This window comes from Sander vitreus, chromosome 14 (assembly GCF_031162955.1).
Source record: "Sander vitreus isolate 19-12246 chromosome 14, sanVit1, whole genome shotgun sequence".
NCBI classification, from domain to species: domain Eukaryota; kingdom Metazoa; phylum Chordata; class Actinopteri; order Perciformes; family Percidae; genus Sander; species Sander vitreus.
Window position 1 is genome coordinate 6498450 of NC_135868.1, and position 72089 is coordinate 6570538.

The 72089-nt window shown below is 40.4% G+C and overlaps 1 protein-coding gene across 1 annotated transcript; it reads left to right on the forward strand.

Annotated features, from left to right (window-relative positions):
* Nucleotides 1-20337: 20337 nt before the first annotated feature.
* Nucleotides 20338-53503, forward strand: atp1a3a (ATPase Na+/K+ transporting subunit alpha 3a). Its single transcript, XM_078267985.1, has 23 exons — nt 20338-20583; nt 32879-32995; nt 33722-33781; nt 34110-34313; nt 36059-36172; nt 37393-37527; nt 38167-38284; nt 38897-38985; nt 39470-39649; nt 41553-41751; nt 42282-42526; nt 43140-43332; nt 44701-44876; nt 45579-45715; nt 45891-46041; nt 46224-46392; nt 47391-47545; nt 48529-48652; nt 49290-49435; nt 50180-50310; nt 50825-50926; nt 51554-51645; nt 52186-53503. The coding sequence occupies exons 1-23, from the start codon at nt 20578-20580 to the stop codon at nt 52212-52214; spliced, it is 3072 nt and encodes a 1023-aa protein (XP_078124111.1). The 5' UTR covers nt 20338-20577; the 3' UTR covers nt 52215-53503.
* Nucleotides 53504-72089: the final 18586 nt, after the last annotated feature.

Below are 72089 nucleotides of genomic sequence, written 5' to 3' on the forward strand. Positions count from 1 at the left end.
AGTGGAAAAAAGTGATAGTGGTCACCATGGAAACAGCCCAGCAACAGGCTGGGTCCTAGAAACCAATCAAAGCGTGCGCTGGCTCTGCGTCTTATCCAATGGGAGAGGCAGGAGAGGGGGGTGTACAGGGGGTTTGTGGTTTGTGTGCCCATCAAGCCGTCAAGGTGAATGCTCTGAGAGGCGTGATCAGGAGCACTTACTTCCTGGTTGGACTGAGAACGTCAGCATTTGTACAGCATGTGTAGAAGAGAGACACTTTTCTTAATGAAAACTAATTAAAACAAGTGGACTTTTTCTTTGGTCGTTTGGAAGTTTAAAAAATACATTTAAATTCAAAACAAATTTTTGAATAGTGACTTTACTAATGAGAGAGTAGTAACACCACCTGGCAGTTAACAAGATGGACGATACACATTAGAGCTTCTGATTTTATTTCTGTCAGACTCATTGAATCTGTCTGGGACTCGTATCAAGTAATGGGGAAGCCTTCTGCAAAGGACAAGGGAAATGTAGCAACTAGGGGTGTCACAATACCAAAAATTCAGTAGTCGGTGCCAATACCAGTAAAATAATATGATTCTCGATGCCGATTTTGATACCACGGTAAAAAAAAAGAGGATTTTCTAAGATTCCATGTACTTTAACTTAAAACATGAACTTCTTTATTAAAATATTTGGAAAATATCAAAATGTCATAACAAGACATACCAAACATGTGCAATAGAGCATAGAACAACATAATAAAGTGCAATTAATGGTGATAGTGCAACAACTAGTGTCCCCAGACACATTCCAGACTTCCAGGCATCTTTTCAAAAGGTACTGTGCAAAAACAACAACAGTGTTTCTAACAGTTGCGTGACCAGAGATGTTGGCTAATTTCCTGCTGAACAGGTAGCTAGCTAAGCATTAGCTTCAGGCTAATTTATCACGGCTACAACAGAGAGTTATTAAAAGCCTAAAGAGGGGGGCTGTAAATCAGGAAGAGAGGACCGTGAGTTTGCAGTGAACATGCAGTTTTTTAGGTCGGGTAGAGTTGACTCTCGGCCACTTCTTCGTGACCTCCTTCTTCTGAATGTATCGACTGGAACACTCTGAAGCGTATACTGCCCCCATCGGTTCCAGAAAAGGCGCAGCACAGATTCTGCTAACACTGGCATCGTCACTAACTGTGCCTATGGTGCTTCAAAAAATGGGCATCATTGGGGCAGCCTCTAGCTCACCCAGTAAGACTGTTCGCCCCGTGATGGCTTAGTCCTGCAGCGGCGCAGTGTTTGAAGCTGACATGCTGCCCTTTGCTGCGTGTCATCCTCCATCTCTCTCCCCCTTTTATGTCTATCCACTTTCAAATAAAGGGAAAAGCCCTCAAAAAATAAAAAATAATAATACAAAATGGGCATCGTCGGTGTTTTGTCAATTTAGAACCGGAAGGTGTCGGTAGTATCGTTTCTCGTGACATCCCTAGTAGCAACCACTGAACCATCATTGCATGCGGCTCAAATGTAGCATTGCACTCATGTGCATGTGTGTTGAAAGCAGGCCCCCAGGAAGTGTGCCGGGCTTTAAAGCAAATTGAACATAATGGCAGTGGAATTGAAACTCCGGGCCCGTCACATGATGCACTCTAGCCCAAACAGACTTGTTCCTATAGACTTACGTGGTGAAAGAGACGTTTGTAAATCATAATTTTTTTCGAGCGCGAGTGGTTTGCTCCATAACCATTAATGCAACAATATTCTGTAATTTGTGATCAATGTTACAGTATTTGGCTGTTTACTAACTTTTCTTTTTTAATGAGTCCTTTCATCATTGTCTTGTTGTCTAGGCACTTTTTACAAATGCCCAAAAATGACATATGTTGACGTCAAATGCCCCACAGTATATAGCGGCTGTTGTAATTATGACTCTTGTCTGTAGAAAGAAAAGGAGGAAATGGTGTGACAACCTAACCAAACCTTAACTTTAACAGTGTAAGATCTGAAGATTTGGAGAGAATAGATCAATAGTGTATTTTGTTGTTTCATTTGGTGGACTCGTTCTTTGAGTTGCATTATATTGCTCACACAAAACTTGTTGTATGTCAAGCATTTGCAAGTTATGCAGACAGTCATTTTAGACAGTGAAACTCTAGGATCGAAGGACAGCGAGGCTAAAAGGCAGTCAACTACGGAAATGGCATTGAAAAGCTGACATCTAATTAACATGAACCTTTGTCCAGAGTTTAACTAGCTGTCAATTATTCCACTGCAACTGTTGGATGAAATTGATTAAACATCTAATTTACTCTTGGGACACAATTGATATAGATGATCAATCAGAATAACCAATTGGGATGCAAGAAGTGGCAAATTACAGCACTGTATATAAGACCATCCACTACCTTACCACAATTGGTTCAAATTTAAAAGACAATCTTGTGTCCACAAGAAAAAGAGTGGAGTTACCCAAGGCCCAATTCTGGGGCATCTTTTGTTCACAACAAATAACAAATAATCTTAGAACAACCACACAGGCAACACTTTCATCAAATAGCTATAATCCTAAAATTTTTTGCATCACCAAATTGAAATTATTAATCTGTGCCAATTTTCTACAACTAAGTATACAGATGCAATATTTAAACAAGATAAAGCTGATACTTAGTGTGCAGTTCAACCAAGAAGACAGCCATAAATGGTGTCATTTTGGATCCAGATTCAAATTTTCAACAGATTATTACAATAATATCCACGCTAGTAAAATGTCCCAATTTCTAACTCGTCATCAACAATTCCAAAGTACCCTCTTCCACTCAGGTCAAGAGCCCACCTTTAAAACCTCCCTCAAAACCCACCTATTCCGAAAGGCATACCCCACATGACCCCACTCTCCATCAGAATCATGGATGGATTGCTTTCTTTTAATTTTCTATCTCAATCTTTTAAATGTGTTTGTTTTAATTTAATTATATTTGCCTTTTTAACTGTAAGGTGTTCTTGAGTGCTATGAAAGGCGCCCATAAATAAAATTTATTATTATTAATATAAAAAGCAAAAGCCAACCATTACAAGTATTGGTGCTCAATCATGACATCAAAAACCTATTAATGCCTTTATTTTAAGTCTCGAGACTGAAAAAAGATGAATACATTTGCAGTGTAATAGTTTTTCTTGAGTCTTGCCGGAGAGACTTTTAGACAAACAGCTCATACATAACACTCCTACCACAGCTTCCTTAAGGACTAATAACTTTTGAACACATTACCTGAGATCTCTGCACTCATTTTAAACTGCTACAGCTCATTTAAGTCGTTCAATGGTTTAAAGGCAAAACACTGAACATCTCTGATTTGTTTTTACAATATTAAACACCCTCCAGACTTCCCTGGAGCTATCTTGTTAAATGTTTCTGGATTCAGCACACAACACAGTGAATCAGCATTTACTCATTGAGCCACACATTGGTTAAAACAAAGTGCCATAACATTCGTGGCTTGCTATGTACCTATCTCTAAATCTAGCCTAGAAGCTTTTATGTTCACTGCATGCTAAACGTTTTTACCCATGCTTTCTTCTACCTATTTTATGCGTTTTATTTTATTTTCACTTATTTTCTAAATTAATCTTTGCCTTTGTGAGCACTTTAAAACAAATCTCTGTGTATGAAATGTTCAGTATACAGTAATATTACATCAAAAGATTGAAAACTCTCCTGAATCTGAAACCATCTTTTCATCAGTGTAACTCTGCAAATAAGACATAGATTATGAAATGTGTGGCACATTTGAGGCAGTCCCAAGACTTTTCTCCGTCAGTATTGTGTCTTTCTGCTGCTGTGTTTTACTAACCATGTTTCTTCAAAGATTATTTTTGGGGTCCTTTTCCCTTTATTTAGACAGTGACAGTGAATAGAGAGAGATGGGGGATGGAAAGGGCAGCAGGTCGGATTTGAACCCGCGCCGCTGCAGGATGCTGGGTGAGCTAGAGGCCGCCCCACTAACCATGTCCCTTAAAACAAATTGTTTCCATACAGCTAAACTGCTTTCTAAATTACGTTTTGTATGTGTGGGTGCGATTGTGTGACTACCACAATCCGTGCCAGTCATCCCATGATCACATGACCTGCCATGTCAGGATATGGTTGCTAAGCAACACACTTTCATCCTCCCTCGCTCCCTCCGTCCTGTCTTTTATAGTCCTTCAAATAGTTATTATGTGGGTGGGGGGGTGAGAGAGAGAGAGTTAATTTATAGAAACCTCGTCAAAAGAGGGGGAATTACCGTCGAGACTAAAAATAAACTTGCCATCTCTCTCTCTCTCTCTCTCTCTCTCTCTCTCTCTCTGTTTTTTTTCTTTGCTCACTTGCTTTCTGTGGCAGATTCATTCATAGATGCAGTGAGGAGAAGGGTGAGATAAGATGACAAGGATGCATGAGAAGTGTGGGAGTGAGAAGCAAGAAGATCCAGTTGTGAGATATTATCCAATCCTACTGATTGATGAGAATGATTCATTCATCCAAATATGAACAATTATATTTCATCCAGATACAGCTACATGTTTACACATTAATAAAGAATTTTTCATATAAAAGCAGTGAACATTAATCAGAATCAGAATCTGTTTTATTGGCCAAGTATACTTACATACACAAAGAATTTGACTTCGGTAGGTGTTAACTCTCTATACATACAACAATAGAATAGACACATACTGTACAATAGAGACAACAATATACATATAGGCACATATCAACGTAATATACAAATAAGACATAATATCAAGACAAGTACACATGGAGTGGGATGTAAAGTGCAAAAAGTAATAGTGCAAAGCATTGTGCAAGATGCATATATTAACATGCTATTTTACAACTTGTACCTTCATATTGACAAGTTGCACAGCAGCAAAGACAAAGTTTTCAAAACACAAACCTTAAAGTACTAAATTATACTCTTTCCCCATTAACGTTGCTGTCATAGAAACCATCAATCTGTAACCACTGCTGTCCCTGTAATGGTTGGATGGCATGACAGGATGACAGGGTGACAGTGACAAGGTTGTAGGATGGAGTAGAAGATGTGTGGAAACTGAGTGACTAAAAGGTGTGTAGAAAAATAGGATGGAGAGAGATATTCAGATTGAAAGATACAGGCAGATATGCAAAGACAACAGGAGTTGTAAATTAGCATTTTCTCCATTCAACCATTCATTTATATAATGAATGGTAACATAATGTATCCTAAAAGGAGACTTGCATTTTTTCTTGTTAGATTCCTTAGCAGCTAATTATCTAACAGCTTATCAACACCAAAATGTCGTTTGTCGTCACTGATTGTATTGATTTACAGTTGTGTTCCTTCCAGACTGATTAGAGAAGCTTTTCAACGGGTCAGAGCTCTCATTCTCATTTTGAAAATGACTTTTGGCAGCAGCATTAACATTAACAACACCACACAGTTTGATTGTGTCTCTAATGCTCTCTTTTCTTGCTGTCCACCGAAGTGAGAACCATTCAACCATTGTGCAATATACAAGGTGTTCAGCACAACATTTATCACAGCCATTACTTTGTGATGTTGTTGCACTGGATGACATTTAATTGCAAGTTGTTACTGTGTCCTCTCCCTGTATAACAAGCCCAAATAGGGCTAAACTAAGGCTAACTCATTCCTCTTGTCTCCCGCTGCACAGCTGCAAGAAACACTACTGCTGAAATCTAAATCATACACTTTCCCCATTAACGTTGCTGTCATAGCCGCCTTGACCTAAGGTTAAATCACCCTGCAGCTTCCATGAAGGGGAACCATTTTAGACAGTGCTGTGCAGGAGCGGGTGTTAAAATGCAAAGACAACGGGAACTGTTTCTTGGCAGGCCACAGTGAAGTCTTGGGACAACCAACAGTGGAGACTCCAGAAAAGAATGTAAATAGGCCCAATAGTTCCTGAAAAATGTGGAAATATTCCTTTTAATTTTATCATCTTGAACATAGTCTAATTAATGTACATATACAAAAGTAAATCATTACTAAAATGTCTAAAAAAGATAAAGCTTGAATGTGTAAAATGAACTAAAGTGTAAAGAGGTTCTGTCATGGTTCATTTTCAGTGACTGAAGGTTGTTGTTTTCTTCACAGGTTGGTGTTGAGTAATATTTGTCCTCACTGTTTGTATTAATTCACAGTTGAGTTCATTCCAGGCTAAATAGAGAAGCTTTTCAATGGGTCAGAGCACTCATTCTCATTTTGAAAATGACTTTTAGCAGCAGCAGCAGCAACACCACCACCACACAGTTTGATTGTGTCTCTAAAGTCTTTTTACAGTCGCCGCAGCCGACCTGTCGCGCGCCAATGTGACGTCAAAATGACGTAGATCTCGCGGGCGCACCAGGATTTTGAGTGTGCGACCAGAGGTCGTGCACCACTCTATTTTATTCATCGGCGCACGACAAAGCAGAAACAGGAAGCACAGACGAGTTTGAGGGGAACCGGATGCCAGGACTCTCAGAGTGACTGCAAGTCTCTCTTGTAAACTTACTGGGTTAAGATGAGTTCTTTTACGGTGAATGAAAGGCTTGATCCGACGAAGTAGGTCATTGAATCAAATTGAAACATTGACGTCAATGCTGCTGCCAGTTCTACCATTGTTTACCTTTTTCTTCTTCTTCTAGTCCGTAGACATAGCAAAGTCGGTAGCCTTTCCTCATTAGCGCCACCTTTGTTCAGGAGAAGACTGCAACTAGTGTCGGGACCACCACGCGCGAGTATAAACAGTTATGGCGCTCCCATGACGTCACATTTTCACACGACAGGTTGGCTGCCACGAGTATACCTGACAAACTCTCTCTTTTCTTTCTGTCCACCAAAGTGAGGACAACGGTGCAGTATACAAGGTGTTCAGCACAACAATTATCACAGCCAATACTTATATATATATATATATATATAATACTGTTGTTGCACTGGATGACATGTATCTTGACTGTATTTGTGTGCAGAATTCCCGCACACCTATATCTAATATCTGACCAGTAAAAGATCACTTTTTTTTAAGTAGATGAATTCGAAGTATTTCAAACAATGATTTCTGCCAGTGTCTTTTAATTTTTTTAAATAAACCTAAAACGCTGCATAGTTTTCATACTAGTTAATATAAAAAAACACAATTAAAATGCTAGTAGTTTATCCTGTATAAGCACAGCTCTATAAAAGCTCAGTGATATTCAATAATAAATGGCATGCAGTCCTTGGCTCGGTCACATGTAAAGCCATTACAAAATGCTGATGAATGCACAAAACTGACTGCAGAACTGTTAACATAAATTCTTAACAGCCTCACAGAAAACCACCACTCATGCCATTACTATTAAACATGCGTGGACCAATATTATTGCACTAGTTGTCATTGCTCATAGACTCTAGAACGGCAGTTTTAAGCATATATTTACACGGCAATGTAATTGCACCATTGTACAATTGTACAAGACACTTGCGGACCATGCAATCAACGGATTTCTGCCATATAGTAGGTGTTCATATTATTGTGTCCACCAATGTATCTGTTCAAAATGGACAGCTGTTTAACTTCCCCTTCTGCCATCTAAATGTTACATTATGTAGTTTTTGGTTGCTATTGTGCTACTGTACATCAGATGGCAACAGTGAAAAGCAAAATGCACATAACCCTGACGTGACAAAAGGTATAATATGTAACATTTCTGCATTAACATATCTATTAAAAACTAGACCTATGTAATATATTGTTCCAGTGCTGTCGGAAGTCCGCCCGGATGTCCGTTACCGTCCGCTTTCTTTGTGTTGTAATTTTAAACTCCGGTGGATTTCTGAGGACTATGGTTAACTGCTCCTCAGATCTCTGCAGGGTAAATCCAGACAGCTAGCTAGACTATCTGTCCAATCTGAGTGTTCTGTTGCACGACTACAACAACTATACATCCACCAAAATAAGTTCCTTCCCGAGGCTATTTTCCAGCTGCACAGTGGCTCTGCTCAGCGCTTAGCACCGCTCAAGACGATTGTGATTGGTTTAAAGAAATGCCAATAAACCAGAGCACGTTTTTCTCCCATCCCGGAATGGTGTGTGGACTAGCCAGACCCTCCTCGGCAGCGCTGTGGAGGAAGGTCTGGCAATGCGAGACTAGATTATAGATTTAGTGTGGCATTGTGATGCACGTTGTATCGTCAGTCATTCTCCCTGCTGTCTCTCTCACCTTTCCTCGTCCATCCATCCCTCCCTCCATCTTGTCCTCACTTCCCCACACTAGGAATTATGCAACATTCTGCAGGGCTGTTAGGAGAGAGGAATGAATGGAGAACTGTGTGTGTGTGTGTGTGTGTGTGTGTGTGTGTGTGTGTGTGTGTGTGTGTGTGTAAATATATATATAATAAGTGTGCGTGTCTGATCGGGACGTAGATGGATGGACAAAGAGAGCGATGAGAGTACAGCGCAGAAGAGAGTGGCAGGGAGAGACGTTTCCCCGTTTACAAAACCTCTCCCGCCGTTTTCCTCCATTCATCCCTCCCATCCTCTCTCACACATCTTTCGTTCTTTCACTTCTCTTTCATCAAGGTCGTCGACAAGGACGGTCTAGACACATTTTCTGGCCTGTGATTGGCTGTCGCAGCAAAGTAAGACCTTAAAGAGACAGCCGTTTAGCTTTTTTTTATTTTTTAACAAGTTTTGGCCCAGACAGCAGCCATCTCTGCCACACCAAAGCACCAGCTTGGAGAGGCGTGACTGTGTTTGACAACTCCCACCTGACACTGGTGGAGTTTGCAAAAATGCCTAATTATCCCCCCTCCTGAAATATTTATTTATTATTATTTGTGTTTAAAGTTAGCAGCGGATGCCGTTTGCCTGTTCGTTCTGTTCGGATCTGTAATAAGAGAGTATGGTCAGAGTGACATCCTGCCCTTTAGTAGTTATTGATCACTTGTGTTCAACCACAATGTATTTATAGATACAACACTTTAACACACAACTCTGTAGCCCCACATCGTCTGATACAAGTGAAATCACGGTCCTCTAATACGAAGGCTGGCAGTTGTAGTGTTTTTAAATTCGGTATTTGAGTGCAGAGCAGCTGAGAGAGTGCATTTGAAATTACATCCTAAACTCTTTATGGAGATTTGTATTGGGTTTTCAAACTGTGTCAGTGTCTATGATTAAGAAGGGACATAAAAGAGAGAAGAACATGCCACAGTTTTATTAAGGTGCACACTTTCTTTTAAACACAGAGCATCTGAAATAGTGAAGCAGAAATTATACCTGACAACTTTTATGGAGTCAATTTATTCTGCAGACCAAACACCATGAGTGCTAGAAACAAGCACTAGAAAATCCATCAGAGAAAAACAAACAAATCTTTTTTTCTTAAATCAACTCTAGAATGATATATACTCACCAAAGAATATACAGCATCCCCTACAAGCATCCATAGATAGTGGAGACTTAGACATAGATCAATGCAAGAAATTGTTGAATATGCTAAAACCTCTATTATAGTTTTAAATTGTTTAAAACTGTCTCAGGACAGGTAGATATTAGTGATGGAAAGACATTTTACGTACAATGACTTCGATGAGCAGCAGATTTGGCATTCTTCAGCAGGGAGTTAAAATGCAATTATAAGGGTATTATCTGCTGTAATAGCTCAGGCGTTCTCATTCACTGTTTGTACTAACATGTATACAGGGTGCGATATGTGGGGAAAAAAATGGGGGGGGGTTGATCATGCATAACCAAACAAAACATGCAAGAATTAAATCCCCCTTTCAATACCATGGATATAGTGCCACTCGACCAGCCATGCCAAAACACGTATTTATGAGATTATAATGGAAAATAATCTCAAAATGAAATGGCACAACGTGCTATCAACATATACCACGTTGTGGTTATTTCTATGTGTTTATATACCTGTCTTTATGTTATCTGTTGATGTATTTGTCCGTGTATATTGCCATGCGCATGAAACAGACCGTGAAAACAAATCTCCCTCATGGGACAAATATCTATATATCTATGTATGATCTATCTTTAAAACTTTCAAGCCGGGGAGCGAGATTCACTTTGTTCATTCCTCGGGAGTGTTTTAACTAGAGATGGCCCGATACCATATTTTGCTTCTCGATACTGATTCTGATACCTGAACTTGCGTGTCGGCCGATACCAAGTACCGATCTGATACCAGTGTGTCATATATTTTATTATGTTTTAACGACTTTATACTACTATCCCTGTATGGATGTGACATGATTTCTATCTTTGTTGTCGGTCTGGCTCAGGTTAAACTCTTTGTGAAACATGAATGCCACAGAACGTTCTTTTATTCTGCAGTTTGACAGTCAGTTATAACAGAAAAAGAACATAAATAAACTACTTTAACGTAGATTTTCTTTAGGGCTTTATTACGTGGTATCGGATCGGTGCATAAACTCCAGTACTTACCGATACCAGCGTTTTAGGCAGTATCGGTATCGAAACATCTCCAGTTTTAACCACGATCTTTTTCCTAAACTTAACAAGTCGTTTTGGTGCCTAAACTTAACTGTCATTGCCCCATGATGCTTACTTTTTCTGGCTAAACTCGACTACAGCCCCTGAAAGGACCATCATCTGGCGGTGTCTGTAGCCGGCTCGCAGTCACCTATTGGCCGCTGGTAGCCGGCGTCCCAGAGCTCTGTAGCGGCTAAATATAACCAGCAACTGCCGCTCGGTGGCACTAGGTGTTCACGTTACAGCTCTTAGTTTAAAATACTTCTATTTTAGGTATATAAGATATGGTCTATTGGTGAAGTAGCATTGATCACGTTGAGGGGGGGATACATTTTGTCCTCACCGGGGATAAAAATAATTCAGCAGAGGCAGGGATATGTAGACTAGAAAGGGGGAAATCCCACGCATCCAGACCCCCCGCCGGCAAATCGCACCCTGCATGTATACCTACAGAAAGTAATGCACTATGTACAAAATTAGTGTACAACCCACATAACCGTGAGCCAAGAGGAGCAGGGCTGGAGGAAGTCAGGCGAAGGAAGAGTGTATAAATAGCGACAAAGTCTGCAGCCTTTGGACAGGACTTTCACCCAGGAGACCGCTGCAAAAGGGACTTGCACAAGCGCACCGATCACTCGTGTTGCTAGACATTCGTATGAAAACGCACAAACAATTGTGCATAACTTTTCATAAGCTTTCATTTGGATTTGTTGAATAGCTAATGATCATAATGGTCATGTGGCTACTCAATCCTTTAGCTTGACATTTTTGGCTATATTGTTTCTGATGTATGTGTCTGTGTTGGTCTTTTTTACCACATATTTTTGCATTTAAATTATACGTCAACAGAAAAAAACATTGATTGAGAGAATTCTTTGGAAAATGCTAATTACAGTATATGGCATGAACCTGGTTAGTTGTATGTCTTTTCTTGATTGTCTTAACTGAAATGTTCTCCCTACATATTTGCCAGATCAGAAATCTGAATGGAGCAGAAAGTGCACTAGGTGTATGTGGAGAGAGGCACACACACACACACACACACACACACACACCCAAAGGCCCCCATGTCCTTGGAACCCATCTTTCCCCTCGCTGCTGACCTACACACATAGCACTCCTCTCTCTCTCACTCACTCACTCTCTCACTCACTCACTCTCTCACTCACTCACTCACTCACTCACTGACTCGCACGCACGCGCGCATACAAATACTCAAATAGAAACCTTCATACGTGTGAATTATTTATTCAGTAGTGTAGCATTTCTCAAAAGTGTTATACCCAATACTCCATCAGGGGAAGTGTGTTTTGTGGCTGGATTAAAAAACAAGGAGAAAAGAGAGGATGAATTGCAAAGGAAGTTGCAGCACATTTCTCTAAGGGGGGAATAATAACTTTGATCATCTTTTTTATTTGGCGTTATCATGAGGTCAGAATGTTAATTTGTCGAATCCTTTTTTTACTTGGTTTATAAAACTAATAACATTCCCAAAAGCCTCATTTGTACTTTGTGTTCAGTGCTAATTAGCAAATGTATATTCAGGATAATAATGAAGTAGAATTTTGAATACTCTGTCACTCCATTATGCTTGTAGTTTGAGTTTTATCCATTTGGATCTGATTTCAAACTTTCTGTACAAAGCACATTTGACTAAACAAATCCAGAGTTTTTATTCTTCTTATTTGTTTTATTTTAGGTGATCATCATCAGATGGGGATTTACAATTACATCACTGACTGTACCAACAGAGTGAGAGCTGGCGTGGCAGTCACTTGCTCTGTTGTCTAATCTGTGTCTGATATCTTTGAGTGTTTGTGTCTCTGTCATAATTATCGCCAGCCACTTCAAGCTTCAGGGGACCAGAAGAGCCTCTTACCCTCACACGGCAAGAGACTTATGTAACACACAACTGAGGATCTGTGAGCAGGTAAGAGTGTGTTTGCCAGAACCAGTATGTCACGGGCTGTGCAATCATTACACCTGAACCACACCTGTCATACTTAGTCCACCAATGTTTGTCCATAGTACCTGTGAGACACCAGATATCAAAAAACACCAGAGGGGGTAAGTGTGTGTGTGTGTGTGTGTGTGTGTGTGTGTGTGTGTGTGTGTGTGTGTGTGTGTGTGTGTGTGTGTTTATATCTGCAGGACATGTCTGTGTCCGGTGATGCAGTCATAATGTCCATCAGAGCACACATGGCATCCTGCCCATTTCAAGGTACTGTCTCTCTTGCTCTCTCACACACACACACACACACACACACACACTGCATTTTCTACAGTGCATGTCATTGTACAAGTGATGTATAATGATGTTTTTGCATGTTATTTGTATAGATTTCTATTTTTACATAATCTCCAAGTATATTGTTCTTTTTGTAGCCCCATTTTGAGTCAAACTCTTACTTTGATTTTATTCAATTTAAAGCCATGTATTGTATGTCTTCAAAACGATGTCAGACGAGGTCAGTTTAAGATAGAGCTGGGTGATGAGGAGAAAATCAAATATCACAATATTTTTGAGCAAATACCTCGATATCAATATTTCGGCGCTATTGTAAGGTTGACAATTGGTGCTTTCACAAAATATTTACACAATGAGATTTTAGATAAATAATCATCATTAATGTGAATTGAATGACTAAGTGGGTAAAGGCAAATAAAAGAACAGCTAGAACAGTATGCAGAACAAATCAGGAAAAGACAACACATATCATTGTCATATCACGATATTACGATATCTAAAATGCAAGACTATATCTAGCCTCTTATACCAATATTGATATAATATTGATATATTGCCCAGCCCTAATTTTAGATCTCCGGAACATTTCAGTTTACATTTTTATTGTTAATAGTTATTGGCAGCTGGGTTGAAAAGCTTGTTAAAAGGTTTTGCTTTTCTCTTGGTAAATGACTTCTTATAGCACAATTATACTAAACTTTACTAACTGGTGTTCCAACACTTATAAGCAGGACATTCACACTGTGGCATTTTACACTCTGTGAGCTAAAGGTTAGAGCTTGTGACCCGAATCCCCGACAGACTGGGAAAGTCTTGGCAGGGGAAATGAGCAAATAACCCCCTCCACTGCAACAGTGAATACCACAGAGATCCCCTGAGCCAATCACTTAACCCCACAGCTGCTCCAGTAGAGCTGCTCAGAGGGCTGTGGTTATATTGGGAAGCACCCGCATCTGAATGCTTATGGCTGAACGTGAAACAACTTTGTCGTGCTGTGAATGAGCCTCCACAGCTTTAAATGATATTGATAACAAATTGTGATATCAGAATTTGTAATAAAAAAGGCACAGTAGTGGCGTGGCTCAAATAATGGCAATGTTGGTCCAGCCACCAGACTGAAATACTTCAATAACTATTGAATGGAATGCTGTAACATTTTGTACTGATATTAGTGGTCCCATATGGATGAAACCTAATGACAAAGTGGTTATTGACAAAATGATTCCCTGGCTTATCTAAACTGTTAATAGCCACAAAATGAGACTCAAAATAAAAGTAACACTAATAGAATTTTTGTTCACTTTAGATGATGAGATCTGTCCTCATCACTTCTATTGCCCACACTATTCTTTCCTTTCTAAGTGTGTGTGTGTGGTGTGTGGTGTGTGGTGTGTGGTGTGTGGTGTGTGTGTGTGTGTGTGTGTGTGTGTGTGTGTGTGTGTGTGTGTGTGACTGCGGTTGTCTCCTGCTGTGTGACAGACTGGACTCAGGTCTGCTAGGAAATTAATCCTCAGATCGTCTGTGATTACACCTAAAAGGCAGCTCCCATTTGTCTCCAATAGGAACAGTGACAAAGCAGTTTTCCATCACATCTTTTCACATCCTTTAGTCTGATGATTCATTCTATTGCAGATAATTAACCGATAATTGGGTTCTACAAAAATACAAAATGACATGACTACTTTCATTTTATACATCTTTTCCCTTTGGGTCTGCTTTCATCTCCCTCTACCCTTTTATCCTGTTTACAATTTCCTCGATTTTGTTTTGTGTCCGCTACGTGATTAGGAAGCCACGGGTTACCTGACAGCTGTTGCTATGGTAACCAGGTCTCTGAAATGTATTTTTTCAGCTCTTTCCAGTCGCCCTTTTATGTCTGCTTTTCACACCAACCTAAAAATACACCCTTTGTGGGCGGCTGGATAGCTCAGTTGGTGGAGTGGGCGCCCATATATAGAGGTTTACTTCTGGACGCAGCGGTCGCGGGTTTGACTCCGACCTGCGGCCCTTTGCTGCATGTCATTCCCCTCTCTCTCTCCCTTTTCATGTATTCAGCTGTCAAATAAAGGTCTAAAAATGCCCAGAAAATAATCTTAAAAAAAAGAAAATACACTCTTTGTTGTTTAACCTTTATGAGAAGATGTACTCAGCATGTCAGCTTGTTCTATTTTTTTTTTTCCAACAGCACACTGCTTAAACTTTGCTGCACACACCTGGGTGCTTCCCACAACAACCAACTAAGGAGGAGAAAAGAAGACCCAGAAAAGGTGGAAAGGTGGGTGGTGGTGTGCAAAAAAAATAATTGTTTTAATATAATATAATAATAATATTCTGTCTATTCTGAGGTACTAGTACTTACTTACTTACTAGTGTCTTCTTTTTATGTTACTTTCTACTTCTACTCCACTATATTTCAGAGGGAAATATTACACTTTTTACTCCACATTGATCTGACAGCTTTAGTTATTTTACAAATAAAGGTTTTTGCACACAAAACACATGTACTTTATAAAATGTGATGTTTGTTATAAATTATTCAACAATATATGTTATAAACTATCCAACTATACTGTATAGGCCTACAAGTACGGTTGAAATGATTAGAAGATTAAACACTTAGTTGTTTGACCTGTTTTGATTGTTTCCAGTTTCTAAAATGTCAGGATTTTTCTGCATTGAGTACTTTTACTTTTATTACTTTTAAGTACATTTTCCTATCCCTTTGCCTGTCTCCCACGCATTCCTGACGCAGGATGTGTGAGTATTGACACATTTTTCCACAGCTCAGTTTTAGAATTTGCTTGATTGATGGTACACGCTGGAGGGATGACAAAGCAGTGCAGAAACCAGGCCATGCTTTAATTATGATAGAGGGGAATATTGATCCTGTCTGAACACAAAGCAGAGGCAAACAATCATGCACTCTTACAGACGAGCCTGCACATAATCGTCTCATGGACATTCACAGACAAACATTTCCATAGCATCACACACGTTAATCAGATATTTACACACTTGATCACTGTCTCATTTGCTCGCGTGTGTTATGCAGTATCGTCTGCTTTCCCCTTTGTTCACTTGCTCACTGTACACAGTTGAATCACCTCAGGGTGCACATGTGTGTGTGCATATGGCAGCTGCACAATATTCATAGCCTCCTGCTCCATTTGAAGCCTCTAAAATACGCAGTATAATTGTCTAATCTTCCACAGCAGGTGGTGCATACAGAAATAAAGCAAGTGAAGCTGCAGCCTTAGCTCTGACTATGAACATCGCATTGTTTCCATGTGTTTTCTGTTAATGCTGCTTTTTCTGTGGGCTTTGGCCAGTGTTCATTCCCAAAATCAGCACTGTGTAAATCATCTTTATTCTAGTGCACCTGCCCCCTTGATCCTATCCCTTCTCACCTTCTCCAGTCTATTGCTCCTGACCTTCCTTTCCTCACCCATCCTATCAACATCTCCTTGTCAACTGGCTGTTTCCCCAACGCCCTTAAAGAGGCAAGAGTGACCCCACTACTCAAAAAACCAGCACTCGACTCAATTTTATAATCAACTCTCTACTTATCTCTACCAGAACAACCTTCTTGATCCCCACCAGTCTGGTTTCAAGGCTGGCCACTCAACAGAAACTGCCCTCCTTGCTGTCAGTGAGCCGCTTCACATTGCATCGCATCTCTTCTGTCGTCATCCTTCTGGACCTTTCTGCTGCCTTTGACACAGTGAACCACCAGATCCTCATTTTGACACTCCAGGATCTGGGTGTCTCAGACTCTGCGCTCTCTTTGCTCACATCTTACCTGGCAGACCAAACCTACCGAGTAACTTGGAGAGGAGCTATCTCAGAACCTTGCCCACTCAAAACTGGGGTTTCTCAGGGATCAGTCCTGGGTCCCCTCCTCTTTTCTCTGTACACCAACTCTCTCGGGTCTGTCATTCACTCGCACAGCTTTTTTTATCACAGCTATGCAGATGACACCCAACTAATTCTCTCTTTTCCGGAGTTTGAAACGCAAGTAGCAGCACGTATCTCGGCCTGTCTGACTGACATTTCTTCTTGGATGTCCACACACCATCTGCAACTCAACCTTGACAAGACTGAGCTCCTTTTCCTCCCAGGGAAGGGCTCTCCTACCCAGGACCTGACTATAACAATTGACAACTCTGTGGTAGCCATCTGGCCCCTGCAGTTCATTCAGAACGCAGCAGCTCGACTTGTCTTCAACCTCCCCAAGTTCTCTCACACTACACCGCTCCTCCGCTCTCTTCACTGATTGCAAATTGCTGCCCACATCCACTTCAAGATACTAGTACAGCGAGGGCAACTAATCACTCAAAGAAATCCCGACTGTTTGCTGTCCTGGCTAAATGGTGAAATGAGCTCCCTATTGACATCAGGACGGCCGAAAGCCTACGCATCTTCCGCTGCAGCTTTAAGAATATATATATATATATATATATATATATATATATATATATATATATATATATATATCAAAACAGATGTGAGCAGCAGTGCAGTGCACAAAACATTGGATTGTTTTTGAGGTCGTGCTGACAATTAAGAGTAGAAAAGAGAGAAGAGCAGGGCTGAAGGTGCAAACTCCAGACAACAAGTAGTAAGTGCAAGTACATTAGCTTTAAATAAGCAAAAATACAAAGAGCCATATGAAAGTGCAGCTATATATATATATATATATATATATATATATATATATATATATATATATATATTCTTAAAGCTGCACTATATATATATATATATATATATATATATATATATATATATATATATATATATATATATATATATTCTTAAAGCTTTAAATAAGCAAAAAATACAAAGAGCTCATATGAAAGTGCAGCTATATATATATATATATATATATATATATATATATATATATATATATATATATATATATATATATTCTTAAAGCTGCACTTTCATATGGCTCTTTGTATTTTTGCTTATTTAAAGCTAATGTACTTGCACTTACTACTTGTTGTCTGGAGTTTGCACCTTCAGCCCTGCTCTTCTCTCTTTTCTACTCTTAATTGTCAGCATGACCTCAAAAACAATCCAATGTTTTGTGCACTGCACTGCTGCTCACATCTGTTTGACAAATACTGCCATATTAATGCAGGCTATATCCTTCGTTTGGAGAATAGTCTGTATGCAGCAGTCATTTCCCCTGATGCTGTTCATAATGCAGATGTGCACAGAAAAGATGCTGTCGGAACAGCTGCTGCCAACTAAACAAAAATCCAGAAAGGAGATGCTTAGGTTCATCTGATTTGAAGAGTAATGATTTCCACAATTCTAATGTGATAACATTGTTTACAATTATACAGCTTCATTAGAAATATGACACATCTCTAGGCTAAGACAAAGTAACTTTTAACCTTAGAATTGGCATAATACCTTCCAAGCTTACGTCAGTTATATCTGTCTCATATGTATACATGCATCTTTTGGCACATTTTGTGACCGTCAGGCTGGATTATCAACTGAGTAGTCTATATCCACGATGTTCCACTTCCGGGATTGCTCTGGTGCCGCTGGATATTCCGCCGGATGCATGTCTTTTCGGCCGATGTCCGTTTCCTTCTGCTTTCTTTGTGTTAGAATTTTAAACTCTGGTCAACTTATGAGGACTATGGTTAACTGCTCTTCAGATCTCTGCAGGGTAAATCCAGACAGCTAGCTAGACTGTCTGTCCAATCTGAGATTTCTCTAGCATGACTAAAACAACTTTTGAAAGCACACGTTACACCAAAACAAGTTCCTTCACAAGACTATTTTGCAGCAGCACCAGGGCTCCGTGCGGAGCTTAGCGCTGCCCATGACAGACATATAGACAGTCCCTCCAGGATTTCACGGCCTTTTTTTGAGATTGTTGCGGCCCAAAATGCCTGATTTCGCGCGAGCTTTTGTAAAAAAAATTGCGATAAAAGTTACGATGTCTTTTGTATGTTTGTTGCAATGAAGTTGCGGGAGAAAGTGAAAGTTGCAAAAAAGTTGTGATTTTCTTTTTATAGTTCTTTCAAAATAAAAAGGAAACTTGTTTTGGGGAGAATAAAACTACTCTGGGCGGAGTTTTCCTAGTAACCTTACCAAAAAGGCTCAGGATTCTGCAAATGTTGGTATAATGTGAAAATGGCTGGTGGATTTAAGACAAAAAATAATCATTTATTGAATGAATCAAATCTGAACATATGTTTCAGTGGCTTGTTGATCTTTACATTGTTAGTCAATTTCCTATCCTGGCCTGGGACACACATTCATACGGTTTGATAAAGTACTGACTTTAACTTATCATTGCACTTACAATAACGAGCGTAGCTGTCCTCAATTTAGGTCATTGTGTCGTCTCATCTCCTTTTTCTCCTGCATCCACCGCATTTGTGTGTGTGTCCGTGTGTGTGTTTGTGTGTGTGCAAGCGTCAGTCGCGGGGGGGAACGCTGCAGAGAGCCGACAGCCAGGATGGAAACGGCAGCAACTTCAGCGACTTTTAAATCGTTAAAGTCTACATTGATGTTAAAATGTATTGGACGGTCTGAAATGTTTTGCACGGTCTTTCGCTGTACGTTTTGTTGGTAAATGAGTCATACACACGTCTCGTCTTCATATCAAAAACAAGGAAATGATCAACCCGTTGGTCATTGGCTCTCAGAGTGCACGTGGGACTGCTGTGATTGGTTGAAGTCGCGGGAAACTTCAGGTTATTGGTCAAATGTACGGAAAAGTTGCGGTGATTGGTCAAAATTGCGAGTCGCACCAAATTCGTGGTGATTGGTTGAATTTGCGTGAATTGGCGCCATTGTGAAATTCTGGAGGGACTGGATAGATAGATAGATAGATAGATAGATAGATAGATAGATACTTTATTGATCCCGAAGGGGAAATTCAAGATTTTTGTGATTGGTTTAAAGAAATGCCAATAAACCAGAGCACGTTTTTCTCCCATCACGGGAATGCTGCGTGGACAAGCCAGACTCTCCTCCGCAGCGCTGTGAAGGAAGGTCTGGCAAAGCGAGACTATCAACTATCAACAAGAGCTTTATTTTTTAGTTTATACTGTTAGTTTATTATTTGCCCTTTAGATCAGTGATTCAGCTTAACAAAGGCCTTTACTTATACTCATGTTTCTCTCTCTTGCATTAATATGTCGGATGAAATCATTAAAAAAAATGATTTGATTTCCTTGTTTCCAAACAGTATTTACTATATTGCCTAAAAGCTGGGATGATGGGTTATAAGCTTATTTAAACGCAGCAACAGTCTCTTTGAACCATATACGCCGTATATGGTTACGGTATATAACAGCTTTGAACCATAGACTGACACATCCGCGGAGTGACAACTAGGGAACCCTGCGTGCTGCGGCAGCCTAGGCACAGCCGCGGAGGGAGACATCATCCGAAAAAGAAACCTGCTGTGCGGATCTACTTTCCGCTGGCATCATTTGCGCCTTACAGAGAGAAGGCTGGTGAAGTCTCACCAACGGCTGCATATGATTTTAACATTGTATGCCGAAAAAAAACAACCCTTTTGATTTTCATCTGAACTGGGTGCAGCTTTGCCGAAACTTTGCCTTGCCACGTTACCATATGCCCGTTTCTCTATAAAAATTGTGTTTTAGGATAGTATGTCAGCTAGTTAATTGATTTGTGTCAGTAGAGCAGTAAGTTAGCTATCAACTAAAGGGAGACAATTATTTCTTATCAGTCGACTGTTCCTTTCACGTCCACCCTCCTTAAAGCCAGCTGTCCTTGTTGAATCAAGACTAAAAGCGACTCTTCTTCTGAGGGGACCCGACTAATTGCGCCGAAATGGGGGTAAGAGCTAGCTACATCTCTTGTGATTTATTTACCTACTACGTTGTAAAATGTCGGTTCTGTTAAAAGCTGTACAGTCTGGTAACGGTCACTGAGTGTGTCGGTTAAAGAAAGGGTTAAAGTGTATGAAGGCACGGGCATGATGTAAGAACGACATTGGTGGGATATTCTGTTTGTTAACGTTATGTGGCAAACTGCTTAGCTAGACCTTATTGCTGCATGAATGATCGTTCTGTCAAACGGGTCTAAGGTTAATTGCTCTCGGGATGTCGTTGCAGTGTCTGCCATTAACGTCATTTAACTTACCGAATCTATGCTTTGCAATTCATGCTAACGACTAAGATTGTCTTGTAATAGAGGGGAAGTTTGTTGCCCGAACACGGCGTCTTTATTCTAAAGAATATGCATCAGATTTGTGAGTCAATTCGCCGCAAAAGAGTCCAGTCTGTGCGACAGAACCGGTGCAGGGTCGTTACGCGTTACAGTAACGGATCTCAGTCATCTTTTTACAGCTCAAACCCAAATAACAAATATGTCACTGTTTCTACCATCCATGGGGAACATCACAATGAAGATCAATCAAATAGCAATGCCCACCTGTAAAATCCGATTCATGTTCCTCAGTAGATGAGAAGTGCACTTGTTTGGTTTCCTGATCAATTTCACCAAATCAGAGAATGGACCCAATGTGCCGACCGACGTCATGTTTTTTATTTATTTTTTTTAAATCCCTTATTAGAAATAAGGGATTTTAAGTTTTCTAACAAACATGTAGTGGCGCAAAGATGTGCTGCTCCATGCACCGGTTCCAAAAATCGAGATTACACCGACCGAACATCTGGCAACAGGAGCTGGACCCGCTGGGTCGAGGAAATTCACAGCTCCTAAATACACGATTAGTCCGACTGCATGATGACACAGGCAAGTCCAGCCAGACTTTAAATCGTGTGTGAATAATATATATGAAACGCGCAATTACGCACAGGAATATGTAACCAACTGATTGTGAAAACTGCAGCCCCGACTGCAGAATATCATGCCATTTCTCTTCTTTTTAACTTACATGTGTGTTGTTATTTATTCCTAATAAAGAAGAGCTAATAGAAAGTCCTGAATTTGTAATATTATTTGGAAATAATGAAGTGGAAGTAGGTGGGGGCTGGGAATCAAAACCATGAATTGTCTATGGCTATGATTTTTTTTTTTTGTATGCATTTCCATTCAAACATTACATAATGGTCTATTGTGAGGGATGGGTGGGTCCCAAAGGAAGGTGCTCTCCACAAGGGTAGACACAGCCAACCCTTCCACTATCTCGTCTTTCTCGTCTTCCCGTGCACAACTCTGACATGAATGTGTCAAAGAAATGAGGACAGGGTGCCTGTATGCGTGCGTGCGTGCGCGTGCATGGATGGGAGGAGTGGAAACTCCCATGTTCAGGCTGTTATTTGCCCTTCGGGAGGGGGAGAATGAGGGGATATTTGGATAAATGGTGATGGGCGGTTTGATCCGTGCCAGTGAATTGACATGAGCTGTTGCTGCAGCAGGGAACGATTGGGTTGGTGAGTGAAAGAATGGATGAAACGAAGGTCAGCCACCTGTATGCCTTACTGGGAGGTCCTGTTTAGAGTGATTGACACTAAATGATGGAGGTAGAGAGAGGAAGAGACAGAAAGGGATGCCTTTGTGGTGAGTCACCTTGAGAAGGGTGAATACTGGGAAAGATGGAGAAGGGGAGGAATGCCACAAAGAGATGCTGGCATGTTGTTTAGGTTTGCTGCAGTGATGACATTCAGGAGAAAAATGGATAGCTTTAACACTGAAATACAGAAGGAGAACAGGAGATTTACAAGGATGAATGCATCTGTCGGTATCCCACAATGCACTTGGTGCGGAAGCTTCAGGAGTGTGTGTGTGTGTGTGTGTGTGTGTGTGTGTGTGTGTGTGTGTAATCAATACATGATAAAGCTGAATCTTCATACAGTATCTCTCAACATTATGAGATCTTCATTTAAGTCCTGAATGATAATAATTGTCTGTACTATAGCTTATTAAAATCAGTGCACAGATTCATATACCAGAATATGTGACTATCTTTGTGCACTAGAAATAAGTCTCAATATTAAACAACTAATACAGTAAAACTGCTGTGGCCATCTACAGAAAACCAACATTTCTGGATTGCATTATGTTGTATTAATGTAAGCCAGTTGTAGTTTTATTGGGCTGTTGTTTTAGGCCGTGCAAATGAATGAGCATCACTGTTGGGATGAGTCAACTTTCACTTTTTCCAGTGCCTATTGCATATATAATGTGCAGTTCCTAATAATGACTCTTTTTTTAAAATATTTTTTATATTTATCGTAGGTTGGTTGTAAAATCTTTTTATTTTACCAAACATGTTGAATTTTAAATGTAATCCCACTACTGAATCAGTTGAGATTTAACTGGAGTTTAACCATGGTAACAAATATTAAATCAATGACTTTTTGCGCTGATTGAAGCAGCCAGATTGGGGCGACCTCTAGCTCACCCAGTAGAGCGTGCTCCCCATGTAGGCTGAGTCCTTGGCAGCGGCCCCGGTTTGAATCCGACCCGCGGCCCTTTGCTGAATGTTGTCCCTCCTCTCTTTCCCTCTTTCCTGTCTTCAAGCTATCCTGTCAATTAAAGGCCATACAAAGCCCAAAAAATTATCTTAAAGCAGCCAGATCAATTTTGATTTCCAGACCAGTTTTGTGTTGCACTACAGGCAAGTCCGTACATTATGATTGGCCAGTTAATTTTGTTACTAAACTGTAAACGTCTGAATACTTGTGCTGCGGGTTCTCCTACTGCCCACTGACTTTACAACTTGATTAGAGAGTAAAACGCCTTCTGGCTCTAGTCTTTGGAATAGTTAAGATTTAAAAAAAAAAAAACAGATTCACTGGGGCTTTATGTAAATGGTGCCGTTAATGCTCTGTCGTTAATAGCTCTATTTTTGGATTGTAAAGCACTTCTCAAGTAGAAAGACAATTCAAAATGCATCATGTAAGAATGCATTAAAATAGCACATTTAAATGCATGCATACAGGCAGAAAGCAGATACACACATGGTAATTGTATTGCTATGTGACTAAAGTGATGGGACTGGTTTTCATAGGTTAAAGCGGAGTTCCAGAGACTGGAATGATGGCCTATTAAACTTGTGGTGTCACAGAGTGTAGTCCACTCAGCCACGCTCAGATATTATGTTAGCTATCACTACATAGTGTCATTGTAGTTGTAAGGTACTGCAATGCACAGCTCTTTATTACGTATGTGATTGTGCTTACACTATATACTGCATGTTGTTTTGGCCATGGACTCTGGACTCTGTTGTATAATTGTTTCAGTTTGTCAATACTTCATCAATACTTACTGACTCTCAACCTACTTTCTGTGTGTCTGTGTGTGTGTGTGTGTGTGTGTGTGTGTGTGTGTGTGTGTGTGTGTGTGTGTGTGTGTGGATCCATACCACTGCAAATCACTGATCAGGGTTTTCCAATGCCACTGATGCCTTCTGTTTGTGGTTCAGTGCATTGTGCATTTTTCTTGAAATGCACTGTGAGGTCACTTTGACATCACTTCCGGTTTGCGGAGTAACTTAAGTGCCAAGGGTAACTAGTAGTTTTCCGGACAGAAATGACAGGGAGGATAAGCGAGTGGGAATACACAGCACACTGAACAGTTGCTCTGCATGAACATTACAGCAATATTACATAACATACCTTCATAATTAACTACATCACGAAATTATTCAATTCCCCCCACACACACACACACACACACACACACACACACACACACCTCCCACTGTTGATTTCAGTTATTTAGATAGGCCCAGCAGATTGGATGTTGCCTGGAAACCTCACATCCCCCATCTATCAACCCATTGGAAGTAGACGCTGGTAACCTGATTCTGTCAACAACTGGCCATTTTCTATCGCACTCTCAGACATCCCGCACTACAGGAGGTGACACACTGCTGTATGGTTGGGAACAGCACCAAATCTGTGGTGTGTTTCTTCAGAAATCTACTCTCACAGCCATCCAATCTTCCACTGTTCAAATATTTTACAGAATCAAATAAAAAACAAATCAAACCGATGGCTTATCCCACCTTGGATGTGATCTGCATTTGTCACTGGAAACACATGTACGGAGTTAAATCACAGTGTCATCATCATGAGTGTGCCTCAGAGACGGTCTCCTCATGATTCTACCTTGGTGCAGATGAGTAGAAGAGAGCAGAGAAACAGATGGGCAGCTGGGAGGGAGGAGAATATAAACAAAGTGGGAGGGCCAAGGGAGGGATAGATGATGGAAGACCACTGTGTGTGTGTGTGTGTGTGTGTGTGTGTGTGTGTGTGTGCTGAGCGCTTAGCGCTTGTCAGTCCATCAGTATTTTCTAGGTCAGCCAGTCCACTGATCTGTGTATTAATCCATTTCTTTGTGTGTGTGATTAAGATGATCCACTTTGGCACCACCGGAACTCCACTGGAGGCAACACACACTAGCGAGTCAGAGCTACAATTTTGACATTTTGGTCAGTAGAACATTGTTAAATGTAGTTGAAAAATAACCTAAATACCACATGTTGAACATGGCTAAATACTGGATGATTTAGTGCCAGCTGATGGATAGTTTACCAAGGTCTTATAGTATGGAGCGGTGTCTATCAGAGTTTACAGTTGCTTGGTTGTAAATAATCATATGGGCAGATACCAGCACTGCAAACAGGCAACAATACAGCAATCAGTTGCTTTCATGTAAAATGGCCAATAACATAATAAACTAAATTGAAATGATGGATATTAATTAGAACATCTATGTCTTAGAGATAGGGTTGGGCATCGTTTAGATTTTAACGATTCTGATTCCAATTCCGATTCCGACTTCCTTGTGATTCCGGTTCTTATCTTATTCTTTGAGGGGTGGAGTTGAAACGGGTCACATGCCTATTTTCACAAATAAGAGGAAAGTTCTATTTTGAGTCAACGGTGGATTGCAGTTTTACAGCTTTTTCAACGTAAAATAAAGCCAGACTGGAGCGCTGCTTACTGTGCTCCAAGGCTGCAACACAACAAGCGCCTGGTCGCTATGGAAACCAAAACTTGCGCATGTTAAATTGGGAAGCGATTTGAAACCAAACCCTCTAAACGATTCCAAACGATTCCAATAAAGAAATGATTCCGATGGAATCGTAATTTTTGAAACAATTCCAAGTAGGAATCGGTTCTCGATGCCCAACCCTACTTAGAGATACTGATCTTCATAATTGATGCCCCTTTTTCTCATTACAGCTCATTTTAAGGCCCTTTCCTACAGTAACTGATATGCTCACCGTACAGCTCAACGTATCTGTTTCCTGATCTTTACCTTTTAATTAATGTTACGGGTTCATGAATTAGTGTGGTCAATACTGAAACCCTTCATTTAATTCATACTCAAACTAGGATGCACAGATCAAAATGTCCCTGTTCGATGTCTGAGATTTGACCAGTGATTTCGGCAGATTAAAACATGGTTTATCCAGCCTTCCTCCGATCTGTGGTGCTCTGTGCCTGCAGGCCAGGCTGGATACAGAATACCAGCAGCTGGACTACAAATGTTCAGCATGTACAATCTGTCCTTTCGTTCACCACTGAACATCTGGATGTTGCTGAGACCACTTCAGGTTTTGCAGCCTGTAACTAGACTAAGAACAGGCAGTACTTGAGCAACAGAGGTAATATATGCAGGAAAATAGCATCTATGTTAATTTAGTTTGATCATAGTCTATATATCGAGGACGTTTCATTTTACGGGATAGTTCCGGTCGGATGTCCCTCACCTCTGCTTTCTTTGTGTTGACATTCTAAACTCCGGTTGATTCGGGAAACATCCTCCAAGCTAGAACCGACAATCAAATTTATATTTATCTTTTTTTTCTTGAATAAAATTCTCATCACACACTCGACAGCCATTTTAATTCTAAGCTCGCCTCCCTACGTGCATGTTCCACCAAAACGTTGCTGCTTCCGGCGTCTAGCGCCGCACAAGATCATTGTGATTGGTTTAAAGAAATGCCAATAAACCAGAGCACGTTTTTCTCCCATCACGGAGTGTGTGTGTGGACTAGCCAGACTGGTTTGATCATGAATGACACTGAAAGCAGTATACGTCTGTGTACTGCATAGTGTACATAACAATTTATTGAAGTCTCATGAAACAAAATGCCAGGAGGATAGTGTAACATCCTGAAATGTAGGCACTATTCTTGCCCTTGTTTGGTTCAGTTATGGCTTTGACAGTCAAAATGTTCCTTTTAAAATGAAAATTGTTGGAGGAATATATTGCCCTTGATAATTAGGAGTTCATTTTCTTCATTTCACCCTGCTCATATTTTTTTCATCAAGTGATCAAATATTAATGTGGTCCTGTATATGTGGTAATGAAGAGGTTGAAAAAGCCACGTATTTAGCCTCGAGCAGTAGAAAATGTTGCAACTTCTGTCGCAGGTATATGAAAAAGACTGAACCAATCCGACTGTAATAATGCTAATTGGGTGTTTACTGTATTTGCCAATGTGCATTTAGGCAAATAGGCTTCTTTGTAGTGCCTCTGTGACTTCCTACATCACAAGTGTCTGTTTTATGTGCTGCACACAACCCACACAAAGCTGCACAAACAGCCTTCCTCAGGGTGTCAACATTTTTTGTTTTTGCCTTTACATCATTAAGTGAACATTGTGGCAGTGAAAGCAGTGATTAGGTTTTATTGTCATCGTTGTGTAATCTTACAAAGTAAAGTTATAGTACACTGGAAAGCTTTCTCAGCTACTTCACATCTCAGCAGTTGGAGTTTTTGGAATAACAATCAGCACAGAAATCTGGCAGTTTATAGCAGCCGATGATCCTGAGTCATTAAGTTAAATTTAGACACTAACAACTAATCTGATGTGTTAAACACACATACCAAAAAATGTTTTCATGCTTTGTCACGTTTTCTTTGTGGTACTCATACACATAGTGAACTCTATTTAGTGCTGTTTCAACATTGTAAATATCGAATGATATAGGATGAGAGAGAGAGAGAGAGAGAGAGAGAGAGACTCATCAGTGGGTTAATCTGTCAGTGTAGTAAACAGCAGAAGAGAGAGTCATCAGTGGGTTAATCTGTCAGCGTAGTAAACAGCAGTAATCCGATGGCCTGCTGGATGCCGCTGCCCGGGAACCTCCTGCACCTCCTAACAGATGGCAAAACACACACACACACACACATACAGGGCACGGAAATTACACACAGAAAAACACCAGCGTGGAAAAATGCTCTGTTTTGTAGTCAGGCAGAAAACAAACGTGTACAACTGCACAGATAGAATAAAAGTCTTACTCACTGAAGGACACTAGTGAGCAGGCATATGCATAGGAAAACGGTATAGCCTACTCAAGCAAATACTGCTGTCCCCCCCACTGTTGCTTAGCATTTTTTCTTGATATTACAATCTTTGATGACAGCCTTAAAATGTAATATTCACACATAACAAAGTTGCATGTGGGAGTCGGTCAACTTTAATGTCTAGTTTAAAGTCTGTGGTCAGCCATTTCAAATGAGCAGTAAGATAGTGAGCACTCTTTACGACAACAGGTTCACACACACCCACCAAAATGACAAAATACAATAAATCGTATGCTTTAGTAAAAGAAATTGTGACTGAAGCATATAATGGTTGTATTGTCTAATTATCCTTTAATCACATTGCAGAAAAAGTTATCCCCAAGACAATCCTTCTTGTCTGATTCATGAGCGAGCACAGACACCAGCCTTGAGACTGTGGGCAGTACTAAGTGTTAGTGATGTTCTCATTGACATCAGTGTGAGCATTCAAAGACCAAAACAATCCTTTTGCCAATTAATTTGGACTATTCCTGGTTACATTGGTAATGGGACAGTGCACAAGTATAAAACGGCATTTAGATAATTATATGACCTTAAAACTTCACTAGAAATTACTCTGTGATTCTGAAATGCTTATAGCGATCTAAGGCAGATGTAGAATAGCTCAAGGTATACTATCTCTGTGTACTATGTATGCAGAGTTTTTCCTGCCTAGAGGAATTTTAGGTGCCCCACAAAGAGGTTTTAGCCAGCCCCAAAGGAAAATCACCAGCACCAAAATGACAAGAATTGATTTTTAATAAATCTGGGCGCCTAGGTAGCTCGCCTTGTAGAGCGTGTGCCCATATGTAGAGGTTTACTCCTCGACGCAGCGGCCGCAGGTTCAACTCTGACCTGCGGCCCTTTGCTCCATGTCATTCCCCCTCTCTCTCCCCTTTCATGTCTTCAGCTGTCCTATAAAAATAAAGGCCTAAAATGCCCCAAAAAATAATCTTAAATAAAAAATATATAAAAAATTAAAATCCTCTCTAAATGTCTTTAGAGCATTTAGCAAACAACCGTTAAACAAGCAGAACATAAACTTGAATATGAGAGCTGATCTCAGTTTTATCTCCAGAGACGGGCTGTACCGGACTCTCCCGGGGATTTATTTAAATATATATAAATTTAACCAGTTTTGTTAATTGGGGTTTTATTTACTCAGCATTATATACATTTTTGTTTATCAAATTGTCAGAAATAACAGGAAAATGCATAGATTTCTGTCAAATTAGGTAACACAGACTCATTGCCTTTATTGTTCGCGGGCTGATCATCCCCAAAGGCCCATTCTGAGCCAGGACAAACCCTGTGTATACTGTGTCAGTCATACAGACACACAGCACACAACAGCAGCACACACAGCGACAGAGGTGTGAACGGGCTGCGCACCGTGCGCACTGTTATTGGCTCAGGGCCCAAAGACTCTGGTTGACACCCAGCAACGTCCCGAACACAGCAAAATAAGAAAATAGCAAAAATACAGGCAGAGGACAGGGTCTTCCACACACTTACTATTGTGTAAGTCTATACATGGTTTTTAGGGTAAGGTTGAAGGATTAATTAAGAAACCAACGCAATGGAAAAATGCAATGCTTTTATTGTACAAAGAAAATAACATAACTGGCAGTATACCTCCTTTTAGAGACCAGCTATTTATAAATGATAAATTATGATATCAATAAGAGATTAGTCTATCCCCATTACAATATATACATAATGCATGCATAAGAAAACTGCACCCTCACACGTACAAGGTTAATTTCACGCTAACGCTTATATTAATCATTGAACAAACTATTTCACATGTGTACACACACTATCAATTATGCACACAGAGATGTATGGAGGAAAGAGGATGTAAGACAAACTTAGACAGCGGCCTAATAGCTTTTTTAATCCAGTGAGGAAAAAACAGATGTTAAACCGCATCAAACATCCATCAAATCAGCGTGAAACGTCTCAGCGTAGACTAATCCACGTAAGAGGTTTCCCAAAATAAGTCTGCTCTCCCCGCTCATCGTGCACGGTAACCCACAATATGAATTCCATGTTCACACTTGCATTACTGTTGGATGATAGTGAGCATCTGCCTGATGAACAAATGTCAAGTCAAAATGCATTCCCAGTAGTAAGTGGTCACACATGTAGCTCCACACCATTAAAAAAAAGCAGGCTTAAGGTTAAGCAGGCTATTTAAATTCATAAAATTAATCCTCTAGCAATTAATTAATTTAATCACCCATACTTCTAAAAAACTATTTGCATCTGCAGCCATCAGTGGTTTGGTGGCTGAACCATCATGTTTAGATCTGGCCTACAGGTTCCTTTCCTGGGCTATAATTGATTTTCTTGCTGTTCTTTTCGCCTCACAGTTTTGTTGTTGCCTGTCTGAAGGTAATTGTTTTTAATAGTGTTCACACTGGACCTGCAGCCCACCTCAGTTTAAAAAAAAAAAAAAAATTCTTGCTAGGGTGTGTTGCCATTAAAGTAGCCATTCATTCCAAAGACTCATCCCCTGTTTGTGTTCAGACTGATGTCATGAAGTGGCGTATGTATGACACGCCAATTCGTATGCCATTATCGACGTGTTATCGTGCTTTTTAGCGTGTTTTTTTTTATTTTACGACGTAGCGAGTAGTATGAAAGGGTGAAAATCCGCGTAGGGAGGTTGGTCGGGGTGGAGGATGGATCAAACAACACAGGACTTTCACTCAGGTGACCGGGGATCGTGTCCCGCGTGTGACGTTTCCTTCGTGTCACGTTTCCTAAACTGTTGTTCTTTTCCTAAACCCAACCGGTTCTTCTTTTCCTAAACCCAACCCGTCTGCTGTATACGGTGCTCAAAATGTGTGCAGATCACACGCCACTTGGCTTTAGAAAATGGCGTGAATGTTTACGCGATAAGATGCCACTTGTATGTTTACGTCCGCTGTATACAACGTAGACATATACCTGGATAGCTCTAAATGCGTACAGATAACACACCACTTGGTTTAAGAAAGTGGGCGTGTATGTTTACGCGAAGTCATGATATCACGTTGTATTAATCATAAAAATACCATTGAGTTCTTAAAAATACCGCTTTGTGGCATTGCATTAGCTTTGGTTGTATCGTGGAAGATTTTTTTTTTTTTTTCATTTTACTGAAGTGGGCCTTTATCACAGCAGACATTTTTACTTTTCATAGTAGGAAAACACAGGTGTTACTTATAACATTTACGGTCACGTTCGTCCTGTTCGAGTGTCTTAGTATCTTAGTAAAAGTGTTGGATTTAGAACTGTGTGACAAATAATAAAGTCAAAACAAGAAACACTAAGCAGAATTGACAAAATGAAGTCAGATTTCCACACAGGAATGTTCACATCCTGCATTTCATTCTGCCGTTTTCCTGTTTCCGGGGAGCTGGCTGACATTTTAATTCTTTGCTAGAAACCCTTAGGATGTTCATCCTGGATGGTGCATGCTGGGTAACATGGTGATTCGAGAAAAAGGCTTAAATTCCCAAGGAGGCTTCAAGCAAGCAAGGGCTACAAACAAACCACACCACTACTGTATGAGTACTTGAACACATATTTAGGAGAATGGGTTTGTCAGAGCAAAGTAGCTTCACCCTCATAATGCTGAAGACTTTTCAAAGGATAAGTCTAGGCTCGTCACCCAGCAAGTCTCTAGAATTGTATTTAATCTGATATTTCTAGAGACTTAAAGCTTTGCAGTATTACCTATTACTTATCATTTCAATAGCCCAAATGCACAGTTCTCTGCATGTTTTGGACTGAAGATGCTAAAAGCCTGTATTGATGATTTTTTAATTTGTTATATAATATTACAAGTATGTAGTGTTTTTTCCCCAGAATATTACTCTTTCAGGTTAAACCACCCTTGCATTTAGACAACCTTGGAACACTAAAACTTTGAATAAGTGAAATTATATGCAAAGAAAACAAACCTGCAGACTTCCAACAGGCAGCTGTATCTGTCTAACACACACGTACTGTTTGCACAGGCATAAACACACGTTCATGCATAGATAGAAATGGCTTTCCCACAGACACGCACACACACACACACACACACACACACACACTAATGTAGGACACAGGCAATTGTGAATATCCCATGATGCACGTTACAGTAACTGACAGATTTATTCTCCTATCCTGGGCCCTTTTTCTTTGTCTACCTTCTGGCACTTTTTTTTCTACTTTATTTTTTGCTTCATCTCACTGTCTGACTGTCTCCTGGCTACTTTTATGTTTCCTCCTCCTCTCAGGCACAGCAGCAGCCTGTGCAGTCTGGAGCACAGTAGCTTAAATAGCACTGGTATAAATTGCAGTTTAAGTGGAGCTCTTGAGACATTCCTGTGCTCTAATGATGCCAGATCTAATCAGGAAGTGTCGAGTTCCCATTCTCGCACTAGGGGATTACATCTAAATTTGGATTACAATCTAAATGTTTTGACTGGGTCTTAATGTGGAAGAAACATGGGAGTTGGCAGCCAAGCACGTTCTTAAAATCGTTTGTGGCATTGATCTATGGTAATCCTAAGTGTAAAAACAGTGTTTTAGGTGTTTATAATACACCAATGGTTATTCCATTCCATTTTATTTATTTTTTAGCGTCAAATTGGTACACTTTGTTATAAGTGTTATTGCAACTGCAAGTTGGACAATGAAGGTTTCCTTTGGCCGTCTTTGCTAAGACTTTGGATTGTGTTGGTGTAAAGTAGCGTGTACTCATTGTTGAACATGTCCTCTTGTGATGCAGTGAGAATAAGGATACGTGCATCAGCTGTTTAAAACGTAATATGACAGGACCAAACTCAAAGGATCTTGCTTTTGTGTGTCACAGTATGGACGGTCGGACAGCTACCGCGTGGCCACCACGCAGGACAAGGATGAGAAGAAGGAGTCGCCCAAGAAGAAGGGAGGCAAGGATCTGGATGACCTCAAGAAGGAAGTTCCCATAGTAAGTGCACTGCTTCCTGCAGTACTTCCTGTGACCTCACTGCTTGCTGTAATTCGTCACATATTATTATATTACTTACTATACCTATTTTTAGTACCAGATTGGTGGCACTCAAGCACCCGAAAGAATAAACAAAAGCCGTGAAGTCCCACCTGAGTAGTGAGGAGTTTATAGATAGTGTATCCTGGCTTCACTCCAGCTGCGATCCAACTTCAATCTCATGTCCCTGTTAAAAAAAGGAGATAACAGATTTGTGGTATTCTGTAGCAGCTGGTAAACAGCAGTGGTACAGTACAGTGGTGTTTAAGGTAATATGCCAGAGCAATTTAATCCTGTTATGGAAGGATTTGATCCTGTTCGGGGCAGAAAGCCAAACCCTCAGGATATCCCCTGTTACACAACTATATGAGCTGGGTCAAAGTATGATTTATCAATCTTTTTTTTTTTGTTAAACACAGAAAATACATTTTCTCAACCAAGAACCCTCGGAACAGTATGTCGGGTTCTAACTTAAACAAGTCATTTGCATTGATTTCCTTCCTTGAATTAAGCCACACCACACCAACATCTGGCCTTAAAATATGTATTCTTTGAAACATTTTACATTGCTTGATGGTATCAGTAGATTCCATGCATACTTCATGTAGAATATGTTTTGGATTTTTTATGATAACTGAAATTTGCTCTCACTGAAAATGATTTGCTCTGCATTTTGATTCTTTGTAGACTGAACACAAAATGTCTGTTGAGGAGGTTTGCCGGAAATACAGCACTGATATCGTCCAGGTAAGTCGTTCACTTCCGATCAAAAATGCGTAATATATTGTTTTTTCTGTCCTGATTTAACACAGTGCTGATGATTCAGCAATTATTCAATTTTACTTCCCAGACAGTCAGTACACCTCTTTAAAAAAAAAAAATGCTGTATGTCCCATTCACAACACTTTCTTTCTGTCCCCCTCTTTTCTGTCTTCTTCCTCTGCCCTTTCTTTCCTGCTTCCTTTCTACACTCTCTATAACTCCAACCTCTCCACTGCTCTCTTCCCTCTGCACATCCATATCTCCTTTAATCCATCTTGCATCTTTTCCTGTACTTCCCCTCTGCCGCTCTCAGGGTTTGACCAATGCCAAGGCAGCAGAGTACCTGACCAGGGATGGACCTAACGCCCTGACTCCACCCCCCACCACCCCAGAGTGGGTCAAGTTCTGTCGCCAGCTGTTCGGTGGCTTCTCCATCCTGCTGTGGATCGGTGCCATCCTTTGCTTCCTGGCTTACGCCATCCAGGCTGCCACAGAGGACGAGCCCGCTGGGGATAACGTAAGTGGGCAGTTGTAGTGATGGATGGATAATAGTAGGATGAATTCTTAGTCCACCACTGTTTGTGCACAGTACCTGTGAGACACCAGATATCAAAAAACACCAGAGGGGGTAAGCATGTATAGAGAAGTGTGTGTGTGTGTGTGTGTGTGTGTGTGGGTGTGTGGGTGGGTGCGCTCCCTGTCCTCCAGCACATCACTCAAAAAGCGATCTGTTGAGTCACTCCTCAGGGATGTGGCTGTGTCATTGATAAAGGTTGTGTCAGCCGTTTGTCTGAATCATGCCAACCGATCCGTCTTTATTGTGACAGTCGCCATCCTGTTAGTATCCATTTGGGGCCCCGCTACAGGGAGCGTGTGGCTCCTGATGTTGGTAATGGCAGGGTAAGGATGTTCATGGTTCAGCACTGTTTCATGTCAGGTCAGAGCGCAGAGCAGAGCCGGGGACCGCGGCATAACACACAGCATGAAAGGACAAAATACTTGGTTTGGACAACAGGGGAGGACTCTGGGTAAAACAACAACAACAGTGACGACTCAGCATGAGTTACCGAGACTGTATCCCACCCTCAGAATATAAATTCACACTCTGACAGTAGGGCTGCACAATTAATCGCAATTTTATCGAAATCGCAATATGGACTAGTGCAATATCCAAATTGCACGGGGGCGCAATATTTGTTAAAGGCAAAATATGTGTCAGACTACAAATTGTATCGTACAGACTAAAGAAAATGTCTTTGTTTTGTATAGATCCTCGGTAAAATCACACTACTATCATTTTATTTACTTTTTTATTTTAACATTTTTCTATGAACATGAGAATAACGATACAAAAATGATCATTCCCTCTAATATCGTGATCGCAATATCAGTCAAAATAATCGCAATTAGATATTTTCCTCATATCGTGCAGCCCTATCTGATAGCCGGTTACAGTTATGTCAGATGGTACAGCACATAGATGGAGTGCAGTATGGAGGATTATTTAAAAGATAGGATTTAGACCTTCTAATGATGATCCATTAAAACATGAGGCGACAGCAAAGAGATGGACTAGTGGGTCGTAAGTGATGATTGAGAGGTTTTTATACCTTGTTTTTAGGAAAATCCTACATAATATACCTTTTTAAAGACCATTTGTGTTATTAACAGAAGACTCAACTTCCTGAAATATCTCCTTTACCTCTCACATTCCAGTGTTTGATGTCCGGAAGAATCATCAGTGAGACATACGGATGATTTTTCAACTTAGTCTCTCCGTCTGTGTCCCTTTCCTGGTCTTCCTTTACACTTATGTGATACATATTTAGATAAAGGTTAAGTCAATTAATTTCTGCATTAAATATGAAACCTAGGGGTGGGCGATATGGAGAAAATCAAATATCACAATATTCTTGACCAAATATCTCGATATCGATATTCTAGGGTTGACAATTGGTGCTTTAACAAAATATCTTCACACTTAGATTTTAGATAAATAATCATCAGTAATGTGGACATAATGTCTTAGTGGGGAAAAGGCAAATAATAGAACAGCTAGAACAGTCTGGTAAGTTCAGAAAAGTACATCACTTTACTGTAATGCAGCCTTTAAAACCAGGAAAAGACACCACTTATGTCATATCACGATATGACGATATCCAAAATCTAAGACGATATCTAGTCTCATATCACGATATCGATATAATATCGATATATTGCCCAGCCCTAATGAAACCTTTTCTTTCTTCCTTCTCTTTGTAGTTGTATCTGGGTATCGTGCTGTCAGCTGTCGTCATCATCACTGGCTGCTTCTCCTACTTCCAGGAAGCTAAGAGCTCCAAGATCATGGAGTCCTTTAAGAACATGGTCCCTCAGGTACTGGACACTCAATAGTTCAACCAGGATATTGTGATGGGGTTTTTTGTGATAATTGTTGCCAAGGGGGGCTTTATTTTTTATTTTTTTACAAAAAAATTGCAAGTTGGAAAGGTGCACTGGAAGCACTAAGGAGATCCAAAACAACTTAAAAACGTCTTTGTAGATGGTGCTGAAATAACACATTTTCCAATTCCTTAGCGTCCTTTTGTGATAATGCTGAGCAAAACAAAAAAGGTTTTATGGTCATAGAAACGTAAAACATTGTGTTTACGATTCTCATAGTCATTAAATTACAAATTCAAATGTGAAGAAATCAGTTTATTTCAATATGATGTGAACACCATATTAAGAAGATGGCAACAAAACATTTATTCTAAATGAAAAATGCAGTATTGCTTGTTAAACAAATGAAAACAAACACGCATGCAAAAAGTGTTCATTGTATTGTACAAGTATGAAGTTGACCAATAATACAAAGTACGTTCCTGGAGGGACTAAGCCTCTGCGATCCAGAGTCTTAAAGGGGCGCTATGCAGTTTTGGCAATTTCTTCGCTGTTTTCTCGCTTTTTGCTCACAGGTTTCTCTATAGAGCTCCCCCTACAGCTTCGGAATAGATACTTGGCAACACTGTTGTAAAAACTTGCGAACGCACGGAGCCATGTCCACTGAGGTAGACAGCCGGTAAGCCCGTAACAGACAGCGATCATAATAAAAACCTTTACAGACAATAGCATACATCCTGAGGTCACAATAACAAGAAATACAAAGATTAAACAGAGTTTATCCCAAAGATACTTACAAGTGCAACAGCAAGAAGGCCAGGTCAGCATCGGATTTGCAGGCTTCTGTTTTTCTCAGTTCTCGCCATTCTGAAAACGCATGTCCGATGTTTACTCGGCCCAAAGTTGCAAGGGTGGTTTTTCCGCTCACAGGCGCTAGGGGGAAGCGAGACGACCACTGTTCAACCCGAAAAAAAGTCATATAACCATTCCAATGACTCCGAAAGTAATAGAGGTGTTTATGAAGTGGAAAATTATATTTTTATGATGCTGCAAAAACCAGAGTAGCAAGCTTTCTTTTCCCCCAAGCTGTGTGTTGCGTTAGTTTTTGTGCTGTTTCACCTTTTCTCTAACCTTTCTCTAAATAGTTTCTTTACAGATTGTTTGCTATTTTTTGGCATTACATATTTCCTCTCTCTCTCTTTGTCTGTTTGCAGCAAGCCCTGGTGATCCGTGAGGGAGAGAAGATGCAGATCAATGCTGAGCAGGTGGTTGCGGGAGACCTGGTGGAGGTGAAAGGAGGAGACCGGATCCCCGCTGACCTCCGCGTCATCTCCTCCCACGGCTGCAAGGTGGGTTACAGACACACACACACACACACACACACTCCTGTGTTTGTACAAAGCCAAGGAGAAACAACTTGTAAAGCTGCTCTTGAGTAAAGTGTCTCTAGAGTATGATTGTGAGAATGAGCAGTGCGTTCTCACTCCCAACTCGTAAAATACGGACAGTTGGGCGGTGGCTCTCAGCGTCAGACACGACGCAAAAAGCACCCTTCAGCGTATGTATGGAACAAGCTGTAAGATGACGCAGTATTGGGGCGGCCTCTGGCTCACCCAGTAAATCCAGACAGCTAGCTAGACTATCTGTCCAATCTGAGTTTTCTGTTGCACGACTAAAACAACCTTTGAGCGTAAACGTGTTCCACCAAAACAAGTTGCTTCCCGAGGCTATTTTGCAGAGGCACCGTGGCCCCGTTCGGCACCGCCCGAGACAATTGTGATTGGTTTAAAGAAATGCCAATAAACGAGTGCATGTTTTTCTCCCATCCTGGATTGCTGTGTGGACTAGCCCGACCCTCCTCCGCAGTACTGTGAGCGAAGGTCTGGCAATACGAGACTACCCACTCCCCTATCATCCTCTTAGTCTCCCTCACACACACACACACACACACACAGACATACTAAATGCTTCCTTTCTGCTCTGTCCAGGTGGACAACTCATCCCTGACTGGTGAATCAGAGCCCCAGACCAGGTCTCCTGACTGTACCCATGACAACCCCCTGGAAACCCGCAACATTGCCTTCTTCTCCACCAACTGTGTCGAGGGTAGGTGACCATCACCTTTATCCAAACCCAAAATTATCATTATTACCATCATATTCTTCACATATACTATACAAATCTTACACTGTTAGGGTTAGCCACTCGCCGTCTTGTAACCATTTGTGTGTGTGTGTGTGCGTGTGCATGTGTGTGTGTGTGTGTGTGTGTGTCATATGGCTGCATGCGTATGTTTGTATTGTTCCGGATCAGTGCTCATATAGTGCTGCAAACAAAGACGCTACGCGTCCACTTTTACTGTAGGCTACGGTCAAAGTGTTTGGTGTGACTAAGTCATCAGGGGAGCCCACTGACTGGAAATGTGACCACATTCTACCTGTTCCATCCCATCATATTACTGGAAGGCCCGGCAACTCACACTAAGCTCTTCACAGTGGTAGAATAGGAAATAATAATCTGCGATGCCCTCCTGTGGACACATTGTTACATTGCATTTAGTCCTGCACTGTCCAAGCATCATCACTCTATCACAACTGTCCATGTACAGTATTCATATACAGTCTACGCATGTTCTGTTTTTTGTTTTCCTCTTTCTTCATCTTTTCTGGAACTGATAAAGAAGCTAGTAATTAAAAGCATTCTCCTTTCTTTCGTCAGGAACGGCACGCGGCATTGTTGTGTGTACTGGTGATCGTACAGTGATGGGCCGCATCGCCACTCTCACCTCGGGTCTGGAGACCGGCAAGGTACCATATTCATTGTTGTTCATTATCTGACAGTGGACTGCTGTGTCATTTACACGCCACCTAATAGAGGTTGCTTACTAAAAACAGGCTCTTTTAGTTGCAGCTTTTATGTAATGGAACAGTTGCTCATTCATACACAGTATTCATTCATGTATCTAATGGAAAGACAACAGTTAAGAAGGATAAGAAGTTTTACTGCAGTTATTGAGTCTCGCTCACTAAATGCATCCTAGTGAAAACAGTCAATCATCGGTTGCCTGGGTAGCTCACCTGGTGGCGCGCGCGCCCATATAAAGAGGCTTAGTCCTCGACGCAGCGACCTGCGGCCCTTTGCTGCCTGTCATTCCCCCTCTCTTTCCCCTTTCAAGTCTAAGCTGTCCTATCGGAAAGGCCTAAAATGCCCAAAAAATAATCTTGAAAAAAAATAAAAGCATTAATTAATCTTCTTTAATCCATCCAAACACCTTCTTTTTCTACTCCTCAGACACCCATTGCCAAGGAGATCGAGCACTTCATCCAAATCATCACAGGCGTGGCCGTCTTCCTCGGCGTGTCCTTTTTCATCCTGTCAATCGTCCTGGGTTACTCCTGGCTGGAGGCCGTCATTTTCCTCATTGGTATCATTGTAGCTAATGTGCCCGAGGGACTGCTGGCCACGGTCACTGTGAGTAGTGTGTGTGTGTGTGTGTGTGTGTGGGGGGGGGTGTTGGGGGGAAAGGTAGATTTTTGGCTGGTCTGATGGGACCAGCCCTAGGACCTCGAAATTCTATCCCTCTGTCGCTGGGTCACGGAGTCGCTCTCACTGATAGATGAAGTTCCACCATTGGTCGTAATAAGTCACGTTTTGGTGTTTCCCCATTAGTCATTGCCCTTTCAAACTGTATATGTGCTGTCCTCCTCCATCTGCTGAGGTCCTATGACATCATCGACCTGCATAATTATTAACACACAGAGTAGGGGAGAGGCTGCAGCGTGATGATAAATGCCAAAGCTTTAGATGTCTCGTTAATTACCGGGATTTGGTACCCATACCTAAATATATTGATTTTCCTTATTCATTGCATTTCAGTCTTTTGCAATGTATTCAGCTAGTAGTTTCATATCGCGTAAGTGGTCAGCACACTTACAGATAAACATTTAATATCTTTATTCACATTATATACACCACCGCTGACTATCCCTGTAACAATTCGGCTACAACTAAGCATATTGACTATACACGGTCCAGCCATATAACAGGTTTTGACCTAGTCTTGTTTAATTGGTTTAATTGTTTGTTTTGTATTTTTTCATTTGTAAAAGGGACAGGAATGTTAGCATTGCTAGTATGTGTGCGTGTGTTTGCAGGGTTGTTCACCAGTTGCATAATTCCTTAATTTTGAGCTGTTTGTCTGTGTCTAATTCTCTTCACAGTTGTTGTGTGTTTGGTTTCCTCCTCAGTTCCCACTGTTTTGCGCAGACTTGGGTCAAACAGTATTTCCATATACTTTATATTTCATATATTAGAACAAAATTAAAGCTACACAAAATCAGGGAAAACAGTTAACAGCTTTTAAAATGTTACACTCTAATGTGGATTTTGGGGTTTAGATGATTATTTTGCACTCCCAGATTGCCAGATTCCCAAGAAGTTTGTAGTTTCACCCATGTCTAACTGTGTGTACAGTGTTCAGGCTGATGTTGTCTTGTCGTGTCTGCTGCTCTCTGTATCTCTGTGCTTGTGTTTTTTTGCTGTTCGTCTGTGTGCATCTCTGTGTGTATCTTTGTGTTTGACGTTCTCCCTGTGTCACTACCTGTATCTGTAGTGAAGGTGCTGTATTGTCTTTGTATATCTCTTTTTCCATCTTTCTCTTCTCTATTCCTCCCAAAGCAGCCCCATATGTGTTTGTGTGTTTGTGTTCTCTCTCTCCATCTTCCTCTGTGTATGTCTCTCTCTCTTTTCCAGGCCAGTCGTGGTGCTGTCTGCAAAGACAACGGCTAGCTAATGTAATGATATTAGGCTAATGACTAGTCAGCTTCATGAACTTAGTTCAGCCTCCTCTGCTTGGCCTTGGCTAGTTCTGTTTGGCCCATGGGTCTTAAGTATGGGCCATACTTAGCATGGTGACATAATGCACTGCTGCTCTGCTTCATCACTTCACTTGTTCATGCCTCATTTCTTTCTTTGCATTGCTGTTTGGGCTGCATTTTTATTTTTGTAAAGAGGTTTTGATTGTAGTGCATTTTGCTTTAGAGAACATTTTCATGAGCAGGATGAACATCTCCAGGTGTCAGGGCGGGTTGGTTCTCGGGTGTGGTTGATTGTTTCAGGTACAGTATGGCACTGATGTGGCTGCTCATTGGCATTAGTTCAGTAACTGGAGATGCTCATCTGCGCTGTTTACCCCTTAGATACTAATTATTGTTTCTTTTTCTCCTTTGGTTTGTTTTCTACTCTCCTTTTTCCTTTCTTATCGTCACCCATTCCTTTCCTCCTTTCTTTCCGTCTCTCCTTGCTGTTATGTCCTCTCTCTGCCATTCCTCTGTCTCCTTCTTTGCTTTGGTCTCTCTCATCTCTCCTCCCTCAGGTGTGTCTGACACTGACTGCTAAGCGAATGGCTCGTAAGAACTGCCTGGTAAAGAACTTGGAGGCTGTGGAAACTCTTGGCTCCACCTCCACCATCTGCTCTGACAAGACGGGCACCCTGACCCAGAACAGGATGACTGTGGCCCACATGTGGTTCGACAACCAGATCCACGAGGCCGACACCACCGAAGATCAGTCTGGTGAGATTTTCCTCTCTCTCTCTCTCTCTCTCTCTCTCTCTCTGCTTTCATGCAGCATGCTTTAAATCTTCCTGCAAAATATAAAGAGTATTATGACCATATGGCCTTCTCTAATGCAGCATTAATTACTCCAGCATCCAATTAAACATCAGCCAAGCACCAAAGGCTTATAAAATGTATGTTTGGTAGAAACCTCAAATGTTGATCTGTTTTATTTTTTATCAAGTCATTGGTCTAAGCATGTTGTTGAGCTTGTCCTTGCTGCACATTTAACTCTCTATCTTACCACCAATTCAATCACAGCATGTTCAGTTACATGGCCTGTTGATTTTAAACCATGACACTGAACAGCTGAAAAAATGTTTTCAGACTAGGATATTGGTTTTACTCCTGTTTCTAGAACTGGAACAGTTCACAGCAGGGTGCCTGGCTGTAGTTGAGGTGGGACAAGGTGGGTGGATGCTTAGGTGAATGGGATAGGCTGAGACAACTGTCAATAAATGTTCCTTTTTTTCCTGATCATTCTCTAGGTTCCTCCTTCGACAAAAGCTCCACAACATGGGTGTACTTGGCCCGCATCGCTGCTCTGTGCAACCGTGCTGTGTTCAAGGCTGGCCAGGACGCTTTGCCCATCCTTAAGCGTGACGTGGCCGGCGACGCCTCTGAGTCAGCCCTGCTGAAGTGTATTGAGCTGTCCTGTGGCTCCGTCAAAGCCATGAGGGAGAAGAACAAGAAGGTGGCTGAGATCCCCTTCAACTCCACCAACAAGTACCAGGTTCGTCCCTTTGTCTTACTCATGCAGCTAACAAATAATGCAGATGCTCTACGAAGATTTGTAGTAAATGGGCTAAAACATGCAAAAACACTAGTTGCAGTACAAAACAGTATGATGTCCGAAACCTTAGTATGAAACAAATAGTACATGAATTGCATACTTTTTCCCGGTGAAATATTACAGTATGCAAACACTGGACACTACACTGGCATAAATATCCCACAATGCAAGGCAGTAGTGACGACAAAGTTTATAACAGACAAATGGACAACAACCAAGACAGCTCTGTAACCTCAAGCTTTAATTTACTTTTCTACATATTCAAAATGCGCGGTTTTGTCACCTGTGTCTAGCGACGCTGTTAGAGCTGAGGTTGGCACGTATTACCATGGTTACGCGTCTACAACCGGCAAGGAGGCTCTCAGGAAGTGACGTGGTGATTTTATTTCGGTACGTCCGAAAAGATATATACTGCTGTTTATTCACACAAAAGCATGTTGGACGATAGTACACATATCGAGTATGTAGTGCAGAGTAAGCGGTTTCGGATGCAGCCTACTGTACACACTTCTTAAATGGTTCTGATGCTAACACTGAAATCTGTTCCCATCAGCTCTCAGTTCATGAAAATGATGATGAAAACGACAACCGCTACCTGTTGGTGATGAAGGGAGCCCCAGAGAGGATCCTGGACCGCAGCTCCACCATCATGGTGCAGGGCAAAGAGCAGCCCATGGACGATGAGATGAAAGAGGCTTTCCAGAACGCCTATCTGGAACTGGGAGGACTGGGAGAGAGAGTACTGGGTAAGGATGATAGGGCATAGGAAAACAGTGGTAGGGCTATACCGAATACCATTTTTTAAAGCTCTGGTAGTTATTAGGGGTGTGAATCTTCACTGGCCTCACGATTCAATTCAATTTCGATTATCCTGTCAATGATTCGATATCCCGATGCATCACGATGCGCCACCTCCCAAAATGTATTATATATTGCTACACATGGTTTTCATCAACAAATGTAAGCAGTCAGATATATATATATATATATATATGAACTCCCATTTTTATTGCATCTGCTCTTAAAAAGACACTTCCTGAATGTAGCGGAGTCTGAACACAGAAGACAACAGACAAATGGCAAAAAAAAAAAAAAAAAGCAGCAAACTGAAATCAACAAGCAACATCAGTAGGCAATAATCGATTATTGTCTGTCACTGCATCGATGCAGAATCATCCACGTCCGCATCGCGATGCAATGATTCACTAGCACTAGGGGTGCATTTCAACACCCCTAGTACTTATCTTCAGCGTATATTCAAAGCTTTGGTGGCAACAGCGGGGGGGGGTCAAAAATTTTGACCGCACGTGAAGGCAGCGGAGAAAAAGAAAAGAGAAAGCGAGAGTTGATTGATTGCTTTGTTGTTGCCGGAGACGGTCACTTATTGTTACACAAGCTCCCCGGCAGTTCAGTGCTTGTGTTTCGTTTTTTTTTTTTTTTTTACCTCCATAGTGTTTAAAACTTTGTTGCAGCAATAGAGGCAGTGATGTTTCCTGTTTAAAGTAATGTTAACTGGACTCACACGCCGCGATACGGACGGACGAGTCTGATCTCAGGTTACATGATTGTCCAGCGCAGGTTGATGTTGGGTTGCTTTTCTCCAAAAGTTGGATCAGATCATAAAAAATCTGGCGTTTTCGTCAGACTGTCAAGTGACAAAACGCTATGTGTGTGTGAATGAACGCTCAGCCAACCAGCGCCCCACTAGAGCGTTATCTTTACCTTTATCAAATCGCCTGAAAACGATACCAAGTTGCTACAGTATAACCATACAGACCTCTACAAACATCCAACTGCTTGTAACTCAACATTTATCCGTTCTTGGCTGAGATGGAAGACATAGCGCTGCATTAATTAGCGGCTTAATACCGACAAAACACCACAGTAAATTCAGCCTGCACGCAGGTTTTTTCCAAAAAACGAATATTTGATTCCCAAAATTGAAAATCGAATACCTACCCATCGAAAGAATATTCGAATATTCAGATCCAGCCCTAAACGGTGGTAATTTAACATAGGGTCATGATTATTTTATTGTATGGTGTTGTCCTGTTTGTACAATGCAAGAAATCCATAGAAGTTTCTGTATGTATGTTCATCCCTAATTCCTCCAGGTTTCTGCCACAAGTTACTGCCAGAGGACAAGTATCCCAAAGGTTTTGCCTTTGACACAGATGACGTCAACTTCGAAACCGACAACCTCTGCTTCGTAGGCCTCATGTCCATGATTGACCCTCCCCGTGCTGCAGTGCCTGACGCTGTGGGCAAATGCCGCTCTGCTGGCATCAAGGTGGGCACCCTTCAAGTCTGCCATTTAAAGGCCTGGAGAAGCAGAACATAGCACCCACCTGGATGTGAAGGCTGTGGATGTGGATGACTGTCACGCACATTTGTAACCCTCCTGTTGTCCTCGGGTCAAACTTGTTTACAAAAACGTTCTATATCAGAACTATGACAAAAGAACGTTGAAAAAAGTGACAAATGTTGGAAAAAGCTACAAAAACACAGGAAAAAATTTTTACAAAAACATTTTTTTTTTTTAAATGCTGAAAAAAGTGACCAAAAAAAATCTGGAAAAGTGACCAAAAAAAACATCACCAAAGGTGACAAAAAAATTTGAAAGAAGTGAAAAAAAACCATTGGAAAACAAAAAACATAATTAAAAAAACGCCAAAAAAGTTACAAAAACAATTGGAATAAAATCGACAAACACGTTGAGAGAAGTGTAGAAAAAGAACAACGAAATGTTGACATTTCGACCCAGAAAAACAAAGTTGCATGGTCGACGGGATGTTTTGTTAACAGTGTGAATTGTATTCTTTTTCTCTTTGTCTCCTACTTCTGTCATTCTTCTGTTACATCCTCTTTCCGCCCCCTTTCATATTCCTTCTATGCTACCTGTTGGCCCTTTCTCCTCTTACTTGATCCTACATGTTGTCTCTTTCTCCTTCCGTTTTATCACCTACCTCTTCATCTACCACCTATATTTCAGGTTATTATGGTGACGGGTGACCACCCAATCACAGCCAAGGCCATTGCTAAGGGTGTGGGCATCATCTCCGAGGGCAACGAGACAGTGGAAGACATTGCTGCACGCCTCAACATCCCTGTCAGCCAGGTCAACCCAAGGTAAGAAAATGAAACTGTAAGTTTACATGTAGCCTCACCTGCATTGCCAAAGCACCAATAGATGGAATTGGGACTTTTACAATAATTTTTATACAGTGGGTGCTCAATGTAGCCTTTGACTTTGCAGCACCTTTATACGAAAGTAGCTTTTATGATTTGGTGTTGTGTTGTGTAGGGATGCCAAGGCCTGTGTAATCCACGGTACAGATCTGAAAGACCTCGGTCATGAGCAGATGGACGATATTTTGAGGAACCACACAGAGATCGTCTTTGCCAGGACCTCCCCACAGCAGAAACTTATCATTGTAGAAGGCTGCCAGAGACAGGTACCTGTATTATACATACAGACACATTCACATACATGTGCACAAAGGTAAAAGTAAATATGCACCTTGCAAACAAGTGCATGTGATGATGAAAAAAGAAGTGCATGTTTTTTTTTTTTTTAGCAATGCGCGACCTGAATCTGAATGAAAACCCTAAACTGTGTGTCCCCCTTTTCTCTCAGGGTGCCATCGTGGCTGTGACAGGGGATGGTGTGAACGACTCTCCTGCCCTGAAGAAGGCTGACATCGGCGTCGCCATGGGAATCTCTGGCTCAGACGTGTCCAAACAGGCTGCCGACATGATCCTGCTGGACGACAACTTTGCCTCCATTGTCACTGGAGTAGAAGAAGGTGAGGGATAAACGCGAGAAGGGAGAAAAAAAGGGCTGTGAAGAGGAACAGATTGAAAGAATGGAGGGATGAAGGGAGGAAGAATTTCAATTCAATTGTATTTATAGTATTACATCTTAACAGGATTTAACTTATGATTTCCTGATGACACTTTCCTGATGACACTTGCACATACTTACTACTATACTACTCATTATATTTCAGACAGTACATAAGCAGTTAATGTTTGAGAGGAGACATGCATTTTAAAATAGTGTGGGCAATAAAGATTTTTTATATTCTGACTATATCTTTTTGTTAATTTTTTTTAAAATTTTTGTCTTTTAGTGTTATTTTTTTTACTAAAATAATAGAAGGTACGGTAAAGAATTGTGACAATAAATAAGATGGAATAGCAAGAAAGACATCTGTGTATGTTAATGAGTTATTAACAATAATGTATTTAAAGAGCTAGCGGTGTTGACTTAGGTGTGGGATCTGCTTTACATCAAATAGTATTTCCATCATCTTTCTTATTTAAGGGTTTCACCTGTTCAGCAGTCTATATTTATGTACTGTATACACAGGGTTTCCGCGGGGTCTTAAAAGGTCTAAAAAAAAGTCTAAAACTTCAAAATCCAAATTTTAGGCCTTAAAAAGTCTTACATTTGCAAAAGTATTGTGTTCTAGGTCTTACATTCTTTTAAACCTGTCTTAAAACTGCCCTACGTTCATGTAACACTACCTCTAATGCTCGTTGAAATGTTTTTCTTCGTCCTGTGGTGTTGTAGTTCTTTCTTTCGCTAGTCCAAATATAATTTGCTGTATATGTACAGATCAATATTGCTTGTATTCAATTTTTATTTGATTTACTTTGCAAGTACTTTTGTGACTGCATTTCGTTGTACTTTTATGTCACGATGAAGGTCATAAATTTCATTGATAAAGGTCTTAAAAAGTCTTTAATTGGACTTGTTGAAACCTGCAGAAACCCTGACACACCACCTTTATCCTCACAGGCCGTCTGATCTTTGACAACCTGAAGAAATCCATTGCATACACTCTGACCAGCAACATCCCAGAGATCACCCCCTTCCTGTTCTTCATCCTGGTCAACATCCCGCTGCCTCTGGGCACCATCACCATCCTCTGCATCGACCTGGGAACTGACATGGTAAGGGACTCAAACATACAAACATAACTGGGCAGCGACACACTGAGACACCAGGCATACCCACATACTGTAGCATACAGCTGTAATGTGTTTGTGTCCAGTCAGGCAATACAAATGCACAACCCACATTTTCCAGTCACAGGTGTCCCCACACACTCTTGCTCTTGTACATGCTTGACCTTTAAACACTCATGCGTGCACAGTGAGCCAGTGAAACTCAGCTGTACACAAACATGTGAACTGTATACATATCAGACAGGTAATCAGTTGGCAAAATATGTGCAGTAATGGCTGGTAATAATCATCTGGGAAACACACAGGTCAACTTTGCTGCATAAATAACAACATGAACTGGAAGAATGAAATCCGGGAGTATTTACTAGAATCTGAAAGAGCATGATAGTAGTGATACTGTAGTATTAACCACAATTTGGGGAATTAACTTCCAAGTTAGAATTAAGTTAAGGGAGTCGTGGAAGGTTGGGTTCAGTGAAAAGGTTGAAAGGGAGACGGAATAAACGGAAGGACAAACTGTAACTGTAATGACAAAGTTGTCGAATGGTGAGCAGAGCTCAGTGAAGAAGGCCACCAGTTGATTTGCCTGTAGCCGTAGCAAACCCCACACTGTCAACCAGTCCAGACCTGCACACAAACACCTACAGACTGGATAGACATCAACTGTAACAGAATCACACCTGTATTCTGTGGCACCTCCATCATGAACAAACATCCCAATGGAGACCATTGAACATCACAATGAATTAAACTGAAGTTGAGTTCAAGGTTATGCCTAAAAGGTATGTACACAAAAAGGACACTAGGTGGCAGTGTGGGACCAGTCCAGTTTGTCCTGCCTGGAAAGTGTATTGCTGTATGGTAAAATAAACCAAAGCAAACATAAATGCTTTCACTGTGGACATGGCCAACCGCACATACATGGAATCACCAATGAAACAACAATGTCTCGCTGTCTCCTCCGTCAGGTACCCGCCATCTCTCTCGCCTATGAAGCAGCAGAGAGTGACATCATGAAGCGCCAGCCCAGGAACCCACTGAGGGACAAACTGGTCAACGAGAGACTCATCAGTATCGCCTATGGACAGATTGGTAGGTGCCTTGTTTGTGTTAGTCAACATACAGTACTGACTGGGATCTGTGTTAAAGTTGCTGTGTGTAGTATTTTGATCACCCATAAATCATTAGCACTGTCATTTTTAGATACTATATCGTTATAGATATTATTATCAATTATTATCAACATGTGAGACCAGAAATTTGACAGCCTTTACTGGCCCCAAATCTGTCCCATGCACGGAATAGGTTTTGTTTAAAACACACTGCCTTGCACTGGTCCTACAAAACTCTGACACAACAAAACTATAATCATAGGTTCTGTTAGCTCATAGCATGCTATCATGCCCAGTGTGTTCTTAGACAATGGTAACCCAAAGATATCTTGTTACATACAACTTCATTCCATTGCAGGCAAAAGTGCCATCAATAGTCTGTGTGTTGAAATTTTGATTTTCTAATCAGCATGTTTTAATGCAACATATCTAATATCATTTTGTAAATGCCAACCAATTCCCGTTGGTGGCCAGTCAATCACAACATCCCTACTCCCTTCTGTAGTTTTTCTACAGAATATCATCACGTCATAATATTCGATGATCATTACGGGTGTGTAGGATTTGACTTTGTCAGATAAACCTAATCAATGAGTGCCTAAACTCTGTGTCCGCAGGTATGATCCAAGCTCTTGGCGGGTTCTTTGCTTATTTTGTCATCATGGCTGAAAATGGGTTCCTGCCGTCTTTGCTTGTCGGCATTCGGCTCCACTGGGACGATCGCTCCAACAACGACCTGGAGGACAGCTACGGGCAGCAATGGGTATGAACGAGCTGACACACAATCAGTGTTCCCCTGCTTGTATGGAAGTGCTCTGTTTGAGCGACCTGATAGAATAGCTCTGTTCACAATAGAGTAGTCTATAGCCACGACTTTCTACTTCCGGGATTGCTCCGTTGGCGACGGAAATTCCGCCAGATTTCACTCATTTCAGCCGGATGTCCGTTACCTTGGGCTCTCTTTGTGTTGACATGAACTCCGGTGTTTCTGAGGACTATGGTTAACCGCTCCTCAGATCTCTGCAGGGTAAATCCAGACAGCTAGCTAGACTATCTGTCCAATCTGAGTTTTCTGTTGCACGACTAAAACAACCTTTGAACGTACACACGTTCCACCTAAACAAGTTCCTTCCCGAGGCTATTTTGCAGCGGCGCCGTTGCTCCATACGGCGCTTAGTGCCACCCAAGACGATTGTGATTGGTTTAAAGAAATGTCAATAAATGAGAGCACGTTTTTCTCCCATCCCGGAATGCTGTGTGGACTCGCCAGACCCTCCTTCGCAGCGCTGTGGAGGAAGGTCTGGCAATACGAGACTAACAATAGAGGGTTGTCTCCATTTTTCACATTCCCCTCTTGTGTATCGTGATATTATACCAGCGATCTCATACAAAGCTCCCAAATCAGTTAATTATTTTAATAATCTTTGAATGATAAAAAACTAAACATGGATATAAATGAAAAAGCAAATCACACATTGTGTTTCTCTCGTCCTCTTTCTCTGTACAGACCTATGAGCAGCGTAAGATTGTGGAGTTTACTTGCCACACAGCCTTCTTCGTCAGTATTGTGGTGGTTCAGTGGGCAGATGTCATCATCTGCAAGACCAGACGTAACTCTGTGTTCCAGCAGGGCATGAAGTAAGTCATTTCAATTCAATGTTTTATTTGTTAGACAGGTATACAACCGACCATGTAGATAATGATGGCCAAAAGCTAGTCAATAGCTAACTAGCTCCAATTTATGGCATATGTTTGTGTATTCCCCTCCATCTTCTTTCCATCTTTTCTCTTTGCCGCTCTGTTCTGCAGGCAACAATTGTTAGTCCAGGCACACAAACCCAGATATTGGCGTTGCTACAGCTGTCTGCAAATTCTGCCTGCAGAAAATCTACTTTGAAGCCATTTTATGATCCAAAAGTAGGCTTAGATAGTCAAGGATGTAGTCCTCTGTTTATAGAATAGCATAGAGACACCAGATGAACATCCCAAGTCTTTTCGATGGCAGGGAATATTAATTCCTTTGCTGTGGATTCCTCCCCTTGCTATCTTTAATTTGGAATTTCCTTCACACTTTGCTTACTTTGTCTGCCTTTATCCCTCATATCTCTACCATGTGTGCACTGTAATTAACTCACTTGCACTTGTCTTGCAGGAATAAGATTTTGATCTTTGGTCTGTTTGAGGAAACAGCTCTGGCTGCTTTCCTGTCCTACACCCCTGGTATGGACGTGGCACTACGGATGTACCCGCTCAAGTAAGTACAGTAACACGTCATCACATTACCATGACATGCAGTCCGAAGATGCTTTACTCTGCATTACAAAAGAGCGTGTTATTGTGATCCCATGACTTTGTCCTAAAATCACAATACAATCCATTTTCTCTTGTGTTGCTTTGAAGCCAAGTTTTTGTCATACATGTCATATTATATCTCAGTGGTCTTAACAATGACCACACAGCAAATATCACAACCTTTATTGGTCAGTAATAAACTAAATATTGTTTACTTTTAAGACAGGTAATTAGTACTTAAAGGTGCTGTAGGTAGGATTGTGAAGATCCAGGACTTAGCCAAAAGATTTGAACATCGACAACTTTCCCCCCTTTCTGCTAAAGCCCAAAACGGTCTCCTAAGCCCCTCCCCCCACAAGGGAGAATGAATGCGTGTGCATGAGCAGTGATCGACACGCAGCGGATTTATTTTTTAAATGACCTGCTTCATGTAGTTCTACTGGAACATAGGGTCAGTTTCAGCAACTATGACAGAAAGTTTTATAAGTCTTACCTACTGCACCTTTTAATGAGTGCTGTGTTCTTCATCGCTGTCTCCCAGTTTTGACCCGAGCTCTCACTCTCCATCATTCCCTCCGTTCTCTCTCAGGCCCAGTTGGTGGTTCTGTGCGTTCCCGTACAGCTTCCTCATCTTTGTTTACGATGAGATCCGAAAACTCCTCCTTCGCCGAAACCCCGGGGGTAAGATAACACACACATGCACACTCACACATACTGTACACATGTACTATTTCAGCTGCACAGTAGTGTGGTGCACTGAACAGACTATGAGTGAAATGGTTTTTTTTTCGAACAACAAGCATTTTGTTGTGTGTGAATCTGCAGCCTGAAAGTTAACCACTTTCAATATTTACGAAATAGGTTAGACTAAAAAATTGAGTTGTATTCGCCTCATCAGCTGCCACTTAACTACTGTACACATATTACACATTTATTTACATGTCAGTATGGCTCTTTACAGGCTGAAAAGAAGAATACATGTGATGGAAAAACATCACATTAGTTATACACAACCTAGATCACAGATCAATCATTTATATTCTTAGTACCACTGCATCAGGCTACACATTTTTACAACGTGCAGGATAATATCATCCAGGACCTTATCATTTAAAATAATATTTTGATCTAATGTCAATCAGTTAATTAAATAATTTGATATATAACTATTGTATCTTTCTCCTTGTTTCCCTTTTTTTTCTCTTCTCTACGTCTCTACAGGCTGGGTGGAAAGAGAGACATACTATTAAATTATCAAAGCATCATTTACTTCTCCCCTGAACGCATCCCTTCTTCTCTATCTCCCTTCCCTCTGTCCATCCCTCCTCTCCTGTCAACATACTCTTCCTCCTCTCCATCCTCATCCCCTAAAGAAACAAAAAAAATCAAACGGCAAGACGACAGAGGAGCAGAGATGGGGGTAGGGGGAGTGGGTTTGTAAATCTTCCCTGTCCTCTCTGTCTCTGTTTTTTTTCCTATCCAAAGTCTATACAGCACTAGTCTGCCAGTAACACTGATGTGCCGGTGCTTATTACTGCACTGTTAGCTGCAGCCACTCTTCATATGTGTACTCAAACTACACCGCTGAGTGGAATCGAATGAAAGGTTATAATCACAAGAATAAAGACCAAACCCGACCTGTTCCACTGCGACAACTCTTGCCAAGCAAAACAACAACATGGCAGCTTCGTGTTTTAGATTCTTAACTGGCGATTTGAGCGGGTGGGTGGCGTCTGTTTGGGTTTTTTTTTGTCCTGCCGGAGAAAAGCCACCGAGATCCAGCTCTTTAATCACTGCCAACTACGACGTTACTTCTTTTCCTTCTTCCCTCCTTTTCTCTCTTTCTATTCCTATGTACTCACTGCCAGTCTTCTGCCGTTCTCCCTCCTCCTGCTCCTCTTCTTCCTCCTCCTCTTCTTCTTCCTCTTGTTTCTCCTCTCCTATTAATAAAGAATCAATCTCTCATAAAACTTGAGCACTCGCTCACGTCCTCAACAGGGTGGATAAAAGATTTCCTCTGACTCCTTCCCTCCTTCTCTATCTCCCTCCCTCCCTCCCTCCTCCTCCCTCCTCCTCCCCATGTGTTTTTTTCTGCTTGTGTTGTTGTTGTTGTTGTTTTCTAAAAAGACGACGTGTTTTTTAAGAATCAAAATTGTTCGTAAAAGTTGTTAAATTGCGAGTGGGGTCTGAGAGCTGCTTGTTTTCGGACATGATAAGGGACACTGTCTGTTCCTCTTCTCTTTCTCTTTCTCCTCCCCACCCCCCTTCGCCTGTCTATCTATCCCTGTTTGTTCTGTCTGTTTGTGAACACGGTGCAAACCCTCCATCCTTGTAAACACCCACTTTTACCACCTGCCTCCTTATTCTCCCACCCTTCCTCGCCCCTGCCCCGCAACCTCCGCCCTCAACCCCACCCGACTTCACCCAAAAATACAATCTTTCTGTGTCCTCAGAAAAAGAGATTTCTCTCCAATTTCATTATTTAAATCAGTGGAAATATGGAATAAGGCACTGTACTTTAACTTGCGAAACGGCAGCAAATAACAAACAACAAAATGAAATAAAAAAGAAGGATCTCTCTTTTTCAGATTGGTCTCCAGTTTGTTTTTGTGTGTTTTGGCAGAAAATGGAAGTTTCACCAAGTCAGAGGAAATGTTAAAGTTCTCATATTATTCTCATTTTCAGGTTCATAATTGTATTTCGAGGTTATATCAAAATAGGTTTACATGGTTGAATTTTCAAAAAACACCATCTTTTTGTTGTACTGCACATTGCTGCAGCTCCTCTTTTCACCTTGTGTGTTGAGCCCTCCGTTTTAGCTACAGAGTGAGACATCTCACTTCTGTACCATCTTTGTTGGGTGTCGCGCATGCGCAGTAGCTAGGTAAGGACTACTAGCCAGTCAGAAGCAGTATGCAGAGTATGAGGGCGCGCCACGCTAGCAGCTAGCCTAGGCGAGCATTATAACGTGTGTTACAAAGTGACGCACGTTCGTCACGGAAGTAAAGCTGGACTACAATAGAGCAGTTTGGAGCAGTTTGTGAACAGTGTTTTCTGTTGGAGATGGTAAGTCCCTTTGGGGTGGACTTTGGGCTTTTTCACTTTGTAAACCTATAACATGCACAAAAAAAAGATAGACAACACAATAAAGGAAAGGGAAAAAGCCAAAAAGCATAATATGAGCACTTTAACACTTTACATTTCTAGACACATGCCATTATGTTTGTAGACATAATTTAGCAGAAATGTTATGGTTCAGATTACCGAAAGATGTATGAAGCAGGATTGAAGAACCGTCTTTGTTCCAGATGCTACACTTCATTTCTGTAATGGACAACAGGCTCATTGATTTCAATGACACAGCATCCATCAATTCAACACTCACGTGAGGACTTCGACAGACTCCCCAGGTATCACATTCATATTTTCAGGAACATAAGCTTTTTAAGTAACGAAACGGTCTCACCACTTAATCTTCCTCAGCAGTTAGAGGTTGCCCAGTTGTCATGGAAATGTAGGTTTTAAATGTCTTTTATTTTTATTACCTAAAACCTTAAATAACAGATTTTTGCCACTTGGGGGCAGCAGACACAGGTTGAAACCATGGACTATAAAATGTTGAAACACAACATTGATACATCATTAACTTTAGAGTTGATATGGAGACCTTTTTAGCAAACAAAAACACGGAGCATCATTATGATTCAAGTCCAGTATTCACTCTCTTTTAAATCAGTTTTTGGCCTACTAACTCCTGAGGTAAATATCTGACTCTTTAGCTGCTAAATGCTCCACAGTGTTCACCAGCTAGTTGCTAACTGTGTCTGTCCAGTCTGCCTGCTGTTTGGTGATGAGCAGGTAGTGTATAGGGGCTTTTAAGAGTGTTTTTTTTATTGAAAACGACTTTATGAGAGTGGTGAGAGTGAACAAAAACGGTAAAGTTGAGGGCTGGACAGCTAATCAATGAGCTGAAACTCACTATAAAGCTCCGTAAAGCTGAGGGTAGCTGCACATTCAGGTAATAATTCTCTCATGATTTATCACTACAAGCAACAGTTTTCCTTGTTATAAAAAAAACATTATGGCTGCTTTAAGTACTTCACGTCCATGTTGTCAAAAACGTTTGAGATAAAAACTATTCATGACTGAAATCTTGACCTGCTAATGAAGATCGTGTGAGACAGGGTTTCCGCAGGGTCTTAAAAAATCTCAAATAAAAAATGTAGGCTTTAAATAGTCTTACGTTTGCTGAAGAATTGTGTTCTAGGTCTTAAATAATTTCAACAAACAGGTTTACATTTTCTCATTGAAATGGTTCCGCAGCGCTTCACAATGTTTTTTTATTCCGTGGTGTAGCTCTTTCTTTTCCTACTCCAAATATAATTTGCATTAACGACTACAAATGAGACCAACATGCAACTTATATTGCAGCCAAGTGCACAGCAGCGCAAGTCTCTTTCGGAACGGATTTTATTCTTTAGCTATGGGGAAGTGCAAGTTTAGCGATGTGTCCGGACTCTGACATTGACGTTTTTTGTTTTATTTTTATGTCGTGATACAGGTCCTAAATTTCATTTATAATGATCTTAAAAAGGTCTTAAAAAGTCTTGGATTTGACTTGGTGAAACATGCAGAAACCCTGTGTGAGACGATTGAAAGCTTCGGGGCAGCTGCTAAATGGACCTTGTGGTTTATTTGTTTGCTACTGTAAGCAAAAGCATGAACTTTCAATCTAAACACTTTTAAGCCAACGTGGATGAGAAGTGCCGAAAGTGCTAAGAAATAACAAGTGGGCCACTCCTTCTGCTGAACAAGAACATGATATATGATCAAAAGCACCAGAAAAATTACTGCATGAACCTTTTAGTGAAATTGTTATGTCTCAGGATAGCGGAGACATCTCAGGAATGTTTCACGCTGCCATATAAAGCTTGCTTTATCATGGCCTGTTCACTGTGTTCATCTGCCCTATCAACAGTCAGGGCTACAGTAACTCCCTGTTGTTTTGTTGGTTTGAGAACGCTGCGTCTTGCACATGAACAGGGAAAGCTTGTGTGTCTCCATAAGGGGGGGGGGGGGAATATGTCATGATTTGAACAAACAGACGGACCAGGACAATATTTAGCTTGAGGTTGGAATGACTGCAACACTGGTAAAGGCACACAGATACGTCTTCATGGAACATAGTCTATAACCATCATGTAGCACTATAGAAACACTGTTGCTCCACCTTGTATTACAGATCCTCTTTACAACTGTTATTTGCAGCTTCGTCATCCTACTTGGCTTTGGAATCCACCACTGGGTAAAAAAAAAAAAGAGGTTTATTTCCTGAACTGTTCATCCAGTAAGTGTACAACAGATTGTGTCCGAGTTAACGTTTATTTTCATTCAAATAAATGTTAAAGGTTTAGTGCGTAACTTGTTTATATTACTGAATGTCCGTTACATTCAAGCCATTGCCAAATGAGTTGATACAAAGCACACAAATCCTCCGTGTCCTCCTTGGCTACAAGCAACTGCGTGGAGGAAGGGGTGGGGGGGGGGAGCGATCACGGAAGGCTTGTGTCGTGGATGCAACAACAGTGTTGCTGTCATTACTTAAAATTCCTCATGGGGGAAACAAACTACGCACTACAGCTTTAAATCCCTATCTATCGCCGAATGAGGAAACAACGGTAATTGAGGCTATGGCCCACTGATGAAAGCCCTTGCATTTGCAGTATTGCAAACTGGGTTTCTGTGGATTCCCAGGATACAAAATAGGGAAACGATAAGTCTCTGCTAGCGTTGTGAGTAAACGGTTATTATTAGCATATAAACAGAAGAAGAGCGATGACTATATTACAGGCAATTAAAAACCAAAGACAACAAAACGGAGATCTTCGAACCTGTAACAGCAAATCGTTAATGGTAGCATGCAGCCGGTAAACCTAATGCTTACATGACATTAACAAGACCCTGTGTGATTAGTAGTTAACAGTTTAGACCATTTATGACAATTTCAAAAAGATAATGACTTATATTGTTTTAATTTAAAAATATGTACCACAATAAAAATAACACAAATTGATTAATTGAAATGAAATGAATTATTATAAAAGTTATTAATAAAAGCCCAGAGTCAGGAACATCCCGTGACTCTGTTTGGGTTCGGTAGTTTTACGCTTCTACTTTTGTGTGTGTGTGTGTGTGTGTGTGTGTGTGTGTGTGTGTGTGCGTGTGTGAGTGCGTGTGTGTGTGTGTGTGTGTGTCTCCATCCACAGTATCCGTGTTTCATGAATACTATTTCAAGGCTCACAGAGCAAATGAGTGCTCCTGCCCACTTGACACACACACACACACACACACACACACACCCTTCTAACCCAGGGATATAGGTCACCTCATTTGTGAGTTCATTGGTTTTCTTTCTGTCAGGAGTTTCATGCAACCTTTTATGATTTCTTCCTGTTGTTTATTAACTGCAGTTAACCACTTGTCTCCTAAACACATTATTTTGTATTACCCCCCAGGTCAATAATATTAATATGTAGTTCTGTTTGGTGTAATTCATACATAACATGTAATTGCATGTACGATAAAATAGATAAAAAACCCGTTAGGGAAAAAATGTGTATGCAAGTGTGCATCAATGGAATACTTACTGGGTACCTATAGGTACAAGTGAAGTGCTGGAAACAAGGGGTACTGTAAAAAAAAAAAAAATGTTTAGGGGGACCTAGAATTAAATTACACTGTAAATACTTTTTTAATTGCCCAGTACATGTTGAATAAGTACAAGGTAGAAACAGGGTCCCTGCAGACTTAATACCTATGTCCCTCTACAGCAGCTATGAAAGCTTAATTTAAAAAACGAAAACAAAAAACCTTTCCAACGCTGATACAGTGAACTTTATTACACCCTGTCACTACACTAAAATGAAAAGTGGGGTAAATATAATAGAAGACTTTATTTCTACAGCCCAGTATTTAATCAATATAAACATACATGTGCCTTATACTATTTTATAGTTATACATTTTTTATCCCAGGCAATCCAAATGTTTTGTTCCCAGTAACAACAATGATGTAAAAAAAGAAAACATCTAAAACAACTATATTAATAAAAAGTTAAAATAATTTTACTCGTATTGGGCTAAACCTGTATGTACTATTATAATCCTTTTATCTTTTTAGGTGTGACATTGTACGATCTATCCAGGGACAGCAGATGTAAAATAGCCTTTTGGCTAATTCTGGCACCTTTTACATTTTTATATGTATTATTACTGTGCATTGTCCCTGTTAAATAAACCTGAAATAAAATAATAATAACATATAACTCTACATTGTCCCTCCTAAACACAAAGTTGTTACCTTATCCCCTCACGTTTGTCTTCTTCCCTTGTACTTAAATGTACCGATAAGTATTGTATTGATACCCTGTTTAGAATAAATAATTACACAGTGATTTGCAGTAATCTAAAGCCGTGTCCATTTTGCTGCTAATACTTTTGTACTTTTACTCAAGTAGGATTTTGAATGGGAGACTTTCACTATACTATACTATGCTGTACAATACTTCTTCCACTGTAGGTGTACATGAAGTCACTCAATTCAAAACTCAGTACATCTTTACAAACATTAGATTTCAACATGTATATTGTTTAATTTAAAATCATTTAACATTATCGTGTGCTGTGCCCGCTTTCCTTTGTGTTCTCTCTTCTCTCTCTGTAATATAAATAATAGGCCTATCTTATAAGCCCGTGTGGGCTGGGCACCCTCGGGTGTGTGACACTTGAATAAAAGTATTTCATTCATATGGACACACACACACACACACACACACACACACACACACACACACACACACACACACACAGAGCTGCGAATCTGCTAACAAACATCAGTTAGACTAAAAAAAGAGAGTAGATGCCTTATAGCGCTGCAGCTCCACTCATTATGATGCTCACACACACACACACACACACACACACACCTCCCTTTCTTATCCCCCATAACAACCACACTAAACCACCTTTCCTCTGACACACACACACACACACCTTCTCTCAATCTTCTACCCACTTACACTCTCAGCCCCCTCCCACTACCACCTCTTTCCTCCAAATCTCTCACACACACACACACACACACACGCATCTTCTCAATCTCCTACGCGATTACACCCGCACGCTAAAACCCCTTTTTGCACACCTCCCCAACACACACATCCCTTTCCTTCCCTAAAACCCTTTTCGTTTCCTCTGACACACACACACACACACACACTCTCTTTTTGTCAACCACTAACCCCCCTCGTCCCCCTCCTCCCAGTAATCTGGCTGGCCCGTGGCCTCCTCTCTCGCTCCACTGTTCTGTGTGATAGAATATCGATCGGTTTGCCTCGGCTCGGCGTGGAGCAGGAGGAGGGGGGCGGCTGTAGGGCTATAGGATGTGTGTGTGTGTGTGTGTGTGTGTATGTATTTTTGGAGGGGGGGGGCAGTGGTCAGACATGCTCCAAGGTTGTTACCACAGCAACTGCGGGATGGGTCAGAGGGTTGCCATGGTGCCTAGGTCGCAGGGTCAGGGGGAGGGTCTTGGAGGGCTCTGTGTGTGTGTGTGTGTGTGTGTGTGTTAATGGGAAGGGAGGGGGGCAGGCGGGTAGAGGAGAGAGTGGTGTCCAGTCTAGCTATATTGGGTGTGTTAATAATAAATGGTGTTGTATGTGGTCGCTGTCTCTTTCTCTCCCCCTCCATCTGTGTCTCTCTCTTCCTCTGTCTCGGTCTGTGTCACAATAATATATAAAGCAGTAGAACATCAGCTTGATTCAAACCTAGATTTATTTAGTTAAAAATGCACTTTAATACAGAAGACTTTTGTCATCGAGCTATGCCTTATAAAGCTGTAACCAATGTATAAAAGTAGATTAAAACAGAAGAAAGGCATCCTCAAATGTTTTAAGATTTGACATCCATCCAGACACACACACACACACACACACACACACATAAAACATCTCAGAAAACGTATGCGCTGAAAGCCGATAAAGAGTTAAACATACAAAAACAGTGTGATATTAATGTTTTTTTGTGGACAAATTCCACATTCACAAAAGAAATACAGACCTGCTGTGACTATTTATGATGAAATAAAACAACTCAGAATTAATTACATTTTAAAAATGTTGTTTTGTGATGCTTCTTTCCCCTCACACTGCGGTAACCATTCATGTGTTGCAGGAAAAGATGGACTAAATCTGATCTTTGCACTATTGTTTTTCACCGCTTGTAACCATCAGCTCAAAATGTAAACTTATTATTCTTAAATTCATTACTGGTAAGTAGCCTATGTCAACTTCTTTATTTCGCTTTACATCTTTACTGTACATCACATCTCTTTTAGCAAAAATTACAAAAACATTGCTGTCTTTTTAGTATTTTATGGGCAGCACCATACAGAACAATGTGTTGTTTTAGTGACATGTATTTTCCCTAAATGAATTAAATGAAAATTGCATTAACAGTAACACTGGAGGAGAATATGTCGGTGTCATTTAATTCATTAGTTGATAAAAAACATTAAGAGTGCGTGTTACTGAGGGAAAATCCCAGATGAATCATGGGACTTTTTTTTAACAACACACACATCCTGAAAGCGTAGGAAGGCGGTGTAATATAAAACCATCATCAAATGTGTCACAAACATCACATAACGTGCAAATTTCACAAATCCAAAACACATTTTGGTTGTTCTATAATCCATTTTTAAGCTCTGTCACCGGTCACGTAGTCGAACAGTGAGAACATAAGAAAGCAGAACAATCCCTCTTGTGTTGTACAGTCCCGTTGCGTTTGATGAAACCTGCTGTGCGAGAGCTCAGATTGTTTGCACGTGTTCTCTTCAGGAATACGCCGAGCACGAGTTCAGCAGCTACAGGACGCACGGAGAAGAAAACGGGTGAGAGTCTGGGGTGAGACTGGCGTAGATTGTCATGTTTAGAAGCTGTGAAATAAGTTATTTCCCACGATGCTGGGGTTGACCACGTGCAATTAAACACAAAAGCTCTGCGATAAATACTTTTTTCAACTTATTTATACACTGAAACTTACAGTAATATGCCAAACGATTTTCATATGTGTTGAGATAAAAGAGATGAGACATATAGTGTGTGTTTTTTGTATTTTTGTACAGAAAAACTTAACTCCTTACAACAAAGCCAGACAATTCTTAAAACGATGGCATCAAAAAAACCTCACATTTTTGACACAAAAATACACCTTAAAATCTTAACAAAAAAAGGTTGAATTAATTGCGGGACTGTTGTATTTGATTGAATTAGACTGCGCAGGTGTTCATGGTATTGTGTCCACAACAGTGTGTTTGCCAGTTTTTCAACCGGAGCTCAGTTCTATTAAACGTAACAGAGGAACGCTTCAGTGTTTAGAGAAAGTGAAAAATGTTGCCAGACTGTGGTTCAGAATACAAATTCACATCCAGCTCGACTTATCTGGTCAAAAGCACCTTAGTACCAAGATTTCCTTTTTTTAGATTTTAAGCCAGTGGACCAAATAGGATCTTAAAGTCACAAGGCGTCCGTGCAAAGCCAATCTCTCAGCGCTGCAGACCCCCAGCCCCTTCCCCGCCAATATCCTGCATTACCACTGCGGGGTTATCAAACAGTCCCTGTGCAGCTTGGACGCCTACATCTGTGTGACTGATTTTGGACACATTTCAATGCTACTGTTACTGTTTGCTGTGTGGGTTGAAGGAAACTTTGTGACAGGACATAAATACAAATCCATGTTTAAACAGCATGAAACAAAACCTCACCAAACATGGCAAGCAGTACGATTCCCTTCTGCCTGATCTGAAAAATGCCCAAACAGCCCTGTTTGGTCAGATATGTAATCCCAGGTAGAAGTTCCTGCAGGATCAGAAGAATTATTATTTTTTTTATATATATATATATAGATAATCTAATAGCAGAATTTTATTTAAACCAAACTGAAATTTCAAATTCCCTTTCCATCTCACACTAAATACTCACCGTTTGAGGGATCATATTGTGCTAAAAGTTGTGCAACTATTAATAACCTGTTGAGAAGAGAAGAAGAAACAGATCAGTGCATTCATTCATATACATATTTAGGGATATCACACAAATATAAATCCAGTTTAACTCACTGTTTTCTGTGGGGAATAAAGTGTGTCTGCTGCCTTTTAAATGTATGGTGTAACATCCTAAAATACCCTAAATAAACAAGCTGGAACAATAAATCGATAGATAGGACTCCATGATTGAGAAATGAGTCATTGTTCCAGCAAAAATATCCAGCTTCTAAAATGTGGAAATTTGTTTTTGTTTTTTATGATCATAAACTTTGGGTTTTGGACAAAATAAGTGCTTTGAATATGTCGGCTCCCTCTCTGGGGAATGTCATGTTTCACTGTTTTACAACATTTTACATAATGAATTGATTGAATCGACAAAATAAATGTCAGATGAATTGATAATGGAACTAGTAGTTTTGGCCCTTGTATGTGGCATCAAGGTGTTGAAAAGGTTTCCGAGGATGTGGATCTTCTGGAATGAAATGAATTCCTCAGCCTACTGCAGAACAGAAATTCAAACGTTTGCTTTGATGACCTGGATGCAGTGGTGGAATGGAACGAAGTACATTTCCTCAAACACTGTACTTAAGTACAAATTTGAGGTACATGTACTTTACTTGCAGTCTTTTCTTTAGTACTTCTACTCCACTACATTTCAGAGAGAAATATTGTACTTTTTACATAATCTGACAGCTTTAGTTACTTTACAAATTAAGATGTTTGCCCAGAAAACACATGTAGTTTATAAAATACAATGTATTATCATCAATTAAACTACCCAACAATATAACGGCCTACAAGTCCAGCTGAAATGATTAGACCATTAAACACACAACTGTTTGGATCTTTTACACTTTCTAAAATGTGAGGATTTTTCTGCATTGAGTACTTTGAGTACATTTTCCTCATTATACTTACATACTTTTACCTAAGTAACATTTTCAATGCAGGATTTTTAATTGTAAGAGAGTAGTTTTTTACAGTGTGGTATTAGTACTTTTACTTAAGTAAAGGATCTGAATACATTTTCCACCAATGCCTGGATGTCATAGTTCTTCCAGTCCCTGAGGCTGGTGTTAACTGAACAATAGACTGGATCTGTTGACTTGATTTCAGCCATGGTGAGGATGGTGAGGAAGAAGAACTTCAAGACCCGGTTGAACGTGGTTCAGCCTTTCGACCACACGGTGGCGCTCGCAGCCCTTTGGGCCGCAGCCACCTGAGCAGCGACCTGCACAGAGATGAGAGCCCATCGGCTCTATTTAAACCAAAGCTTTCACCAGAGAGAGTTTTTGAATGCAGGCGAATATAATAATATAATAGGCTAGTTCAGCTTCTCAGTGTCGTTTTAATTATCTGGGTGAATCACAGTGAATCCTTTGGCTTAACTGTATACCTTACCTATAGTAAGCTTATGTCAATGTGTAGATGAAATGTTGTTTTTCTTCACAAATAGATCAATTTATCTTTGGTATTTGAAAATAGAACCTTTAAAAAAATAATATATATATATATATATATATATTTTTTAACATAATTTGGCGGCCCCCTGCACTTACTCTGAGGACCCCCTAGGCCCTGTTAAATATCTCTTCTTTAAATAAAATGTGAATGATTGATTGGCTGCCTCTCCCTCCGGCAGCCTGGTGGGCGGAGATGGGTCATCTGGGAGATTCAGCTCACCTGCTCTGGCTGCAAGAGCCCCCCCCCCTTTTTTTTTACTTTTAGTAACAACTCTATAACACTACTCAACAAGAAAAAAAAAAGGTTCATTTTTACTTAGGTAGTTCATAGGCGAGAAGGCACTGTTACACTGTTGCATTGTTTTATGCTCTTTGATGATTTCCTTGCATTTATATCTTTTTATCTCACAGGGCATGTGCAATATTTTACATATCTTTTGTTGTATGTCATTTATTACTATGTCTTTGATGTACCACTGTACTGTCTTGTGGCTATACGTATTGTCGATTGCAGCTGTGTGTGCTGTACTATTGACTAAGCAAAATTTCCCCCTGGGGACTCGGGACAATAAAGTATATCTTATCTTAACTCGTACATGGTCTTCCCTTGTTTGTCCAGCCTTGAGCCGGGTTGTGACCAACTATGAGCTCCATGTTCATAGATGCGTCGATATTATCGTGTAATCCACTCATTCACTGCATGTTTGATACTACTTTCTAATACTACTTTCGGATGCACACTATGAATGTCTTTCAATGAACTGCTCAGGGCCCTGTGAGGACATTAATGCACCCATTACCCAGCAAACTGTCAAATGTGTAATTATAGATTTTTTTTTTTTTTCATATTTCCCCCGTGGAGATCTAAAGCATTAAGATTTAAATTCTAATGCAATAAATGCAGAATCCATATATATTTTTTGTTGGCCTTAAACAAAATAAAAATGTAAATGAGAAATGAGAAAAATGTAAATGTTAGTTTTTAGTTGATCATGAATTTACTTTTAAGTACTAAATGTATGATCATATTGAATTATTGCTTATTGCTCACTGATCCTGTTTTGCCTCAGACAAGTGTAGACCAATTGACAGGAAGTTTCTGTTAACTATAGGCCTATTTGTTTTCAAAGGACATTTCGACATGTCACAGCAGGAAAGGCACATGTTAAATAATGAAATGAATGATGGCTGAATTCCAGTTAGCTGCTTCAGTTTCAGGGGCCTCGTATTGTGCATGCTGAATCTTTGTTGTGACTTTACTGGGGGCAATGTTCAAATATAACTGTAGATTGTTGCAAATGAAATGAACTACAGAAACTGTCCTGCACTTTGTGATTCAGGCATTTTGAGAATCCAACAGGACACCTACAAATGTGTTTTGCTGAATTGAAAAGTATCCTGTTTCACTTTTGTTTACTTTACTCCTTACACATGTCCAGTTCCATTTTATTTCTTACCTGCTGAGGTCTGTTTTCTCCTGTAATGATGGTTACAATGTCTGTTTTTTTCTTCTTCTGCTTCTTATATGGCGTTAATATAACTTTTATTAGAAAGGAAAGAAATCACTTTCCCAGAATGCTGAAGCACTGTCTGCCATGAACCGGGCCTCATCACCTGCTACTGCTGCTGCTGTCCACACACACACACACACACACACACACACCCCTTCTCCTGTTGCAGTCTCAACTCTGTCGCCATGGAAACAGCTAAGATGCCGATTGCAGGAGGTGTGTGTGTGTGTGTGTGTGTGTGTGTGTGAGAGAGAGAGAGAGAGAGAGAGAGAGAGAGACTGTAAAGGTATAGAAAATCTTCTCCCCCCCCCCAAACCATTCCCCAACCCTTTCACAGCACACGTTCACTGAAAAGCACCTTACATTACAATGAGAGCCTATATTTTTTACTATCAGTGACCCCCAGAGGGAATCAAGTGCCCTAAACGCCTGGCTGTGTCAATGCCACGGTCTCTCCATTGAGCAACACAGGAGCCCTCTCTCTTTCTCTCTCTCTCTCTCCCTCTCTTTCTCTCCCTCCCTTTGCTTCCTGCCTCCAAAAAGCCAGATGGGCCGGTTCCTTTTATTCGTGAGGCCCGGTGCACGTGCCGAGGACACAGGGCCTCACAGCGTTTAATTCACAAGCTTTAAACGCCTCTTTCTTTTAACCCCCCGTGACCAACACCATCGCCCACCTCCCTCCTTCCCTCCCTCCCTCCCTCTCTCCCTCCCTCAACTCTCTTTCTGCTTTCTGTCCTTGCTGGCCCCCTCTATTCTACTCTACTCTATTATCTCTTCTTCAGTTTTACTCCTCTCTGTTCTGCTTTGTTCTTTTTTTGTCCAGTTTCATGTGTTCTGTTCCTTCCTTCTTTTGTTTGTCGCTGTATAATCTTCTGATATTTTAATGTTGTTTTTTTGTTTGTTCATTGTATTGTATTTCGCTGTTAAAAACCCTAAAACTGCCTGCAGCTTTCGTTTTCCGGGGTACAATGTCCGGGTTGACATTACAGTAAACGGCAAGGTTCTGCCCACATGGACCAGTGGGAGGAGAGAAGGGACAGTCGCTGTGGTACCCCAGCCTTTTTTTTGTCCACTTTCATGTGTTCTGTTCCTTCCTTCTTCTGATCATTTTTTCTTAGCTCTCTCCAATATACTCTGTTCTCTTATTTTCTCTGCTAAATTCTATTTCACTCTGTAATTTCTTTAAATATAAAACTCTTTTGTTCTCTTTTGCTCCGTTCTGAAATTGCTTTGCAATACACTACATATTCCCCCCAGTGTGACTCCAGTTTAGTGAGTTTTTACTCGATTAACTGAATTTTTATTCTCTAAATAAGTGGATTTTTGTACATCAAAACTGGATAAACTCCATCTCCTGAGGACGTTTTGTAAAAGCATTGGCAATGAAAATCTTTGGCCCTTGACCTCCAACAATGCTCATTAAATAACTAAAAGCACACACACACACACACACACACACACACACACACACACACACACACACACACACAAGTAAAAGCAAAATCTAAATCTAAGACAAAAGAAAAAAAGAATAATGCAAGTTAAGATACATGGCTAAAATAAAACAAATAAAATAAGAATGACGTAGCATAATTAGATAATAAATACATTTGTGTAAGTATTGCAATGAATAAGATTGACCTATAAGATGGACCTTTTTGGTGAGATGTTTTTTGTTTTTCGTCAACTGCTGTTTCCATTGTCAATACTTGACTTTATTTATTTATTCATCAGGGACAACACACAATAATTCACAGCAATATGACATGAATATGACATGAATGTGTCCCATTCAGCTCATTTTCAATCTCAAACTTCAATCTGACTCAGAACATTAAGTGATCCATACACATACAAGTAGAAATAAGTTACACAATACTTAAGAAATGCATGATTATGGTTGTCGGAAGAGAAAAAGTTAAATTCATTTCCCTTGTCAATTACTAGTGTTTCTTAAAGTTCAGAGAACCCAAATCCTGCAACAACAACAACAACAACAAAAAAAGGTGAAAGTGCATGTTAAACCACTTTTACATTCAAATTGTTCTATGTAAATACGATAACAAGAGTGATTGAAAATGATAACAAATAGTTTCTCCATCTGTATATTTCAGGAGGAGATGATGAAGGAGGAGGGACACAGAAGTGCCCGTTGATCTGCCGCCTGCAGGCTTGTTTCACCTCCTCCTCCTCTCTCACAAAGCCATTGAACCTGACGGAGAGATGCTGCAGCTCCACATCTCACTCACTGACCTGCAGAGTCAAAGTGACTGATGTGCACAGCAGCAGGCCTTTTAATTGGCTGAGCTGATGTGTAATAGGATTTCATTAGGTTAATTGGTCAAACGGTGGAGAAGTGAACATCAGTACAGTAGCCTATATATAGTCTGAGCTTTCAGAGGTTTTAAGCAGGGTTCAGAATGAACGGTTTCTTTCACCAGCCAAATGGCTAGTGAATGTTTTTTACCAGAATTTTTACCAGGCACTCAATCGATCACCATTGGGGGGGGTTTGGCTGGTGAGTGAAGCAAATCTGTCAGCCACTTGCATATTTTACCAGAATTTGGCTGGTAAATGGTGATCTTTTTTAAGATTATTTTTTGGGGCGTTTTTCCGCCTTTAATGGATAGGACAGCTAGGTGAGAAAGGGGGGAGAGAGAGAGAGAGAGGGGGGGGGGAAGACATGCAGGAAATCGTCACAGTTCTGACTCGAACCCTGGACCTCTACGTCGAGGCATAAACCTCTATGTATATGTGCGCCTGCTCTACCTACTGAGCCACCCCGGCCACAATGGTGATCATTTTGAACCCTGGCTTCAAGTAATGTCCACACTGATTGTCCGGTGTTGTTTTCTAAACCTGTGACATCTTTAAATGGGATTGACTGTATTTGCATGCACTGGCTCTTTCATGTATTTTTGCAAAGAGCAAAGTGAAGTCCGAATACAAACACTTTACAGCACTTTCCAGCTATCAAGATTCTTCTTTTTTTTTCTTCTAACTTCTCAGCATAAATAGGCTGTTTTTTTCCTTTTTGTTTCAGTGCATCTTGTCCTGATGCCTGGTCATCTAAAGGCAACCGGGGGTTATTTAGTGCTGTCTGGGTCTAATTGTTATTGAATGTGGTCACCCAGTATTTATTCTGGATTATTCGGGTTAACGTGGGAATAATGAGGTTGCAGATCTCGAGGCGGTGTTGGGGTGGTGGCAGGGAAATCGATGAACACACTGAGTTAATTATGAGAAATCAATTAAAAGGAGGAGGGGGTGCTTTGAGAGGAAGACCCTGCCGGACAGAGAGACGAGGAGGGTCAAGTCCTCTCTCTCTCTCTCTCTCTCTCTCTCTCTCTCTCTCTCTCTCTCTGCGTTCTTTCTTTTTCTTGCACTAAAATAAAAAAAAAGAAACGATTTATGCTGGTTCCTTTATTTCCTGTACGAGCTCTCGTATCAGTTTGTTTTATGATCCAAATGTCTCTTTATCTCTTCTAAACACACACGTGCTCACACTTTACAGCGATTTACACCAAACAAAGCACCCCCCCTTTTTCACCCTCTACTGTTTTCCGAGGCTCATCCTGCAGACTGAGATCCATCCGTGACATCATATGTTTGGTTTTCCTCCCAAAACTCCGAGGCTGCAGGTAAATTAATGGAAATCCTATCCCCCATCCCCCCCCCATTCAAACGTCAGAATAGATCATTGCCAATATGCTCTTCATGTTTTTAATGTTAGAATATACTTCAGGCCTTTTGCTGTTTGTAGCCTACCCATGAGGATCAATTCAGCTATTTATGAACGATAGTATAAAAACGTAGCCTACCTAACATAAATGATATAGCCTATAAACGGTATATTATAAATATTGCCTACTTTAATGTAATTATAGCATTCGTATCAATACTTGAATGGAATCTGCATGACGCGGAATCAGTTGGTAAATGTAGAAATCAGCAGCAGGTGTTCTTTACCGTTTCATGCTTGACTAATATATATGGATGAATGGAAATTACAAACTATATTTAATGCACATTCATCTGCTCTCTTAAGTCTTTTGCTGAATGAAAGAAAACGGATGTCGAGCTTGTCTTTGTCACTGAAACTGTGTTTTTCCTTTTGTTTTAAATTCTCGATATTTTGCTCAAACTAATTTTAATTAGATTGTTTTTCGTTTTGGATATAAAAACGTCGACTACTTTGGTCAAATTGAAACAAAATGCTACAAGCTTCGTGTTTTTGCCATGAATTCAAATGTTTTGCTTATATGCAAATTAGCCACAGTCAGTGAAAAGGCGTTATTGTGGCTGTTATTTACAATAATAAATACGAACTATCAATACTACATGTATCTATATAGTCACTCTGCACATATTTATATTTATTTTAGTGAAGTTGTGATTTATTCAACGAATGTAAATGGCCTGTTGCCGATGCGCTGGAAGAACGGAAAAGATTTTATTTATATGACTGGGAAAAAAAGAAAAAATCGGAGACAAAAATGTTTCATTAAAAGTACCAAAGTGAACATAAACGAAATTAAATGCATGCATAAATTATATGAAAGAAATAAGAAAAAAAATATTAGGCTACCATATAAAAGACAGAATCAGGAAAGTTGTTTCATTCGCATTTTACGATATTTAGTTTATTTATTGTTTGCATAAATGAAAATATATTTAAGTAGCCTAATATGTATAGGCTATTAGGCTTCACATGTACATTTTAATAGCATTGTGTGAATAAAGTTAAAGACTTAAAGAAACTGACCTTTGGAAAATGAAAAATGTCATCGTTGTGCCTAAAAATTGCTTTCAAATGTCCATTAGTCATCTATCGATTTTCCATCCAAACCCAAACAGTTTGACTTTCATTTGAATTGATGAATAATAACCACAATTTTAATATCGGAAGGGCCACTTGTCCCCTGATGCTTGCAACAGTTTTCCTGGCCAGAATTATATACGTGTTGCTGTCCTTTTTGTGAAACTCATTACCGAAATTAATATTTAAACTTGACTTTTAGGTTCCTATAGGCTATAGGTTGATTCCTGAAATTATGAATCTCAAGAAGAGAGCCAGTAAAGGCCTACAAAAATGCTCTGTGGAGAAAAGAGAACATTCAGCTATGGTGAATTATTTATTAGCGTTTTATAAAAAAAAAAAAAAAAACCTTACAAAACACAATCACTGCACTTGAGACATAAACACAACATCCTCAAACATCTGTAGGTATAATTGGAAATATATATTCGCCAGTAAACTGTAGTATAACAAAACATCATTATTGTCACAGGGGGCCATTATGTGATTATTTGGTGACGGCGGCTGCTTGGTTTTATTACAAGACTCTATTGCCTTTTTCATCAATTTGGGGGGAGCGTCTGTCACTGCGACCCCGCGAGCCAGACCCCACCGCCTTGACCCCTGGGTCAAAGGTCAACCGGCCACTCCGCCATTACCGCAACCCATCAGCCCTCAGCAGACATGGCCAGACAGACACCAGGCGGACCCGGCTCGTTTTTAATTATGGGTAAGTAGCCTCTAGGCCCAATAATAACACCTTTCTTTCCCCCTTTAAACCACCGTAAAACGGGCTGGTTTAACATGTATTAATGTAAACAAACAGCAACACATTGTAGCCGAACTGTATAACTCAATAGAACGTTAGTTTGTTTTTAGTTTGAATTAAATAAATTAGACACTCTACATAGAACACTGTTGTTGCTAAGCGACACACCAGAGGGGGAGTATTAATATTTAAGTTCGCCATTTAAGTTAGCTTACAACCGACACAAGATATCTATGCTAGGCTAGGCTACTGGTAGGATTTCAGTTAGCAACATACTGTTGTCAATGATGGACTCATTCGTCAGTCGACGTTACATTTCTCACCAAATCCTATCCAGTATCGTTAGGCTGGAGTAAACCAGCTTCACTGGGCTATACCTGTTTAAGCCAGAGATGTATTGTAGGCTAACGTTACGTTACTGTTATGAAAAAACATTAGCTCTGTTACTGCAAAGCTAATTGAATAGCTTATTCCCCTAATTTGCCATGCAGTTGGTAAAGGTTCTCCCAGCTATGCCTATAACGTTACCTGAACGTAAACATAAGAGCTGGATTTATTCACCAATAAATCTAGCTATATGGATGAATTCTAAATATTAGTAGCTTCTGCTCTAGTGCACTGAAGCTTAACAATTGAGGAAAACGTATAACAACCTAGGCCTACAGTTTAAACTTGGCTTCAGAAATAACAATTTTACTGATAGATAGATACTTTATTCATCCCGAAGGAAATGTTAGGCATCCAGTAGCTTAGACAACCATAACACAACAAACACATAGACACATATATCACACATACATAAGAGTAAAAATAAAAATCAGTCGCAGAAATGCAATGACCATGATAAGGTGCTATGGTCGAGTATGTGCAATGGTGGTAATGCCAAGGTGAACAGTGCAGGGATTAAACAGTGCAATATATTATTATTAAATATTAACTATGACTATGAAATATTAACTGGCTATGAATATGAACAATATATATAACAGGGAATAAATGTTACTGAATTTTCAAGATTATACAATTCGTTCATAATTATTGGTGTATCTGATCAGCTTTTTTTTACATTTACAAATGTTATATATGAATATATTTTAGTTGAGGTAGGTTACCTGTCATGTAGGTTACATGTAGGCTAAGTTACATGTCATCCTAAGTGAATACTCCTAACCTAAAATATATCAGTGTAATCTGTAAGAAAAGCAGAGCATTATCAACCAATTATTATTAAAAAACTGGTGTAATCATCAGAATACTGTGACAGTAAAGTTCTGTAGCTAAGCTCAAACTGTAGGCTGTTAAAAAAAAAATATATTTCCTCCATTACTCCGTGGAGAATAAGGATCAGGACTGTCCTGTGACTGATAAGAAAGAAAAGCCCCTCACATATGGACCCACTCCTACCCCCCGTGGTTCAATGTCATCTCTGTTACCTAGTAGTATTACATGAATTAATTCCAAATTAACTGATAACATCTATGAGT

Bases quoted from the DNA above. Each gene is read 5' to 3' on its own strand.
- atp1a3a (XM_078267985.1), top strand. The intron at 32,996-33,721 runs GTAAGTGCACTG...GATTCTTTGTAG, and splicing joins TCAAGAAGGAAGTTCCCATA to ACTGAACACAAAATGTCTGT. The intron at 33,782-34,109 runs GTAAGTCGTTCA...TGCCGCTCTCAG, and splicing joins ACAGCACTGATATCGTCCAG to GGTTTGACCAATGCCAAGGC.